The 64719-nt window shown below is 54.4% G+C and overlaps 1 protein-coding gene across 1 annotated transcript; it reads right to left on the bottom strand.

The window, feature by feature from the left end:
* Positions 1-54829: 54829 nt before the first annotated feature.
* LOC135533577 (uncharacterized) lies at positions 54830-63974 on the bottom strand. The gene is made up of 4 exons (XM_064960866.1): positions 63791-63974; positions 63569-63668; positions 60166-60422; positions 54830-56701 (listed from the first exon to the last, which is right to left on the bottom strand). Exons 1-4 carry the CDS (start codon positions 63905-63907, stop codon positions 55154-55156), a joined length of 2022 nt encoding a protein of 673 aa, XP_064816938.1. The 5' UTR covers positions 63908-63974; the 3' UTR covers positions 54830-55153.
* Positions 63975-64719: the final 745 nt, after the last annotated feature.

Raw genomic sequence — 64719 nt, 5'->3', positions numbered from 1 at the left:
GGTTAATATGGTACTCACCATGGTAGGTAACAGGTTTCCAGTACCGTGGGTTAATATGGTACTCACCGTGGTAGGTAACAGGATGCAGGGCCGTGGGTTAATATGGTACTCACCGTGGTAGGTAACAGGTTTCAGTACCGTGGGTTAATATGGTACTCACCGTGGTAGGTAACAGGTTTCAGTACCGTGGGTTAATATGGTACTCACCGTGGTAGGTAACAGGATGCAGTACCGTGGGTTAATATGGTACTCACCGTGGTAGGTAACAGGATGCGTGGTAGGTAACAGGATGCAGGGCCGTGGGGTTTTTATATGGGCAGGAGGGCAGCAGCACCTGAGTCAACACAGCAGGACAGATCCTCTCCAGATGCTCCACTGTCAGCTGACTGGCGTTAGTCAGCCCATAGTGGGACAAGATCTGGACCACAGAGGGACACTGCAGGGGACAGACAGAGAAGGGGTTCACATTACTGTCAACATTAGGACTAACACAGCGTGTTGCCATTTAGCCATGTGTTATGTTTATAACTGTGATATAATGGAACAATAAGGGATCATTCCAGATGCAGCAGTGATGGTGATTGAATAAGACATTAATACGATCCAACATATTCATGTAATATATTTATATATATTTATTTATATATATATTTATTTATATATATATATATATATTTATTTATATATATTTATTTATATTTATTTATATATATTTATTTATTTATATATATATATATTTATATATATTTATTTATATATATTTAGTTATATATATTTATTTATATATATTTATTTTCCTGGCTGATCAAAATATATGGAAGCCCCATTCCCACCACCAAAAAAAACCCCAAGATCTGACTACAAGTAATGAGAAAGTCAGTTAGAATTATGAGATGAGTGAGTCATATTTATGAGATATGAGAGTAAGTTTGAGATATGAGATAGTAAGTCATAATGATGAGACACATTTATTTATTTATTTAACCTTTAATTAACTAGGCAACTCAGTTAAAACCTCTCTGGAATATGTGGGACGGTAGCGTCCCACCTGGCCAAAAGCCAGTGAAAATGCAGAGCGTCAAATATAAATAAATTACTATAAAAATCAAACTTTCATGAAATCACACATGTAAGACAGCAATTTAAAGCTACACGTGTTGTGAATCCAGCCAACATGTTAGATTTTGAAAAGGCTTTTCGGCGAAAGCAAACGATGCGATTATATTATTATATATTATTATTACTATTATCTGAGGATAGCACCTCCAAAACCAAAAGAGAGAAAACATTTCAACCCTGCAGGCGCGACACAAAACGCAGAAATTCAAATATAAATCATGCCTTACCTTTGACGAGCTTCTTCTGTTGGCACTCCAATATGTCCCATAAACATCACAAATGGTCCTTTTGTTCGATTAATTCCGTCGATATATATCCAAAATGTCCATTTATTTGGTGCGTTTGATCCATAAAAACACCGGTTCCAAGTTGCTCAACGTGACTACAAAATATCTCATAAGTTACCTGTAAACTTTGCCAAAACATTTCAAACTACTTTTGTAGTACAACTTCAGGTATTTTTTAAAGTAAATAATCGATAAAATTGAAGACGGGATGATCTGTGTTCAATACAGGATAAAAACAAACTGAAGCATGCTTTCTGGTCATGCACCTCTATCAAACAGAACACATGAAGTGACCCTCGCTGAAGATGGCCGTACTTCTTCATTACACAAAGGAATAACCTCAACCAATTTCTAAAGACTGGTGACATCCAGTGGAAGCGGTAGGAACTGCAAGCAAGTCCCTTAGAAATCTGGATTCCCAATGAAATCTCATTGAGAAGAGGGTGAACTCAAAAAAAAGAATCTGAATGGTTTGTCCTCGGGGTTTCGCCTGCTACATAAGTTCTGTTATACTCACAGACATGATTCAAACAGTTTTAGAAACTTCACAGTGTTTTCTATCCAAATCTACTGATAATATGCATATCTTATTTTCTGGGTATGAGTAGCAGGCAGTTGAATTTGGGCATGCTCTTCATCCAAAATTCCAAATGCTGCCCCCTAACCTAGAGAAGTTTTAAGAACAAATTCTTATTTACTCTGACAGCCTAGGAACAGTGGGTTAACTGCCTTGATCAGGGGAAGAACGACAGATTTTTACCTTGTCAGCTTGAGGATTCGATTTAAAACCTTTCGGTTACAGGCCCAACACTCTAACCACTAAGCTACCTACCGCACCTAAACTCTAACCACGAGGCTACCTACCGCCCCTACACACTAACCACTAGGCTACCTGCTGCCCCTACACCATAACCACTAAGCTACCTACCTCCCCTACACTCTAACCACTAGTCACACCACTAACTAGTCACACCACTAGTACCATATAATACCTAGTCACACCACTACCTAGTCACACCACTACCTAGTCACACCACTACCTAGTCACACCACTACCTAGTCACACCACTAGTACCATATAATACCTAGTCACACCACTACCTAGTCACACCACTACCTAGTCACACCACTACCTAGTCACCACTACCTAGTCACACCACTACCTAGTCACACCACTAGTACCATATAATACCGAGTCACACCACTACCTAGTCACACCACTACCTAGTCACACCACTACCTAGTCACACCACTAGTACCATATAATACCTAGTCACACCACTACCTAGTCACACCACTACCTAGTCACACCACTAGTACCATATAATACCTAGTCACACCACTACCTAGTCACACCACTACCTAGTCACACCACTACCTAGTCACACCACTACCTAGTCACACCACTAACTAGTCACACCACTAGTACCATATAATACCTAGTCACACCAGTTGGAGAACATTCCTAGAACGTTACCAAACTTTAAATTAAATGTAACTTTTAGGAAACGTTCTGTTAAAGTAATGAAATATCATGAAAATAACAAACATTTTTTTTGCCAAGTTCCTTAAATGTGGTGAGAATGCTCCAAAGCCAAGCAACTATCCTGCACCATTCCCAGAACGTTGTGGGAAGGTTGTATGCAGAACAACCATAGGACAACCACGCTCTGAGAAACATATGGTTCTCAGAATGCATACTATGACATGCATCAGCATGCTATTGCAATCTGGTGCCCGACTGCACAGTCGATGATGTGGCACGCAACCATTGGTTGATGCATGCAACGTCCGAGCAATAGAACGCAACCATTGGTTGATGCATGCAACGTCCGAGCAATAGAACGCAACCATTGGTTGATGCATGCAACGTCCGAGCAGTAGAACACAACCAATATCTGTGGCGCTGCTCCTTGCAACGCCATCTCGCTGAGTCTCCCTTTAAATTAAAGTCAATCTCATTACATTACATTTTTTACATTTAAGTCATTTAGCAGACGCTCTTATCCAGAGCGACTTACAAATTGGTGAATTCACCTTCTGACATCCAGTGGAACAGCCACTTTACAATAGTGCATCTAAATCATTTAAGGGGGGGTGAGAAGGATTACTTATCCTATCCTAGGTATTCCCAATCTCAGTGGGACCCGCAGATTCTGAAGCTTATAAACACCATTAGAAAAAAAGCTGGAAAACCCCATACATTTTTCACCCACTATTTAGAGAGAAACTAATTGAACATAATTAATTATGTTTTTATTCTTATTTTAGAGTCATTTTTCAAACGGGTTTGTTAATTATTTTAGATGACTAAATAGTTTTTTAATTATGATTTTTTGTTTTAGTTTCAGTGGTTCGAATAGATTAAAATGTTAGCTCCATCTTGGTTGCCCAGTGGATTAATTCCATTGACAGAGAATAGAGGATTATGGGTTAAAATCTCACTGATGCCGTGTCACAATAAAGAAATGTGTGTTTGCATGATTAATGCCTAAGGTAATGAATTTCCAAGTGTCCCATCTGTGCTTGGAATTATTTAAAAAAAACGTTTACCCAAAAGAAGCTAGCAGCGTTAAATAAAAGTCTAATTGAAACATTCTGTGAAAGTTTTTTTAAGATAATTTCAGTTTTCATCATTTTAATTTTCCTCCCAGGAACACTTTCAAGGAACCAGCGTAAAACGTTCTCAGAACATCCCTGCAACCTACAAATAAATGTTTCCAGAAAGGCATTTTCGCTTCAGTTCTCAGGACATTGGGGAAAAAAAGTTAAGTTTTACCGGTCAAGAAATTTATGGCTTCGTTCCCAGAACCAATGGGAAACCAAACATTGTACGTTCCAACAACTTCCAAGAAATCAAATGAGCTAGCTGGGTTACTATTGCATAATAAAAACGTACTATCTCATGATTATGACTTACTTTGTCATTATTATGACTTACTATCTCAATAGGCTTCCATAAAAATAAGACCGTTAATTGCATTACATTGTGCTGAGTAAGTAATTACTGAACATTGTATTTTTCAACAGTGGTCTTAAAAAAAAAAAGATAACCTATTTCCATTTCTTTTTCTATTGATACCTTCTTGCATTTGCTTATAAGCATCGTAGAAACGGATTAAAATGTAATATCTTTGAATGAGTTATCCACCTTGACATTTTTTGAAACGCAAGGTTTTTATTTTCAAGGTTACCTCATTACCATAGGAAAGTGACGTCATCGTCAGGACTGCTAGCAGAATAGTAGTGAATAAGAAGATCAATACAATATTCATGGAGGGGGAAAAAACACTGTTTTGGGAGGAAAGTTGTTAAATGGCCTTAATTAAATATATGGCGCACTGTACCTCAGAATTGATAAGTGGGTTTTCCTCATCCACAATAAAAGCTGGTCTTCTGGTTGATATTAGCAGCAGAAAGTGTTCAAGGTGTGCTGTTGAAATAGAGCCATTTTCACCGTAAAACCGCAATATGTCCTCAAGAAAGCCTTGTCCTTTCTTACTGTCCACTTGTACACAATTCGATAATGAAATAAAAAGAAGCGCGCACGTCACTAAAGATCCGAAGTGATACATTGTATCTGGCGAGGCCTGAACCTGGAGTCGCGCTGGAGAAAGTTTTGATGCGTCGCTTGCTCTAAAGAGAAAACGTGTAAATACCGCATGGAGTTTTCATTTAAATAAATATGCTTACAATCCTACAGAAAAACGGAAGGAACGCTTTTCAGCGAGGCAAAGTGTTCATCTATCCAAAGCTATTTCCTTCAACTTTCCGTTACATGTCAATATAATAAGGACTGCAATGATAAAGACAGGTCCTGTTGCACATTCGACTCCGTTCGTTCTGGGATGTTCACTGAATGAATCCTAGCAGGGCTATGCTATCAGTAGTTGCAGAGATTAGAAAGCGCTCCAGCGGTTCAAAGATCACCTCGGCATGAGCCGGTTGGAAGGCGAATATCGAGGTGACTGTTTCTACGACATTTAGTGGTACAGGGGGGCTGTTTCAATGGGTTCTTTGTGACTTTTTCACTTGCTTGCCAACGTGTTCACTGAATTACCGTATTACAACATTAAAACGGCGGGTTAAATGGGGATAAATTGAGAGCCCCCTATGAGAAAAACGCACATGTAACAGGGAGTGCCAAATTCCTAATGGTAAAATGGACTGTTGCTTCAATCAGTGTGTTAACATGTGTAGTTTGTGGAGCAGGGACACTGAAGACCTTGTGAAATATAAAGGGTACTTCTCAGGTAATGTTTTCTTACTGCCTCGTTGTGGATAGTGGATATCACTTCAGCCAATGACACAGTAACGGTACTAAAAGCCTCACTCAGAACATTGGAATTATATTCTAGTCTGAAATAGACTAATCTAATCTGAAATAGACTAATCTAGCCTGAAATAGACTAATCTAGCCTGAAATAGACTAATCTAATCTGAAATAGACTAATCTAGTCTGAAATAGACTAATCTAATCTGAAATAGACTAATCTAATCTGAAATAGACTAATCTAGCCTGAAATAGACTAATCTAATCTGAAATAGACTAATCTAATCTGAAATAGACTAATCTAATCTGAAATAGACTAATCTAGCCTGAAATAGACTAATATAATATGAAATAGACTCATCTAATCTGAAATAGACTAATATAATCTGAAATAGACTCATCTAATCTGAAATAGACTAATCTAATCTGAAATAGACTAATCTAATCTGAAATAGACTAATCTAATCTGAAATAGACTAATCTAATCTGAAATAGACTAATCTAATCTGAAATAGACTAATCTAATCTGAAATAGACTAATCTAGTCTGAAATACAAATCTAAAATGTATCTACATTTACTTTATTATTGCAAATTCCTTATTTACATTGAATCTCACAAACAACATTGTTCATCCACATACCTGAGTAGGAGTGTTCAATTTCCAAGATAAAGTATATCGCAGTGTTATTTTAGTCTGGGAATTTCTGGGTGTACTGGGTAATGTAGGGGATCAGTATACATCTCTCAAAGAGGTGAAAGAGAGGGTTTAGCTGCTGTTGGGTAATGGGTAGAGGATCAGCAAGTATGTCCGAAATGGCACCCAATCCCTATATAGTGCACATCTTTTGACCAGGGCCCATGGGGCTCCAACCAAGACCTGTGGGGCTCCAACCAAGACCCGTGGGGCTCCAACCAAGACCCGTGGGGCTCCAACCAAGACCTGTGGGGCTCCAACCAAGACCAACCAAGACCCGTGGGGCTCCAACCAAGACCTGTGGGGCTCCAAACAAGACCCGTGGGGCTCCAACCAAGACCCGTGGGGCTCCAACCAAGACCCGTGGGGCTCCAACCAAGACCAACCAAGACCCGTGGGGCTCCAACCAAGACCTGTGGGGCTCCAACCAAGACCTGTGGTGCTCCAACCAAGACCCGTGGGACTCCAACCAAGACCAACAAAGACCTGTGAGGCTCCAACCAAGACCTGTGGGGCTCCAACAAAGACCTGTGGTGCTCCAACCAAGAACTGTGGGGCTCCAACCAAGACCTGTGGGGCTCCAACCAAGACCCGTGGGGCTCCAACCAAGACCCGTGGGGCTCCAACCAATACCTGTGGGGCTCCAACCAAGACCTGTGGGGCTCCAACCAAGACCCGTGGGGCTCCAACCAAGACCCGTGGGACTCCAACCAAGACCAACAAAGACCTGTGAGGCTCCAACCAAGACCTGTGGGGCTCCAACCAAGACCTGTGGGGCTCCAACCAAGACCAACCAAGACCTGTGGGGCTCCAACCAAGACCTGTGGTGCTCCAACCAAGACCCGTGGGGATCCAACCAAGGCCAACCAAGACCTGTGGGGCTCCAACCAAGACCTGTGGGGCTCCAACCAAGACCCATGGGGCTCCAACCAAGACCAACCAAGACCCGTGGGGCTCCAACCAAGACCCGTGGGGCTCCAACCAAGACCTGTGGGGCTCCAACCAAGACCTGTGGGGCTCCAACCAAGACCCGTGGGGCTCCAACCAAGACCCGTGGGGCTCCAACCAAAACCAACCAAGACCTGTTGGGCTCCAACCAAGACCTGTGGGGCTCCAACCAAGACCCGTGGGGCTCCAACCAAGACCAACCAAGACCCGTGGGGCTCTACCAAGACCCGTGGGGCTCCAACCAAGACCAACCAAGACCTGTGGGGCTCCAACCAAGACCTGTGGGTCTCCAACCAAGACCCGTGGGGATCCAACCAAGGCCAACCAAGACCTGTGGGGCTCCAACCAAGACCAACCAAGACACGTGGGGCTACAACCAAGACCAACCAAGACCCGTGGGGCTCGAACAAAGACCTGTGGGGCTCCAACCAAGACCAACCAAGACCCATGGGGCTCCAACCAAGACCAACCAAGACCCGTGGGGCTCCAACCAAGACCAACCAAGACCCGTGGGGCTCCAACCAAGACCAACCAAGACCCAAGACCCGGGGCTCCAACCAAGACCCGTGGGGCTCCAACCAAGACCAACCAAGACCCGTGGGGCTCCAACCAAGACCCGTGGGGCTCCAACCAAGACCCGTGGGGCTCCAACCAAGACCAACAAAGACCCGTGGGGCTCCAACCAAGACCTCTGGGGCTCCGACTAAGACCTGTGGGGCTCCAACCAAGACCAACCATGACCCGTGGGCTCCAACCAAGACCAACCAAGACCCGTGGGGCTCCAACCAAGACCCGTGGGGCTCCAACCAAGACCAACCAAGACCCGTGGGGCTCCAACCAAGACCCGTGGGGCTCCAACCAAGACCCGTGGGGCTCCAACCAAGACCAACAAAGACCCGTGGGGCTCCAACCAAGACCTGTGGGGCTCCGACTAAGACCTGTGGGGCTCCAACCAAGACCAACCATGACCCGTGGGGCTCCAACCAAGACCAACCAAGACCCGTGGGGCTTCAACCAAGACCCATGGGGCTCCAACCAAGACCAACCAAGACCCGTGGGGCTCCAACCAAGACCCATGGGGCTCCAACCAAGACCAACCAAGACCCGTGGGGCTCCAACCAAGACCCATGGGGCTCCAACCAAGACCAACCAAGACCCGTGGGGCTCCAACCAAGACCCGTGGGGCTCCAACCAAGACCAACCAAGACCCGTGGGGCTCCAACCAAGACCCGTGGGGCTCCAACCAAGACCCATGGGGCTCCAACCAAGACCTGTGGGGCTCCAACCAAGACCCGTGGGGCTCCAACCAAGACCCATGGGGCTCTAACCAAGACCAACCAAGACCCGTGGGGCTCCAACCAAGACCCGTGGGGCTCCAACCAAGACCCGTGGGGCTCCAACCAAGACCAACCAAGACCCGTGGGGCTCCAACCAAGACCCGTGGGGCTCCAACCAAGACCAACCAAGACCCGTGGGGCTCCAACCAAGACCCGTGGGGCTCCAACCAAGACCCATGGGGCTCCAACCAAGACCTGTGGGGCTCCAACCAAGACCCGTGGGGCTCCAACCAAGACCCATGGGGCTCTAACCAAGACCAACCAAGACCCGTCGGGCTCAAACCAAGACCCGTGGGGCTCCAACCAAGACCAACCAAGACCCGTGGGGCTCCAACCAAGACCCGTGGGGCTCCAACCAAGACCCGTGTGGCTCCAACCAAGACCAACAAAGACCCGTGGGGCTCCAACCAAGACCTGTGGGGCTCCGACTAAGACCTGTGGGGCTCCAACCAAGACCAACCATGACCCGTGGGGCTCCAACCAAGACCAACCAAGACCCGTGGGGCTTCAACCAAGACCCATGGGGCTCCAACCAAGACCAACCAAGACCCGTGGGGCTCCAACCAAGACCCATGGGGCTCCAACCAAGACCAACCAAGACCCGTGGGGCTCCAACCAAGACCCGTGGGGCTCCAACCAAGACCCGTGGGGCTCCAACCAAGACCAACAAAGACCCGTGGGGCTCCAACCAAGACCTGTGGGGCTCCAACCAAGACCAACCATGACCCGTGGGGCTCCAACCAAGACCAACCAAGACCCGTGGGGCTTCAACCAAGACCCATGGGGCTCCAACCAAGACCAACCAAGACCCGTGGGGCTCCAACCAAGACCAATGGGGCTCCAACCAAGACCAACCAAGACCCGTGGGGCTCCAACCAAGACCCGTGGGGCTCCAACCAAGACCCATGGGGCTCCAACCAAGACCTATGGGGCTCCAACCAAGACCCGTGGGGCTCCAACCAAGACCCATGGGGCTCCAACCAAGACCAACCAAGACCGGTGGGGCTCCAACCAAGACCCGTGGGGCTCCAACCAAGACCCGTGGGGCTCCAACCAAGACCAACCAAGACCTGTGGGGCTCCAACCAAGACCTGTGGTGCTCCAACCAAGACCCGTGGGGATCCAACCAAGACCAACCAAGACCCGTGGGGCTCCAACCAAGACCCGTGGGGCTCCAACCAAGACCCGTGGGGCTCCAACCAAGACCAACCAAGACCCGTGGGGCTCCAACCAAGACCTGTGGGGCTCCAAACAAGACCCGTGGGGCTCCAACCAAGACCCGTGGGGCTCCAACCAAGACCCGTGGTGCTCCAACCAAGACCAACCAAGACCCGTGGGGCTCCAACCAAGACCTGTGGGGCTCCAACCAAGACCTGTGGTGCTCCAACCAAGACCTGTGGGGCTCCAACCAAGACCAACAAAGACCTGTGGTGCTCCAACCAAGAACTGTGGGGCTCCAACCAAGACCTGTGGGGCTCCAACCAAGACCCGTGGGGCTCCAACCAAGACCCGTGGGGCTCCAACCAATACCTGTGGGGCTCCAACCAAGACCTGTGGGGCTCCAACCAAGACCCGTGGGGCTCCAACCAAGACCCGTGGGACTCCAACCAAGACCAACAAAGACCTGTGAGGCTCCAACCAAGACCTGTGGGTCTCCAACCAAGACCTGTGGGGCTCCAACCAAGACCTGTTGTGCTCCAACCAAGACCCGTGGGGATCCAACCAAGGCCAACCAAGACCTGTGGGGCTCCAACCAAGACCCGTGGGGCTCCAACCAAGACCCGTGGGGCTCCAACCAAGACCAACCAAGACCCGTGGGGCTCCAACCAAGACCTGTGGGGCTCCAAACAAGACCCGTGGGGCTCCAACCAAGACCCGTGGGGCTCCAACCAAGACCCGTGGGGCTCCAACCAAGACCAACCAAGACCCGTGGGGCTCCAACCAAGACCTGTGGGGCTCCAACCAAGACCTGTGGTGCTCCAACCAAGACCTGTGGGGCTCCAACTAAGACCAACAAAGACCTGTGGTGCTCCAACCAAGAACTGTGGGGCTCCAACCAAGACCTGTGGGGCTCCAACCAAGACCCGTGGGGCTCCAACCAAGACCCGTGGGGCTCCAACCAATACCTGTGGGGCTCCAACCAAGACCTGTGGGGCTCCAACCAAGACCCGTGGGGCTCCAGCCAAGACCCGTGGGACTCCAACCAAGACCAACAAAGACCTGTGAGGCTCCAACCAAGACCTGTGGGGCTCCAACCAAGACCTGTGGGGCTCCAACCAAGACCAACCAAGACCTGTGGGGCTCCAACCAAGACCTGTGGTGCTCCAACCAAGACCCGTGGGGATCCAACCAAGGCCAACCAAGACCTGTGGGGCTCCAACCAAGACCTGTGGGGCTCCAACCAAGACCCGTGGGGCTCCAACCAAGACCCATGGGGCTCCAACCAAGACCAACCAAGACCCGTGGGGCTCCAACCAAGACCCGTGGGGCTCCAACCAAGACCAACCAAGACCTGTGGGGCTCCAACCAAGACCTGTGGGGCTCCAACCAAGACCCGTGGGGCTCCAACCAAGACCCGTGGGGCTCCAACCAAAACCAACCAAGACCTGTGGGGCTCCAACCAAGACCTGTGGGGCTCCAACCAAGACCCGTGGGGCTCCAACCAAGACCAACCAAGACCCGTGGGGCTCCAACCAAGACCCGTGGGGCTCCAACCAAGACCAACCAAGACCTGTGGGGCTCCAACCAAGACCTGTGGGTCTCCAACCAAGACCCGTGGGGATCCAACCAAGACCAACCAAGACCCGTGGGGCTCCAACCAAGACCCGTGGGGCTCCAACCAAGACCCGTGGGGCTCCAACCAAGACCAACCAAGACCCGTGGGGCTCCAACCAAGACCCGTGGGGCTCCAACCAAGACCCATGGGGCTCCAACCAAGACCTATGGGGCTCCAACCAAGACCCGTGGGGCTCCAACCAAGACCCATGGGGCTCCAACCAAGACCAACCAAGACCCGTGGGGCTCCAACCAAGACCCGTGGGGCTCCAACCAAGACCCATGGGGCTCCAACCAAGACCAACCAAGACCCGTGGGGCTCCAACCAAGACCCGTGGGGCTCCAACCAAGACCAACCAAGACCCGTGGGGCTCCAACCAAGACCCGTGGGGCTCCAACCAAGACCCATGGGGCTCCAACCAAGACCTGTGGGGCTCCAACCAAGACCCGTGGGGCTCCAACCAAGTCCCATGGGGCTCTAACCAAGACCAACCAAGACCCGTCGGGCTCCAACCAAGACCCGTGGGGCTCCAACCAAGACCAACCAAGACCCGTGGGGCTCCAACCAAGACCCGTGGGGCTCCAACCAAGACCCGTGTGGCTCCAACCAAGACCAACAAAGACCCGTGGGGCTCCAACCAAGACCTGTGGGGCTCCGACTAAGACCTGTGGGGCTCCAACCAAGACCAACCATGACCCGTGGGGCTCCAACCAAGACCAACCAAGACCCGTGGGGCTCCAACCAAGACCCATGGGGCTCCAACCAAGACCAACCAAGACCCGTGGGGCTCCAACCAAGACCCATGGGGCTCCAACCAAGACCAACCAAGACCCGTGGGGCTCCAACCAAGACCCGTGGGGCTCCAACCAAGACCCGTGGGGCTCCAACCAAGACCAACAAAGACCCGTGGGGCTCCAACCAAGACCTGTGGGGCTCCCAAGACCTGTGGGGCTCCAACCAAGACCAACCATGACCCGTGGGGCTCCAACCAAGACCAACCAAGACCCGTGGGGCTTCAACCAAGACCCATGGGGCTCCAACCAAGACCAACCAAGACCCGTGGGGCTCCAACCAAGACCAATGGGGCTCCAACCAAGACCAACCAAGACCCGTGGGGCTCCAACCAAGACCCGTGGGGCTCCAACCAAGACCCATGGGGCTCCAACCAAGACCTATGGGGCTCCAACCAAGACCCGTGGGGCTCCAACCAAGACCCATGGGGCTCCAACCAAGACCAACCAAGACCGTGGGGCTCCAACCAAGACCCGTGGGGCTCCAACCAAGACCCGTGGGGCTCCAACCAAGACCAACCAAGACCTGTGGGGCTCCAACCAAGACCTGTGGTGCTCCAACCAAGACCCGTGGGGATCCAACCAAGACCAACCAAGACCCGTGGGGCTCCAACCAAGACCCGTGGGGCTCCAACCAAGACCCGTGGGGCTCCAACCAAGACCAACCAAGACCCGTGGGGCTCCAACCAAGACCTGTGGGGCTCCAAACAAGACCCGTGGGGCTCCAACCAAGACCCGTGGGGCTCCAACCAAGACCCGTGGTGCTCCAACCAAGACCAACCAAGACCCGTGGGGCTCCAACCAAGACCTGTGGGGCTCCAACCAAGACCTGTGGTGCTCCAACCAAGACCTGTGGGGCTCCAACTAAGACCAACAAAGACCTGTGGTGCTCCAACCAAGAACTGTGGGGCTCCAACCAAGACCTGTGGGGCTCCAACCAAGACCCGTGGGGCTCCAACCAAGACCCGTGGGGCTCCAACCAATACCTGTGGGGCTCCAACCAAGACCTGTGGGGCTCCAACCAAGACCCGTGGGGCTCCAACCAAGACCCGTGGGACTCCAACCAAGACCAACAAAGACCTGTGAGGCTCCAACCAAGACCTGTGGGGCTCCAACCAAGACCTGTGGGGCTCCAACCAAGACCTGTGGTGCTCCAACCAAGACCCGTGGGGATCCAACCAAGGCCAACCAAGACCTGTGGGGCTCCAACCAAGACCCGTGGGGCTCCAACCAAGACCCGTGGGGCTCCAACCAAGACCAACCAAGACCCGTGGGGCTCCAACCAAGACCTGTGGGGCTCCAAACAAGACCCGTGGGGCTCCAACCAAGACCCGTGGGGCTCCAACCAAGACCCGTGGGGCTCCAACCAAGACCAACCAAGACCCGTGGGGCTCCAACCAAGACCTGTGGGGCTCCAACCAAGACCTGTGGTGCTCCAACCAAGACCTGTGGGGCTCCAACTAAGACCAACAAAGACCTGTGGTGCTCCAACCAAGAACTGTGGGGCTCCAACCAAGACCTGTGGGGCTCCAACCAAGACCCGTGGGGCTCCAACCAAGACCCGTGGGGCTCCAACCAATACCTGTGGGGCTCCAACCAAGACCTGTGGGGCTCCAACCAAGACCCGTGGGGCTCCAGCCAAGACCCGTGGGACTCCAACCAAGACCAACAAAGACCTGTGAGGCTCCAACCAAGACCTGTGGGGCTCCAACCAAGACCTGTGGGGCTCCAACCAAGACCAACCAAGACCTGTGGGGCTCCAACCAAGACCTGTGGTGCTCCAACCAAGACCCGTGGGGATCCAACCAAGGCCAACCAAGACCTGTGGGGCTCCAACCAAGACCTGTGGGGCTCCAACCAAGACCCGTGGGGCTCCAACCAAGACCCATGGGGCTCCAACCAAGACCAACCAAGACCCGTGGGGCTCCAACCAAGACCCGTGGGGCTCCAACCAAGACCAACCAAGACCTGTGGGGCTCCAACCAAGACCCGTGGGGCTCCAACCAAGACCCGTGGGGCTCCAACCAAAACCAACCAAGACCTGTGGGGCTCCAACCAAGACCTGTGGGGCTCCAACCAAGACCCGTGGGGCTCCAACCAAGACCAACCAAGACCCGTGGGGCTCCAACCAAGACCCGTGGGGCTCCAACCAAGACCAACCAAGACCTGTGGGGCTCCAACCAAGACCTGTGGGTCTCCAACCAAGACCCGTGGGGATCCAACCAAGGCCAACCAAGACCTGTGGGGCTCCAACCAAGACCAACCAAGACACGTGGGGCTACAACCAAGACCAACCAAGACCCGTGGGGCTCGAACAAAGACCTGTGGGGCTCCAACCAAGACCAACCAAGACCCATGGGGCTCCAACCAAGACCAACCAAGACCCTTGGGGCTCCAACCAAGACCAACCAAGACCCGTGGGGCTCCAACCAAGACCAACCAAGACCCGTGGGGCTCCAACCAAGACCCGTGGGGCTCCAACCAAGACCAACCAAGACCCGTGGGGCTCCAACCAAGACCCGTGGGGCTCCAACCAAGACCCGTGGGGCTCCAACCAAGACCAACAAAGACCCGTGGGGCTCCAACCAAGACCTGTGGGGCTCCGACTAAGACCTGTGGGGCTCCAACCAAGACCAACCATGACCCGTGGGCTCCAACCAAGACCAACCAAGACCCGTGGGGCTCCAACCAAGACCCGTGGGGCTCCAACCAAGACCAACCAAGACCCGTGGGGCTCCAACCAAGACCCGTGGGGCTCCAACCAAGACCAACAAAGACCCGTGGGGCTCCAACCAAGACCTGTGGGGCTCCGACTAAGACCTGTGGGGCTCCAACCAAGACCAACCATGACCCGTGGGGCTCCAACCAAGACCAACCAAGACCCGTGGGTCCAACCAAGACCCATGGGGCTCCAACCAAGACCAACCAAGACCCGTGGGGCTCCAACCAAGACCCATGGGGCTCCAACCAAGACCAACCAAGACCCGTGGGGCTCCAACCAAGACCCGTGGGGCTCCAACCAAGACCCGTGGGGCTCCAACCAAGACCAACCAAGACCCGTGGGGCTCCAACCAAGACCCGTGGGGCTCCAACCAAGACCCATGGGGCTCCAACCAAGACCTGTGGGGCTCCAACCAAGACCCGTGGGGCTCCAACCAAGACCCATGGGGCTCCAACCAAGACCAACCAAGACCCGTGGGGCTCCAACCAAGACCCGTGGGGCTCCAACCAAGACCCGTGGGGCTCCAACCAAGACCCGTGGGGCTCCAACCAAGACCAACCAAGACCCGTGGGGCTCCAACCAAGACCCGTGGGGCTCCAACCAAGACCAACCAAGACCCGTGGGGCTCCAACCAAGACCTGTGGGGCTCCAACCAAGACCTGTGGTGCTCCAACCAAGACCTGTGGGGCTCCAACTAAGACCAACAAAGACCTGTGGTGCTCCAACCAAGAACTGTGGGGCTCCAACCAAGACCTGTGGGGCTCCAACCAAGACCCGTGGGGCTCCAACCAAGACCCGTGGGGCTCCAACCAATACCTGTGGGGCTCCAACCAAGACCTGTGGGGCTCCAACCAAGACCCGTGGGGCTCCAGCCAAGACCCGTGGGACTCCAACCAAGACCAACAAAGACCTGTGAGGCTCCAACCAAGACCTGTGGGGCTCCAACCAAGACCTGTGGGGCTCCAACCAAGACCAACCAAGACCTGTGGGGCTCCAACCAAGACCTGTGGTGCTCCAACCAAGACCCGTGGGGATCCAACCAAGGCCAACCAAGACCTGTGGGGCTCCAACCAAGACCTGTGGGGCTCCAACCAAGACCCGTGGGGCTCCAACCAAGACCCATGGGGCTCCAACCAAGACCAACCAAGACCCGTGGGGCTCCAACCAAGACCCGTGGGGCTCCAAACCAACCAAGACCTGTGGGGCTCCAACCAAGACCTGTGGGGCTCCAACCAAGACCCGTGGGGCTCCAACCAAGACCCGTGGGGCTCCAACCAAAACCAACCAAGACCTGTGGGGACCAAGACCTGTGGGGCTCCAACCAAGACCCGTGGGGCTCCAACCAAGACCAACCCCGTGGGGCTCCAACCAAGACCCGTGGGGCTCCAACCAAGACCAACCAAGACCTGTGGGGCTCCAACCAAGACCTGTGGGTCTCCAACCAAGACCCGTGGGGATCCAACCACGACCAACCAAGACCCGTGGGGCTCCAACCAAGACCCGTGGGGCTCCAACCAAGACCCGTGGGGCTCCAACCTTGACCAACCAAGACCCGTGGGGCTCCAACCAAGACCCGTGGGGCTCCAACCAAGACCTATGGGGCTCCAACCAAGACCTATGGGGCTCCAACCAAGACCCGTGGGGCTCCAACCAAGACCCATGGGGCTCCAACCAAGACCAACCAAGACCCGTGGGGCTCCAACCAAGACCCGTGGGGCTCCAACCAAGACCCATGGGGCTCCAACCAAGACCAACCAAGACCCGTGGGGCTCCAACCAAGACCCGTGGGGCTCCAACCAAGACCAACCAAGACCCGTGGGGCTCCAACCAAGACCCGTGGGGCTCCAACCAAGACCCATGGGGCTCCAACCAAGACCTGTGGGGCTCCAACCAAGACCCGTGGGGCTCCAACCAAGTCCCATGGGGCTCCAACCAAGACCAACCAAGACCCGTCGGGCTCCAACCAAGACCCGTGGGGCTCCAACCAAGACCAACCAAGACCCGTGGGGCTCCAACCAAGACCCGTGGGGCTCCAACCAAGACCCGTGTGGCTCCAACCAAGACCAACAAAGACCCGTGGGGCTCCAACCAAGACCTGTGGGGCTCCGACTAAGACCTGTGGGGCTCCAACCAAGACCAACCATGACCCGTGGGGCTCCAACCAAGACCAACCAAGACCCGTGGGGCTTCAACCAAGACCCATGGGGCTCCAACCAAGACCAACCAAGACCCGTGGGGCTCCAACCAAGACCCATGGGGCTCCAACCAAGACCAACCAAGACCCGTGGGGCTCCAACCAAGACCCGTGGGGCTCCAACCAAGACCCGTGGGGCTCCAAACAAGACCAACAAAGACCCGTGGGGCTCCAACCAAGACCTGTGGGGATCCGACTAAGACCTGTGGGGCTCCAACCAAGACCAACCATGACCCGTGGGGCTCCAACCAAGACCAACCAAGACCCGTGGGGCTTCAACCAAGACCCATGGGGCTCCAACCAAGACCAACCAAGACCCGTGGGGCTCCAACCAAGACCAATGGGGCTCCAACCAAGACCAACCAAGACCCGTGGGGCTCCAACCAAGACCCGTGGGGCTCCAACCAAGACCCATGGGGCTCCAACCAAGACCTATGGGGCTCCAACCAAGACCCGTGGGGCTCCAACCAAGACCCATGGGGCTCCAACCAAGACCAACCAAGACCGGTGGGGCTCCAACCAAGACCCGTGGGGCTCCAACCAAGACCCGTGGGGCTCCAACCAAGACCAACCAAGACCCGTGGGGCTCCAACCAAGACCTGTGGGGCTCCAACCAAGACCCGTGGGGATCCAACCAAGACCAACCAAGACCCGTGGGGCTCCAACCAAGACCCGTGGGGCTCCAACCAAGACCCGTGGGGCTCCAACCAAGACCAACCAAGACCCGTGGGGCTCCAACCAAGACCTGTGGGGCTCCAAACAAGACCCGTGGGAATCCAACCAAGACCCGTGGGGCTCCAACCAAGACCCGTGGTGCTCCAACCAAGACCAACCAAGACCCGTGGGGCTCCAACCAAGACCTGTGGGGCTCCAACCAAGACCTGTGGTGCTCCAACCAAGACCTGTGGGGCTCCAACTAAGACCAACAAAGACCTGTGGTGCTCCAACCAAGAACTGTGGGGCTCCAACCAAGACCTGTGGGGCTCCAACCAAGACCCGTGGGGCTCCAACCAAGACCCGTGGGGCTCCAACCAATACCTGTGGGGCTCCAACCAAGACCTGTGGGGCTCCAACCAAGACCCGTGGGGCTCCAACCAAGACCCGTGGGACTCCAACCAAGACCAACAAAGACCTGTGAGGCTCCAACCAAGACCTGTGGGGCTCCAACCAAGACCTGTGGGGCTCCAACCAAGACCTGTGGTGCTCCAACCAAGACCCGTGGGGATCCAACCAAGGCCAACCAAGACCTGTGGGGCTCCAACCAAGACCCGTGGGGCTCCAACCAAGACCAACAAAGACCTGTGAGGCTCCAACCAAGACCTGTGGGGCTCCAACCAAGACCCGTGGGGCTCCAACCAAGACCCGTGGGGCTCCAACCAAGACCTGTGGGGCTCCAACCAAGACCTGTGGTGCTCCAACCAAGACCTGTGGGGCTCCAACTAAGACCAACAAAGACCTGTGGTGCTCCAACCAAGAACTGTGGGGCTCCAACCAAGACCTGTGGGGCTCCAACCAAGACCCGTGGGGCTCCAACCAAGACCCGTGGGGCTCCAACCAAGACCTGTGGGGCTCCAACCAAGACCTGTGGGGCTCCAACCAAGACCCGTGGGGCTCCAACCAAGACCCGTGGGGCTCCAGCCAAGACCCGTGGGACTCCAACCAAGACCAACAAAGACCTGTGGGGCTCCAACCAAGACCTGTGGGGCTCCAACCAAGACCTGTGGGGCTCCAACCAAGACCAACCAAGACCCGTGGGGCTCCAACCAAGACCCGTGGGGCTCCAACCAAGACCAACCAAGACCTGTGAGGCTCCAACCAAGACCTGTGGGGCTCCAACCAAGACCCATGGGGCTCCAACCAAGACCAACCAAGACCCGTGGGGCTCCAACCAAGACCCGTGGGGCTCCAACCAAGACCAACCAAGACCTGTGGGGCTCCAACCAAGACCTGTGGGGCTCCAACCAAGACCCGTGGGGCTCCAACCAAGACCCGTGGGGCTCCAACCAAAACCAACCAAGACCTGTGGGGCTCCAACCAAGACCTGTGGGGCTCCAACCAAGACCCGTGGGGCTCCAACCAAGACCAACCAAGACCCGTGGGGCTCCAACCAAGACCCGTGGGGCTCCAACCAAGACCAACCAAGACCTGTGGGGACCAACCAAGACCTGTGGGTCTCCAACCAAGACCCGTGGGGATCCAACCAAGGCCAACCAAGACCTGTGGGGCTCCAACCAAGACCAACCAAGACCGTGGGGCTCCAACCAAGACCAACCAAGACCCGTGGGGCTCCAACCAAGACCTGTGGGGCTCCAACCAAGACCAACCAAGACCCATGGGGCTCCAACCAAGACCAACCAAGACCCGTGGGGCTCCAACCAAGACCAAGACCCGTGGGGCTCCAACCAAGACCCGTGGGGCTCCAACCAAGACCAACCAAGACCCGTGGGGCTCCAACCAAGACCCGTGGGGCTCCAACCAAGACCAACCAAGACCCGTGGGGCTCCAACCAAGACCCGTGGGGCTCCAACCAAGACCCGTGGGGCTCCAACCAAGACCAACAAAGACCCGTGGGGCTCCAACCAAGACCTGTGGGGCTCCGACTAAGACCTGTGGGGCTCCAACCAAGACCAACCATGACCCGTGGGGCTCCAACCAAGACCAACCAAGAGGCTCCAACCAAGACCCGTGGGGCTCCAACCAAGACCAACCAAGACCCGTGGGGCTTCAACCAAGACCAACCAAGACCCGTGGGGCTCCAACCAAGACCTGTGGGGCTCCCAAGACCTGTGGGGCTCCAACCAAGACCAACCATGACCCGTGGGGCTCCAACCAAGACCAACCAAGACCCGTGGGGCTCCAACCAAGACCCATGGGGCTCCAACCAAGACCAACCAAGACCCGTGGGGCTCCAACCAAGACCCATGGGGCTCCAACCAAACCAAAGACCCGTGGGGCTCCAACCAAGACCAACCAAGACAACCAAGACCATGGGGCTCCAACCAAGACCAACCAAGACCCGTGGGGCTCCAACCAAGACCCATGGGGCTCCAACCAAGACCAACCAAGACCCGTGGGGCTCCAACCAAGACCCGTGGGGCTCCAACCAAGACCCGTGGGGCTCCAACCAAGACCAACCAAGACCCGTGGGGCTCCAACCAAGACCCGTGGGGCTCCAACCAAGACCCATGGGGCTCCAACCAAGACCTGTGGGGCTCCAACCAAGACCCGTGGGGCTCCAACCAAGACCCATGGGGCTCCAACCAAGACCAACCAAGACCCGTGGGGCTCCAACCAAGACCAACCAAGACCCGTGGGGCTCCAACCAAGACCCGTGGGGCTCCAACCAAGACCCGTGGGGCTCCAACCAAGACCAACCAAGACCCGTGGGGCTCCAACCAAGACCCGTGGGGCTCCAACCAAGACCAACCAAGACCCGTGGGGCTCCAACCAAGACCCGTGGGGCTCCAACCAAGACCCGTGGGGCTCCAACCAAGACCAACAAAGACCCGTGGGGCTCCAACCAAGACCTGTGGGGCTCCGACTAAGACCTGTGGGGCTCCAACCAAGACCAACCATGACCCGTGGGGCTCCAACCAAGACCAACCAAGACCCGTGGGGCTTCAACCAAGACCCATGGGGCTCCAACCAAGACCAACCAAGACCCGTGGGGCTCCAACCAAGACCCATGGGGCTCCAACCAAGACCAACCAAGACCCGTGGGGCTCCAACCAAGACCGTGGGGCTCCAACCAAGACCCGTGGGGCTCCAACCAAGACCAACCAAGACCCGTGGGGCTCCAACCAAGACCCGTGGGGCTCCAACCAAGACCCATGGGGCTCCATCCAAGACCTGTGGGGCTCCAACCAAGACACGTGGGGCTCCAACCAAGACCCATGGGGCTCCAACCAAGACCAACCAAGACCCGTGGGGCTCCAACCAAGACCCGTGGGGCTCCAACCAAGACCCGTGGGGCTCCAACCAAGACCAACCAAGACCTGTGGGGCTCCAACCAAGACCTGTGGGGCTCCAACCAAGACCCGTGGGGCTCCGACCAAGACCAACCAAGACCCGTGGGGCTCCAACCAAGACCAACCAAGACCTGTGGGGCTCCAACCAAGACCTGTGGTGCTCCAACCAAGACCCGTGGGGATCCAACCAAGACCAACCAAGACCCGTGGGGCTCCAACCAAGACCCGTGGGGCTCCAACCAAGACCCGTGGGGCTCCAACCAAGACCAACCAAGACCGTGGGGCTCCAACCAAGACCTGTGGGGCTCCAACCAAGACCCGTGGGGAATCCAACCAAGACCCGTGGGGCTCCAACCAAGACCCGTGGGGCTCCAACCAAGACCAACCAAGACCCGTGGGGCTCCAACCAAGACCTGTGGGGCTCCAACCAAGACCCGTGGGGCTCCAACCAAGACCCGTGGGGCTCCAACCACCTGTGGGGCTCCAACCAAGACCTGTGGGGCTCCAACTAAGACCAACAAAGACCCTGTGGTGCTCCAACCAAGACTGTGGGGCTCCAACCAAGACCCGTGGGGCTCCAACCAAGACCCGTGGGGCTCCAACCAAGACCCGTGGGGCTCCAACCAAGACCTGTGGGGCTCCAACCAAGACCTGTGGGGCTCCAACCAAGACCTGTGGGGCTCCAACTAAGACCAACAAAGACCTGTGGTGCTCCAACCAAGAACTGTGGGGCTCCAACCAAGACCTGTGGGGCTCCAACCAAGACCCGTGGGGCTCCAACCAAGACCCGTGGGGCTCCAACCAATACCTGTGGGGCTCCAACCAAGACCTGTGGGGCTCCAACCAAGACCCGTGAGGCTCCAACCAAGACCCGTGGGACTCCAACCAAGACCAACAAAGACCTGTGAGGCTCCAACCAAGACCTGTGGGGCTCCAACCAAGACCTGTGGGGCTCCAACCAAGACCAACCAAGACCTGTGGGGCTCCAACCAAGACCTGTGGTGCTCCAACCAAGACCCGTGGGGATCCAACCAAGGCCAACCAAGACCTGTGGGGCTCCAACCAAGACCTGTGGGGCTCCAACCAAGACCCGTGGGGCTCCAACCAAGACCCATGGGGCTCCAACCAAGACCAACCAAGACCCGTGGGGCTCCAACCAAGACCAACAAAGACCCGTGGGGCTCCAACCAAGACCTGTGGGGCTCCGACTAAGACCTGTGGGGCTCCAACCAAGACCAACCATGACCCGTGGGCTCCAACCAAGACCAACCAAGACCCGTGGGGCTCCAACCAAGACCCGTGGGGCTCCAACCAAGACCAACCAAGACCCGTGGGGCTCCAACCAAGACCCGTGGGGCTCCAACCAAGACCTGTGGGGCTCCAACCAAGACCAACCATGACCCGTGGGGCTCCAACCAAGACCAACCAAGACCCGTGGGGCTCCAACCAAGACCCATGGGGCTCCAACCAAGACCAACCAAGACCCGTGGGGCTCCAACCAAGACCCATGGGGCTCCAACCAAGACCAACCAAGACCCGTGGGGCTCCAACCAAGACCCGTGGGGCTCCAACCAAGACCAACCAAGACCCGTGGGGCTCCAACCAAGACCCGTGGGGCTCCAACCAAGACCATGGGGCTCCAACCAAGACCAACCAAGACCTGTGGGGCTCCAACCAAGACCTGTGGGGCTCCAACCAAGACCCGTGGGGCTCCAACCAAGACCAACCAAGACCCGTGGGGCTCCAACCAAGACCAACCAAGACCCGTGGGGCTCCAACCAAGACCTGTGGTGCTCCAACCAAGACCCGTGGGGATCCAACCAAGACCAACCAAGACCCGTGGGGCTCCAACCAAGACCTGTGGGGCTCCAACCAAGACCCGTGGGGCTCCAACCAAGACCCGTGGGGCTCCAACCAAGACCAACCAAGACCCGTGGGGCTCCAACCAAGACCTGTGGGGCTCCAAACAAGACCCGTGGGAATCCAACCAAGACCCGTGGGGCTCCAACCAAGACCCGTGGGGCTCCAACCAAGACCAACCAAGACCCGTGGGGCTCCAACCAAGACCTGTGGGGCTCCAACCAAGACCTGTGGGGCTCCAACCAAGACCTGTGGGGCTCCAACCAAGACCAACAAAGACCTGTGGTGCTCCAACCAAGAACTGTGGGGCTCCAACCAAGACCTGTGGGGCTCCAACCAAGACCCGTGGGGCTCCAACCAAGACCGTGGGGCTCCAACCAAGACCTGTGGGGCTCCAACCAAGACCTGTGGGGCTCCAACCAAGACCCGTGGGGCTCCAACCAAGACCCGTGGGACTCCAACCAAGACCAACAAAGACCTGTGAGGCTCCAACCAAGACCTGTGGGGCTCCAACCAAGACCTGTGGGGCTCCAACCAAGACCAACCAAGACCTGTGGGGCTCCAACCAAGACCTGTGGTGCTCCAACCAAGACCCGTGGGGCTCCAACCAAGACCAACCAAGACCTGTGGGGCTCCAACCAAGACCTGTGGGGCTCCAACCAAGACCCGTGGGGCTCCAACCAAGACCCATGGGGCTCCAAGACCAACCAAGACCCGTGGGGCTCCAACCAAGACCAACAAAGACCCGTGGGGCTCCAACCAAGACCTGTGGGGCTCCGACCAAGACCTGTGGGGCTCCAACCAAGACCAACCATGACCCGTGGGCTCCAACCAAGACCAACCAAGACCCGTGGGGCTCCAACCAAGACCCGTGGGGCTCCAACCAAGACCAACCAAGACCCGTGGGGCTCCAACCAAGACCCGTGGGGCTCCAACCAAGACCCGTGGGGCTCCAACCAAGACCAACCAAGACCCGTGGGGCTCCAACCAAGACCAACCAAGACCCGTGGGGCTCCAACCAAGACCCATGGGGCTCCAACCAAGACCAACCAAGACCCGTGGGGCTCCAACCAAGACCCATGGGGCTCCAACCAAGACCAACCAAGACCCGTGGGGCTCCAACCAAGACCCGTGGGGCTCCAACCAAGACCAACCAAGACCCGTGGGGCTCCAACCAAGACCCGTGGGGCTCCAACCAAGACCCATGGGGCTCCAACCAAGACCAACCAAGACCCGTGGGGCTCCAACCAAGACCCGTGGGGCTCCAACCAAGACCCGTGGGGCTCCAACCAAGACCAACCAAGACCTGTGGGGCTCCAACCAAGACCTGTGGGGCTCCAACCAAGACCCGTGGGGCTCCGACCAAGACCAACCAAGACCCGTGGGGCTCCAACCAAGACCAACCAAGACCTGTGGGGCTCCAACCAAGACCCGTGGGGATCCAACCAAGACCAACCAAGACCCGTGGGGCTCCAACCAAGACCCGTGGGGCTCCAACCAAGACCCGTGGGGCTCCAACCAAGACCAACCAAGACCCGTGGGGCTCCAACCAAGACCCGTGGGGCTCCAACCAAGACCCATGGGGCTCCAACCAAGACCAACCAAGACCTGTGGGGCTCCAACCAAGACCCGTGGGGCTCCAACCAAGACCTGTGGGGCTCCAACCAAGACCAACCAAGAACCGTGGGGCTCCAACCAAGACCCGAGGGGAACCAACCAAGACCAACCAAGACCCGTGGGGATCCAACCAAGACCCGACTCGCTCCAACCAAGACCCGTGGGGCTCCAACCAAGACCAACCAAGTGGGGCTCCAACCAAGACCCATGGGGCTCCAACCAAGACCAACCAAAACCTGTGGGGCTCCAACCAAGACCCGTGGGGCTCCAACCAAGACCCATGGGGCTCCAACCAAGACCAACCAAGAACCGTGGGGCTCCAACCAAGACCCGTGGGGCTCCAACCAAGACCCGTGGGGCTCCAACCAAGACCAACCAAGACCTGTGGGGCTCCAACCAAGACCTGTGGGGCTCCAACCAAGACCCATGGGGCTCCAACCAAGACCCGTGGGGCTCCAACCAAGACCAACCAAGACCTGTGGGGCTCCAACCAAGACCTGTGGGGCTCCAACCAAGACCCGTGGGGCTCCAACCATGACCAACCAAGACCCGTGGGGCTCCAACCAAGACCCGTGGGGCTCCAACCAAGACCAACCAAGACCTGTGGGGCTCCAACCAAGACCTGTGGGGCTCCAACCAAGACCAACCAAGACCCGTGGGGCTCCAACCAAGACCAACCAAGACCCGTGGGGCTCCAACAAAGACCTGTGGGGCTCCAACCAAGACCAACCAAGACCCATGGGGCTCCAACCAAGACCAACCAAGACCCGTGGGGCTCCAACCAAGACCAACCAAGACCCGTGGGGCTCCAACCAAGACCCGTGGGGCTCCAACCAAGACCCGTGGGGCTCCAACCAAGACCCATGGGGCTCCAACCAAGACCTGTGGGGCTCCAACCAAGACCAACCAAGAACCGTGGGTTTCCAACCAAGACCAACCAAGACCCGTGGGGCTCCAACCAAGACCAACCAAGACCCGTGGGGCTCCAACCAAGACCCGTGGGGCTCCAACCAAGACCAACCAAGACCCGTGGGGCTCCAACCAAGACCCGTGGGGCTCCAACCAAGACCAACAAAGACCCGTGGGGCTCCAACCAAGACCTGTGGGGCTCCGACTAAGACCTGTGGGGCTCCAACCAAGACCAACCATGACCCGTGGGGCTCCAACCAAGGCCAAACAAGACCTGTGGGGCTCCAACCAAGACCAACGAAGACACGTGGGGCTCCAACCAAGACCAACCAAGACCCGTGGGGCTCCAACCAAGACCAACCAAGACCCATGGGGCTCCAACCAAGACCAACCAAGACCCGTGGGGCTCCAACCAAGACCAACCAAGACCCGTGGGGCTCCAACCAAGACCCGTGGGGCTCCAACCAAGACCCGTGGGGCTCCAACCAAGACCCATGGGGCTCCAACCAAGACCTGTGGGGCTCCAACCAAGACCAACCAAGAACCGTGGGTTTCCAACCAAGACCAACCAAGACCCGTGGGGCTCCAACCAAGACCAACCAAGACCCGTGGGGCTCCAACCAAGACCCGTGGGGCTCCAACCAAGACCAACCAAGACCCGTGGGGCTCCAACCAAGACCCGTGGGGCTCCAACCAAGACCAACAAAGTGGGGCTCCAACCAAGACCTGTGGGGCTCCGACCAAGACCTGTGGGGCTCCAACCAAGACCAACCATGACCCGTGGGGCTCCAACCAAGGCCAAACAAGACCTGTGGGGCTCCAACCAAGACCAACGAAGACACGTGGGGCTCCAACCAAGACCAACCAAGACCCGTGGGGCTCCAACCAAGACCTGTGGGGCTCCAACCAAGACCCATGGGGCTCCAACCAAGACCAACCAAGACCCGTGGGGCTCCAACCAAGACCCGTGGGGCTCCAACCAAGACCCGTGGGGCTCCAACCAAGACCCGTGGGGCTCCAACCAAGACCAACCAAGACCCGTGGGGCTCCAACCAAGACCCGTGGGGCTCCAACCAAGACCCATGGGGCTCCATCCAAGACCTGTGGGGCTCCAACCAAGACACGTGGGGCTCCAACCAAGACCCATGGGGCTCCAACCAAGACCAACCAAGACCCGTGGGGCTCCAACCAAGACCCATGGGGCTCCAACCAAGACCTGTGGGGCTCCAACCAAGACCCGTGGGGCTCCAACCAAGACCCATGGGGCTCCAACCAAGACCAACCAAGACCCGTGGGGCTCCAACCAAGACCCGTGGGGCTCCAACCAAGACCCGTGGGGCTCCAACCAAGACCAACCAAGACCCGTGGGGCTCCAACCAAGACCCGTGGGGCTCCAACCAAGACCTGTGGGGCTCCAACCAAGACCAACCAAGACCCGTGGGGCTCCAACCAAGACCCGTGGGGCTCCAACCAAGACCCGTGGGGCTCCAACCAAGACCAACAAAGACCCGTGGGGCTCCAACCAAGACCTGTGGGGCTCCAACCAAGACCTGTGGGGCTCCAACCAAGACCAACCAAGACCCGTGGGGGCAAGACCAACCAAGACCCGTGGGGCTCCAACCAAGACCCATGGGGCTCCAACCAAGACCAACCAAGACCCGTGGGGCTCCAACCAAGACCCATGGGGCTCCAACCAAGACCAACCAAGACCCGTGGGACTCCAACCAAGACCCGTGGGGCTCCAACCAAGACCCGTGGGGCTCCAACCAAGACCAACCAAGACCCGTGGGGCTCCAACCAAGACCTGTGGGGCTCCAACCAAGACCCATGGGGCTCCATCCAAGACCTGTGGGGCTCCAACCAAGACCGTGGGGCTCCAACCAAGACCCATGGGGCTCCAACCAAGACCAACCAAGACCCGTGGGGCTCCAACCAAGACCCGTGGGGCTCCAACCAAGACCCGTGGGGCTCCAACCAAGACCAACCAAGACCTGTGGGGCTCCAACCAAGACCTGTGGGGCTCCAACCAAGACCCGTGGGGCTCCAACCAAGACCAACCAAGACCCGTGGGGCTCCAACCAAGACCAACCAAGACCTGTGGGGCTCCAACCAAGACCTGTGGTGCTCCAACCAAGACCCGTGGGGATCCAACCAAGACCAACCAAGACCCGTGGGGCTCCAACCAAGACCCGTGGGGCTCCAACCAAGACCCGTGGGGCTCCAACCAAGACCCGTGGGGCTCCAACCAAGACCAACCAAGACCCGTGGGGCTCCAACCAAGACCTGTGGGGCTCCAAACAAGACCCGTGGGGATCCAACCAAGACCTGTGGGGCTCCAACCAAGACCCGTGGGGCTCCAACCAAGACCAACCAAGACCCGTGGGGCTCCAACCAAGACCTGTGGGGCTCCAACCAAGACCTGTGGTGCTCCAACCAAGACCGTGGGGCTCCAACCAAGACCAACCAAGACCTGTGGGGCTCCAACCAAGAACTGTGGGGCTCCAACCAAGACCTGTGGGGCTCCAACCAAGACCCGTGGGGCTCCAACCAAGACCCGTGGGGCTCCAACCAAGACCTGTGGGGCTCCAACCAAGACCTGTGGGGCTCCAACCAAGACCCGTGGGGCTCCAACCAAGACCCATGGGGCTCCAACCAAGACCAACAAAGACCTGTGAGGCTCCAACCAAGACCTGTGGGGCTCCAACCAAGACCTGTGGGGCTCCAACCAAGACCAACCAAGACCTGTGGGGCTCCAACCAAGACCTGTGGTGCTCCAACCAAGACCCGTGGGGATCCAACCAAGGCCAACCAAGACCTGTGGGGCTCCAACCAAGACCTGTGGGGCTCCAACCAAGACCAACCAAGTGGGGCTCCAACCAAGACCCATGGGGCTCCAACCAAGACCAACCAAGACCCGTGGGGCTCCAACCAAGACCAACAAAGACCCGTGGGGCTCCAACCAAGACCTGTGGGGCTCCGACTAAGACCTGTGGGGCTCCAACCAAGACCAACCATGACCCGGGGCTCCAACCAAGACCAACCAAGGGCTCCAACCAAGACCCGTGGGGCTCCAACCAAGACCAACCAAGACCCGTGGGGCTCCAACCAAGACCCGTGGGGCTCCAACCAAGACCCGTGGGGCTCCAACCAAGACCAACCAAGACCCGTGGGGCTCCAACCAAGACCATGGGGCTCCAACCAAGACCTGTGGGCTCCAACCAAGACCGTGGGGATCCTCCAAGACCAACCAAGACCCGTGGGGCTCCAACCAAGACCCGTGGGGCTCCAACCAAGTGGGGCTCCAACCAAGACCCGTGGGGCTCCAACCAAGACCAACCAAGACCCGTGGGGCTCCAACCAAGACCTGTGGGGCTCCAACCAAGACCCGTGGGAATCCAACCAAGACCCGTGGGGCTCCAACCAAGACCCGTGGGGCTCCAACCAAGACCAACCAAGACCCGTGGGGCTCCAACCAAGACCTGTGGGCTCCAACCAAGACCAACCAAGACCTGTGGGCTCCAACCAAGAACTGTGGGGCTCCAACCAAGACCTGTGGGGCTCCAACCAAGACCCGTGGGGCTCCAACCAAGACCCGTGGGGCTCCAACCAAGACCTGTGGGGCTCCAACCAAGACCTGTGGGGCTCCAACCAAGACCCGTGGGGCTCCAACCAAGACCCGTGGGGCTCCAACCAAGACCAACAAAGACCTGTGGGCTCCAACCAAGACCTGTGGGGCTCCAACCAAGACCTGTGGGGCTCCAACCAAGACCAACCAAGACCTGTGGGGCTCCAACCAAGACCTGTGGGCTCCAACCAAGACCCGTGGGGATCCAACCAAGGCCAACCAAGACCTGTGGGGCTCCAACCAAGACCTGTGGGGCTCCAACCAAGACCCGTGGGGCTCCAACCAAGACCCATGGGGCTCCAACCAAGACCAACCAAGACCCGTGGGGCTCCAACCAAGACCAACGTGGGGCTCCAACCAAGACCTGTGGGGCTCCAACCAAGACCTGTGGGGCTCCAACCAAGACCAACCATGACCCGGGGCTCCAACCAAGACCAACCAAGACCCGTGGGGCTCCAACCAAGACCCGTGGGGCTCCAACCAAGACCAACCAAGACCCGTGGGGCTCCAACCAAGACCTGTGGGGCTCCAACCAAGACCCGTGGGGCTCCAACCAAGACCAACCAAGACCCGTGGGGCTCCAACCAAGCTCCGACAAGACCTGTGGGGCTCCAACCAAGACCAACCAAGACCCGTGGGGCTCCAAGACCAACCAAGACCCGTGGGGCTCCAACCAAGACCTGTGGGGCTCCAACCAAGACCAACCAAGACCCGTGGGGCTCCAACCAAGACCCAAGATGTGGGGCTCCAACCAAGACCAACCAAGACCCGTGGGGCTCCAACCAAGACCCGTGGGGCTCCAACCAAGACCCGTGGGGCTCCAACCAAGACCAACCAAGACCCGTGGGGCTCCAACCAAGACCAACCAAGACCCGTGGGGCTCCAACCAAGACCTGTGGGGCTCCAACCAAGACCCGTGGGGCTCCAACCAAGACCAACCATGACCCGTGGGGCTCCAACCAAGACCAACCAAGACCCGTGGGGCTTCAACCAAGACCCATGGGGCTCCAACCAAGACCAACCAAGACCCGTGGGGCTCCAACCAAGACCCATGGGGCTCCAACCAAGACCAACCAAGACCCGTGGGGCTCCAACCAAGACCCGTGGGGCTCCAACCAAGACCCGTGGGGCTCCAACCAAGACCAACCAAGACCCGTGGGGCTCCAACCAAGACCCGTGGGGCTCCAACCAAGACCCATGGGGCTCCAACCAAGACCTGTGGGGCTCCAACCAAGACCCGTGGGGCTCCAACCAAGACCCAAGGGGCTCCAACCAAGACCAACCAAGACCCGTGGGGCTCCAACCAAGACCCGTGGGGCTCCAACCAAGACCCGTGGGGCTCCAACCAAGACCAACCAAGACCTGTGGGGCTCCAACCAAGACCTGTGGGGCTCCAACCAAGACCCGTGGGGCTCCGACCAAGACCAACCAAGACCCGTGGGGCTCCAACCAAGACCAACCAAGACCTGTGGGGCTCCAACCAAGACCCGTGGGGATCCAACCAAGACCAACCAAGACCCGTGGGGCTCCAACCAAGACCCGTGGGGCTCCAACCAAGACCCGTGGGGCTCCAACCAAGACCAACCAAGACCCGTGGGGCTCCAACCAAGACCCGTGGGGCTCCAACCAAGACCCATGGGGCTCCAACCAAGACCAACCAAAACCTGTGGGGCTCCAACCAAGACCCGTGGGGCTCCAACCAAGACCCATAGGGCTCCAACCAAGACCAACCAAGAACCGTGGGGCTCCAACCAAGACCCGTGGGGATCCAACCAAGACCAACCAAGACCCGTGGGGCTCCAACCAAGACCCGTGGGGCTCCAACCAAGACCCGTGGGGCTCCAACCAAGACCAACCAAGACCCGTGGGGCTCCAACCAAGACCCATGGGGCTCCAACCAAGACCAACCAAAACCTGTGGGGCTCCAACCAAGACCCGTGGGGCTCCAACCAAGACCCATGGGGCTCCAACCAAGACCAACCAAGAACCGTGGGGCTCCAACCAAGACCCGTGGGGCTCCAACCAAGACCCGTGGGGCTCCAACCAAGACCAACCAAGACCTGTGGGGCTCCAACCAAGACCTGTGGGGCTCCAACCAAGACCCATGGGGCTCCAACCAAGACCCGTGGGGCTCCAACCAAGACCAACCAAGACCTGTGGGGCTCCAACCAAGACCTGTGGGGCTCCAACCAAGACCCGTGGGGCTCCAACCATGACCAACCAAGACCCGTGGGGCTCCAACCAAGACCCGTGGGGCTCCAACCAAGACCAACCAAGACCTGTGGGGCTCCAACCAAGACCTGTGGGGCTCCAACCAAGACCAACCAAGACCCGTGGGGCTCCAACCAAGACCAACCAAGACCCGTGGGGCTCGAACAAAGACCTGTGGGGCTCCAACCAAGACCAACCAAGACCCATGGGGCTCCAACCAAGACCAACCAAGACCCGTGGGGCTCCAACCAAGACCAACCAAGACCCGTGGGGCTCCAACCAAGACCCGTGGGGCTCCAACCAAGACCCGTGGGGCTCCAACCAAGACCCATGGGGCTCCAACCAAGACCTGTGGGGCTCCAACCAAGACCAACCAAGAACCGTGGGTTTCCAACCAAGACCAACCAAGACCCGTGGGGCTCCAACCAAGACCAACCAAGACCCGTGGGGCTCCAACCAAGACCCGTGGGGCTCCAACCAAGACCAACCAAGACCCGTGGGGCTCCAACCAAGACCCGTGGGGCTCCAACCAAGACCAACAAAGACCCGTGGGGCTCCAACCAAGACCTGTGGGGCTCCGACTAAGACCTGTGGGGCTCCAACCAAGACCAACCATGACCCGTGGGGCTCCAACCAAGGCCAAACAAGACCTGTGGGGCTCCAACCAAGACCAACGAAGACACGTGGGGCTCCAACCAAGACCAACCAAGACCCGTGGGGCTCCAACCAAGACCTGTGGGGCTCCAACCAAGACCCATGGGGCTCCAACCAAGACCAACCAAGACCCGTGGGGCTCCAACCAAGACCAACCAAGACCCGTGGGGCTCCAACCAAGACCCGTGGGGCTCCAACCAAGACCAACAAAGACCCGTGGGGCTCCAACCAAGACCTGTGGGGCTCCAACCAAGACCTGTGGGGCTCCAACCAAGACCAACCATGACCCGTGGGGCTCCAACCAAGCCAAACAAGACCTGTGGGGCTCCAACCAAGACCAACCAAGACCCGTGGGGCTCCAACCAAGACCAACCAAGACCCGTGGGGCTCCAACCAACCAAGACCTGTGGGGCTCCAACCAAGACCCATGGGGCTCCAACCAAGACCAACCAAGACCCGTGGGGCTCCAACCAAGACCAACCAAGACCCGTGGGGCTCCAACCAAGACCCGTGGGGCTCCAACCAAGACCCGTGGGGCTCCAACCAAGACCAACCAAGACCCGTGGGGCTCCAACCAAGACCCGTGGGGCTCCAACCAAGACCCATGGGGCTCCATCCAAGACCTGTGGGGCTCCAACCAAGACCCGTGGGGCTCCAACCAAGACCCATGGGGCTCCAACCAAGACCAACCAAGACCCGTGGGGCTCCAACCAAGACCTGTGGGGCTCCAACCAAGACCCGTGGGGCTCCAACCAAGACCCATGGGGCTCCAACCAAGACCCTGTGGGGCTCCAACCAAGACCCGTGGGGCTCCAACCAAGACCCGTGGGGCTCCAACCAAGACCAACCAAGACCCGTGGGGCTCCAACCAAGACCCGTGGGGCTCCAACCAAGACCAACCAAGACCCGTGGGGCTCCAACCAAGACCCGTGGGGCTCCAACCAAGACCCGTGGGGCTCCAACCAAGACCAACAAAGACCCGTGGGGCTCCAACCAAGACCTGTGGGGCTCCAACCAAGACCCGTGGGGCTCCAACCAAGACCAACCAAGACCCGTGGGGCTCCAACCAAGACCAACCAAGACCCGTGGGGCTCCAACCAAGACCCATGGGGCTCCAACCAAGACCAACCAAGACCCGTGGGGCTCCAACCAAGACCCATGGGGCTCCAACCAAGACCCGTGGGGCTCCAACCAAGACCAACCAAGACCCGTGGGGCTCCAACCAAGACCCATGGGGCTCCAACCAAGACCCGTGGGGCTCCAACCAAGACCTGTGGGGCTCCAACCAAGACCCGTGGGGCTCCAACCAAGACCCATGGGCTCCAACCAAGACCTGTGGGGCTCCAACCAAGACCGTGGGGCTCCAACCAAGACCCATGGGGCTCCAACCAAGACCAACCAAGAACCGTGGGGCTCCAACCAAGACCCGTGGGGCTCCAACCAAGACCGTGGGGCTCCAACCAAGACCAACCAAGACCTGTGGGGCTCCAACCAAGACCTGAGGCGCTCCAACCAAGACCCGTGGGGCTCCAACCAAGACCAACCAAGACCCGTGGGGCTCCAACCAAGACCAACCAAGACCCGTGGGGCTCCAACCAAGACCCATGGGGCTCCAACCAAGACCTGTGGGGCTCCAACCAAGACCAACCAAGACCCGTGGGGCTCCAACCAAGACCCGTGGGGCTCCAACCAAGACCCGTGGGGCTCCAACCAAGACCCGTGGGGCTCCAACCAAGACCCGTGGGGCTCCAACCAAGACCCGTGGGGCTCCAACCAAGACCCGTGGGGCTCCAACCAAGACCCGTGGGGCTCCAACCAAGACCCGTGGGGCTCCAACCAAGACCAACCAAGTGGGGCTCCAACCAAGACCTGTGGGGCTCCCAACCCAAGCTCCAACCAAGACCTGTGGGGCTCCAACCAAGACCAACAAAGACCTGTGGTGCTCCAACCAAGAACTGTGGGGCTCCAACCAAGACCTGTGGGGCTCCAACCAAGACCCGTGGGGCTCCAACCAAGACCCGTGGGGCTCCAACCAATACCTGTGGGGCTCCAACCAAGACCCTGTGGGGCTCCAACCAAGACCCGTGGGGCTCCAACCAAGACCCGTGGGGACTCCAACCAAGACCAACCAAGACCTGTGAGGCTCCAACCAAGACCAAGACCTGTGGGGCTCCAACCAAGACCAACCAAGACCTGTGGGGCTCCAACCAAGACCTGTGGTGCTCCAACCAAGACCCGTGGGGATCCAACCAAGACCAACCAAGACCTGTGGGGCTCCAACCAAGACCTGTGGGGCTCCAACCAAGACCAACCAAGACCCATGGGGCTCCAACCAAGACCAACCAAGACCCGTGGGGCTCCAACCAAGACCAACCAAAGGCCCGTGGGGACAACCAAGACCCGTGGGGCTCCAACCAAGACCTGTGGGGCTCCGACAAGACCTGTGGGGCTCCAACCAAGACCAACCAAGACCCGTGGGGCCAAGACCCGTGGGGCTCCAACCAAGACCAACCAAGACCCGTGGGGCTCCAACCAAGACCCATGGGGCTCCAACCAAGACCCGTGGGCTCCAACCAAGACCCGTGGGGCTCCAACCAAGACCCGTGGGGCTCCAACCAAGACCAACCAAGACCCGTGGGGCTCCAACCAAGAGTGGGGCCAATCAAGACCCGTGGGGCTCCTCCAAACCAAGACCAACCAAGACCCGTGGGGCTCCAACCAAGACCAAAGACCCGTGGGGCTCCAACCAAGACCCATGGGGCTCCATCCAAGACCTGTGGGGCTCCAACCAAGACCCGTGGGGCTCCAACCAAGACCCATGGGCTCCAACCAAGACCAACCAAGACCCGTGGGGCTCCAACCAAGACCAACCCGTGGGGCTCCAACCAAGACCTGTGGGCTCCAACCAAGACCCGTGGGGCTCCAACCAAGACCAACCAAGACCCGTGGGGCTCCAACCAAGACCCGTGGGGCTCCAACCAAGACCAACCAAGACCTGTGGGGCTCCAAGACCTGTGGGGCTCCAACCAAGACCAACCAAGAACCGTGGGTTTCCAACCAAGACCCGTGGGGCTCCAACCAAGACCAACCAAGACCCGTGGGGCTCCAACCAAGACCCGTGGGGCTCCAACCAAGACCAACCAAGACCCGTGGGGCTCCAACCAAGACCCGTGGGGCTCCAACCAAGACCCTGTGGGGCTCCAACCAAGACCCGTGGGGCTCCAACCAAGACCAACCATGTGGGGCTCCAACCAAGACATGTGGGGCTCCAACCAAGACCAACGAAGACACGTGGGGCTCCAACCAAGACCAACCAAGACCCGTGGGGCTCCAACCAAGACCTGTGGGGCTCCAACCAAGACCCATGGGGCTCCAACCAAGACCAACCAAGACCCGTGGGGCTCCAACCAAGACCAACCAAGACCCGTGGGGCTCCAACCAAGACCCGTGGGGCTCCAACCAAGACCCATGGGGCTCCAACCAAGACCTGTGGGGCTCCAACCAAGACCAACCAAGACCCGTGGGGCTCCAACCAAGACCAACCAAGACCCGTGGGGCTCCAACCAAGACCAACCAAGACCCGTGGGGCTCCAACCAAGACCAACCAAGACCCGTGGGGCTCCAACCAAGACCCATGGGGCTCCAACCAAGACCAACCAAGACCCGTGGGGCTCCAACCAAGACCAACCATGGGGCTCCAACCAAGACCAACCAAGACCTGTGGGGCTCCCAACCAAGACCCGTGGGGGCAAGACCAACCAAGACCCGTGGGGCTCCAACCAAGACCAACCAAGACCCGTGGGGCTCCAACCAAGACCCATGGGGCTCCAAGACCAAGCTCCAACCAAGACCCATGGGGCTCCAACCAAGACCAACCAAGACCCGTGGGACTCCAACCAAGACCCGTGGGGCTCCAATCAAGACCCGTGGGGCTCCAACCAAGACCAACCAAGACCCGTGGGGCTCCAACCAAGACCCAAGACCCGTGGGGCTCCAACCAAGACCCATGGGGCTCCATCCAAGACCTGTGGGGCTCCAACCAAGACCCGTGGGGCTCCAACCAAGACCCATGGCGCTCCAACCAAGACCAACCAAGACCCGTGGGGCTCCAACCAACAAAGACCTGTGGGGCTCCAACCAAGACCAACCAAGACCCGTGGGGCTCCAACCAAACCAAGACCCGTGGGGCTCCAACCAAGACCCGTGGGGCTCCAACCAAGACCAACAAAGACCTGTGGGGCTCCAACCAAGACCTGTGGGGCTCCAACCAAGACCCGTGGGGCTCCAACCAAGACCAACCAAGACCCGTGGGGCTCCAACCAAGACCAACCAAGACCTGTGGGGCTCCAACCAAGACCTGTGGTGCTCCAACCAAGACCCGTGGGGATCCAACCAAGACCAACCAAGACCCGTGGGGCTCCAACCAAGACCAACCAAGACCCGTGGGGCTCCAACCAAGACCCGTGGGGCTCCAACCAAGACCCATGGGGCTCCAACCAAGACCAACCAAGACCTGTGGGGCTCCAACCAAGACCCGTGGGCTCCAACCAAGACCCATGGGGCTCCAACCAAGACCCGTGGGGCTCCAACCAAGACCCGTGGGGCTCCAACCAAGACCGTGGGGCTCCAACCAAGACCAACCAAGACCTGTGGGGCTCCAACCAAGACCAGAGTGGCTCCAACCAAGACCCGTGGGGCTCCAACCAAGACCAACCAAGACCCGTGGGGCTCCAACCAAGACCAACCAAGACCTGTGGGGCTCCAACCAAGACCTGTGGGGCTCCAACCAAGACCCGTGGGGCTCCAACCAAGACCCGTGGGGCTCCGTGGGCTCCAACCAAGACCCGTGGGGCTCCAACCAAGACCAACCAAGACCCATGGGGCTCCAACCAAGACCAACCAAGACCCGTGGGGCTCCAACCAAGACCCATGGGGCTCCAACCAAGACCAACCAAGACCCGTGGGGCTCCAACCAAGACCCATGGGACCAACCGTGTGGGGCTCCAACCAAGACCCGTGGGGCTCCAACCAAGACCCATGGGGCTCCAGCAAAGCCTGTGGGGCTCCAACCAAGACCAACCAAGACCCGTGGGGCTCCAACCAAGACCAACCAAGACCCGTGGGGCTCCAACCAAGACCAACCAAGGGGCTCCAACCAAGACCCATGGGGCTCCAACCAAGACCAACCAAGACCGTGGGGCTCCAACCAAGACCCATGGGGGCTCCAACCAAGACCCGTGGGACTCCAACCAAGACCCGTGGGGCTCCAACCAAGACCCGTGGGGCTCCAACCAAGACCAACCAAGACCCGTGGGGCTCCAACCAAGACCCGTGGGGCTCCAACCAAGACCCATGGGGCTCCAACCAAGACCTGTGGGGCTCCAACCAAGACCTGTGGGGCTCCAACCAAGACCCCGTGGGGCTCCAACCAAGACCAACCAAGACCCGTGGGGCTCCAACCAAGACCCGTGGGGCTCCAACCAAGACCAACCAAGACCCGTGGGGCTCCAACCAAGACCCGTGGGGCTCCAACCAAGACCAACAAAGACCTGTGGGGCTCCAACCAAGACCCGTGGGGCTCCAACCAAGACCAACCAAGACCCGTGGGGCTCCAACCAAGACCAACCAAGACCTGTGGGGCTCCAACCAAGACCTGTGGGCTCCAACCAAGACCCGTGGGGATCCAACCAAGACCAACCAAGACCCGTGGGGCTCCAACCAAGACCCGTGGGGCCAACCAAGACCGTAGGGCTCCAACCAAGACCAACCAAGACCTGTGGGGCTCCAACCAAGACCTGTGGGGCTCCAACCAAGACCCGTGGGGCTCCAACCAAGACCAACCAAGACCCGTGGGGCTCCAACCAAGACCAACCAAGACCTGTGGGGCTCCAACCAAGACCTGTGGTGCTCCAACCAAGACCCGTGGGAATCCAACCAAGACCCGTGGGGGCAAGACCAACCAAGACCTGTGGGGCTCCAACCAAGACCCAAGACCCGTGGGGCTCCAACCAAGACCATGGGGCTCCAACCAAGACCTGTGGGGCTCCAACCAAGATGTGTGGGGCTCCAACCAAGACCCATGGGGCTCCAACCAAGACCAACCAAGAACCGTGGGGCTCCAACCAAGACCCGTGGGGCTCCAACCAAGACCCGTGGGGCTCCAACCAAGACCAACCAAGACCTGTGGGGCTCCAACCAAGACCTGTGGGGCTCCAACCAAGACCCGTGGGGCTCCAACCAAGACCAACCAAGACCCGTGGGGCTCCAACCAAGACCCGTGGGGCTCCATCCAAGGCCAACCAAGACATGTGGGGCTCCAACCAAGACCTGTGGGGCTCCAACCAAGACCCGTGGGGCTCCAACCAAGACCCATGGGGCTCCAACCAAGACCCATGGGGCTCCAACCAAGACCAACCAAGACCCCTGGGGCTCCAACCAAGATCAACCAAGACCCGTGGGGCTCCAACCAAGACCTGTGGGGCTCCAACCAAGACCCGTGGGGCTCCAACCAAGACCCGTGGGGCTCAACCAAGATCAACCCGTGGGGCTCCAACCAAGACCAACCAAGACCCGTGGGGCTCCAACCAAGACCAACCAAGACCCCTGGGGCTCCAACCAAGACCAACCAAGACCCGTGGGGCTCCAACCAAGACCTGTGGGGCTCCAACCAAGACCTGTAGGGCTCCAACCAAGATCAACCAAGACCGGTGGGGCTCCAACCAAGACCCGTGGGGCTCCAACCAAGACCAGCCAAGACCCGTGGGGCTCCAACCAAGACCAACCAAGACCCGTGGGGCTTCAATCAAGACCTGCGGAGCTCTGGTCAAAAGCAGAACACTATACAGGGTATAGACCACAGGGCACAGACAGGGTACAGACAGGGGCTGGCTGTTGGATATGGTCTCTCAGTGTCAGTATACATCTCTTGGTACACATTCAAATATTGTAAGCGCTTTCATTGTCTGCTTTTATATGGCCCCTTTATTTATCCTATGGTTCTGACTTGTACAGGGAGAATACTGTAAGGGCACAGTGGCGATTTTAGCATGTAACTCTTCGTGTGGCAAAGCCACTACACAACACTAAAGAATGCATTATTTGCACTAAAATGGTGTGGGCCCACAAACTGTTAGGGCCTACATAAAGCTGTCCCAACACCTTACCACTGCTACACTTGGCTATCAGCAGAGACTTGTCTGGCAGCGAAACAGTTAATTCAGCCTAATTTACTGCCTTTAAAAGAAACAGAGCTGATATGGCTGACTTGCTTGAACAAATATGGGTTCTCCTGACAATTGATATGTACAAACTATGGCATAAGACAGGCCTGAGCAAAGGTCGGTCCCGGGGGCCATATGCGACCCGCGACCTGATTCAATATGGCCTGCGGAATCATGCTCAGAACACATAAGGAATTTGCGCTAGTAAAGTTGTGAAAAACGTATTTGTTATTCAAATTAAAAACCCAATGAATACTCTGCTTTGTGAAATGATTTAACTCCCACCAATTGTGGGACATTTATTTTGAAAGCACGTATAAATAACAACTGTGTAGTGAATACTCAGGGAGAAAAAAGGTGTAGATTCACGCGAAGAGCACGGCAGGTGTTTATTTCGCCTTGGCAGAAGGCAGTAATCGTGGTCACAGGCAGGCAATGGTCATACACAGGTGGACAAACAGGCAGATGAGTCACAACTAGGACTGAAGGCTATAACTGGTTCTCACAAATGATGTAGGAAAAGGCTTAGTAGAGTCAAAACGAACAATACCTCACAAAGGCACAAACAGAATGAACTGAACTAAATAAGGAGCTGATGAGACCAGGTGAGTAACTAACACAGGTGAAATCAATGAACATGAAAGACAGGGCTACGTTCCAGAACACAAAGAAACAGGGCTAATTCCAGAACACAAAGAAACAGGGCAACGTTCCAGAACACAAAAACAGGGCAACGTTCCAGAACACAAAGAAACAGTGCTACGTTCCAGAACACAAAGAAACAGAAAACACGGTTGACTAAGAAAATAAATACAGAACCTTACAAACTGCACAAGGACAGACAGTGACTGACAGGTTGACACACACACCACAGTTACAAATAGTAGCGAGCTAGAAATTCTGTAAAAAAATTGTTTTTCAAACATTTCAAAGAAAAGGAAAGTAGACAACAAATGTAGGGTGTTGCAGCAAGAGTGGACATCGAAACATTTATTTATTGAGGTATCAGGGAAAGCTGTGTGCTTAGTGTCCAAAGAGAGCATCGCTGTCTTGAAAGACTACAACGTGTCTGACACTTCCAGACGAAGCGTGCAGAGAAATACAGGAATATATCTTCTGAGCAGAGGACAAGGGCATCGAAAGAGTTGCTTCCTCAGTTGCAAAAGCAGCAAGGACTTTTCACAAATATTCTTACGCGGTCATAACCCCAGACTTTGAAATTACAGAGGAGCTTGCTTCAGTGCAGTCAATGAAGAGCACAACCACAGGGGAAGATTTATGGGAGGAGGTTAATAAGTGTGTGGCAAAGCTGAGACATGAGTTTTGAAATGTTATCCAGTGTGACCTCTGATGGGTGCCCAAACTTAACAGGAAAAAAACATTGGCCTTTTCGAGAAGGATATGAGATCAAGTAGCTGAGCTGAACCCAGATCAGAACATTTTCCTGTATTGCACTGTTCATCGGGATGTGCTCTGTCAATGTATTCTGAAAATGAGCCATGTTGTGGATACAAGCACTAAAGTGGTCAACTTCATAAAGAGCAAAATCTTAAAACCACAGGCAGTTTGTCTCACTGTCGGAAGAGAGAGTCGGGTCATGCAGATCTCCCTTACCACACAAACGTGAGATGGCTGAGTTTGGGGAAGGTGGTTAAAAGGGTGTGGCACCTGAAGTCGGAGATTGCTGAGTTTTTGCAATGAAAGAAAAATATGTGGATTTCCCTCAACTAAAAGATAAAGAATGTTTGGTTGATTTTGCCTTCCCAGTGGACATCATGACCTCATGAATTAACTGAATTCCAAACTACAAGGGAAGGGCCTTTTGCACATCAGATGTACAGCCTGTCAAAGCCTTCAAGGGAAAATGACTCCTCCTGACCCACCAATTAGAAGCCAACAATCTCACCCACCTTCTGACACTACTGGTCTGTTCCCTATCAGATGACCTTCTGACACTACTAGTCTGTTCCCTATCAGATGACCTTCTGACACTACTGGTCTGTTCCCTATCAGATGACCTTCTGACACTACTGGTCTGTTCCCTATCAGATGACCTTCTGACACTACTGGTCTGTTCCCTATCAGATGACCTTCTGACACTACTAGTCTGTTCCCTATCAGATGACCTTCTGACACTACTAGTCTGTTCCCTATCAGATGACCTTCTGACACTACTGGTCTGTTCCCTATCAGATGACCTTCTGACACTACTAGTCTGTTCCCTATCAGATGACCTTCTGACACTACTAGTCTGTTCCCTATCAGATGACCTTCTGACACTACTAGTCTGTTCCCTATCAGATGACCTTCTGACACTACTAGTCTGTTCCCTATCAGATGACCAATGGGAGAAGTATACATCACTGCTGCTGTGTCTCTTTGAACGGTGAGATTTCTCGTCATTTTGAGGATTTCAAAATGTTGGAAAACTACATGCTGTTGGTTTCCTCTCCTTTCACCTTCAACGTGGATAACGCTCCCACTGACCCACGGCCATCGATAAAAGACAGTACTGTGCAGCCGTCTTCATCAACCTTGCCAAGGCTTTCGACTCTGTCAATCACCATATTCTTATCGGCAGACTCAGTAGCCTCGGTTTTTCTGATGACTGCCTTGCCTGGTTCACCAACTACTTTGCAGACAGAGTGCAGTGTGTCAAATCGGAGGGCATGCTGTCCGGTCCTCTGGCAGTCTCTATGGGGGTGCCACAGGGTTCAATTCTCGGGCCGACTCTTTTCTCTGTATATATCAATGATGTTGCTCTTGCTGCGGGCGATTCCCTGATCCACCTCTACGCAGACGACACCATTCCATATACTTCCGGCCCATCCTTGGACACTGTGCTATCTAACCTCCAAACAAGCTTCAATGCCATACAACACTCCTTCCGTGGCCTCCAACTGCTCTTAAACGCTAGTAAAACCAAATGTATGCTTTTCAACCGTTCGCTGCCTGCACCCGCACGCCCGACTAGTATCACCACCCTGGATGGTTCCGACCTTGAATATGTGGACATCTATAAGTACCTAGGTGTCTGGCTAGACTGTAAACTCTCCTTCCAGACTCATATCAAACATCTCCAATCGAAAATCAAATCCAGAATCGGCTTTCTATTCTGCAACAAAGCCTCCTCCACTCATGCCGCCAAACTTACCCACGTAAAACTGACTATCCTACCGATCCTCGACGTCGGCGACGTCATCTACAAAATAGCTTCCAACACTCTACTCAGCAAACTGGATGCAGTTTATCACAGTGCCATCCGTTTTGTCACTAAAGCACCTTATACCACCCACCACTGCGACTTGTATGCTCTAGTCGGCTGGCCCTCGCTACATATTCGTCGCCAGACCCACTGGTTCCAGGTCATCTATAAGTCCATGCTAGGTAAAGCTCCGCCTTATCTCAGTTCACTGGTCACGATGGCAACACCCACCCGTAGCACGCGCTCCAGCAGGTGTATCTCACTGATCATCCCTAAAGCCAACACCTCATTTGGCCGCCTTTCGTTCCAGTTTTCTGTTGCCTGCCTGTGACTGGAACGAATTGCAGAAATCGCTGAAGTTGGAGACTTTTAACTCCCTCACCAACTTCAAACATCTGATATCTGAGCAGCTAACCGATCGCTGCAGCTGTACATAGTCTTATCGGTAAATAGCCCACCCAATTATACCTACCTCATCTCCATACTGTTTTTATTTATTTACTTTTCTGCTCTTTTGCACACCAATATCTGTAAATGTACATTACCATCTGATCATTTATCACTCCAGTGTTAATCTGCAAAATTGTAATTATTTGCCTACCTCCTCATGCCTTTTGCACACAATGTATATAGACCCTTTTTTTCTACTGTGTTATTGACTTGTTTATTGTTTACTCAATGTGTAACTCTGTGTTGTCTGTTCACACTGCTATGCTTTATCTTGGCAGGTCGCAGTTGCAAATGAGAACTTGTTCTCAACTAGCCTACCTGGTTAAATAAAGGTGAAAAAAAAACCTTGAGCTTATCGCTCTTCAGTCTGATGCAGTGATTGGAGAACTATTCAAAACAATGTCACTGACGAGGTTCTATGCATCTCTCCATGAGCAAAACTTTCCAAAGATTAGGAGTCGAGCTCAGAAGATGTTTGAAGACTCTTTGGGTCAACCTATGTATGTGAACAGACATTTTCAGTGATGAAATATAACAAGTCAAGGCACAGATCATCTCTTACTGACTCTCAGCAATTCTACGCATAGTGACGTCAGAAACTATACTTGAACAACAGCCTAGTAACGTTAATTAACTGGAACAACAGCCTAGTAACGTTAATTAACTGGAACAACAGCCTAGTAACGTTAATTAACCGGCACAACAGCCTAGTAACGTTAATTAACCGGCACAACAGCCTAGTAACGTTAATTAACCGGCACAACAGCCTAGTAACGTTAATTAACTGGAACAACAGCCTAGTAACGTTAATTAACTGGAACAACAGCCTAGTAACGTTAATTAACCGGCACAACAGCCTAGTAACGTTAATTAACCGACACAACAGCCTAGTAACGTTAATTAACCGGCACAACAGCCTAGTAACGTTAATTAACCGGCACAACAGCCTAGTAACGTTAATTAACCGGCACAACAGCCTAGTAACGTTAATTAACCGGCACAACAGCCTAGTAACGTTAATTAACCGACACAACAGCCTAGTAACGTTAATTAACCGGCACAACAGCCTAGTAACGTTAATTAACCGACACAATAGCCTAGTAACGTTAATTAACCGGCACAACAGCCTAGTAACGTTAATTAACCGGCACAACAGCCTAGTAACGTTAATTAACCGACACAATAGCCTAGTAACGTTAATTAACCGGCACAACAGCCTAGTAACGTTAATTAACCGGCACAACAGCCTAGTAACGTTAATTAACCGGCACAACAGCCTAGTAACGTTAATTAACCGGCACAACAGCCTAGTAACGTTAATTAACTGGAACAACAGCCTAGTAACGTTAATTAACCGACACAATAGCCTAGTAACGTTAATTAACCGGCACAACAGCCTAGTAACGTTAATTAACCGGCACAACAGCCTAGTAACGTTAATTAACTGGAACAACAGCCTAGTAACGTTAATTAACTGGAACAACAGCCTAGTAACGTTAATTAACCGGCACAACAGCCTAGTAACGTTAATTAACCGGCTCAACAGCCTAGTAACGTTAATTAACTGGAACAACAGCCTAGTAACGTTAATTAACTGGAACAACAGCCTAGTAACGTTAATTAACTGGAACAACAGCCTAGTAACGTTAATTAACCGGCACAACAGCCTAGTAACGTTAATTAACCGGCACAACAGCCTAGTAACGTTAATTAACCGGCACAACAGCCTAGTAACGTTAATTAACCGACACAACAGCCTAGTAACGTTAATTAACCGGCACAACAGCCTAGTAACGTTAATTAACCGACACAATAGCCTAGTAACGTTAATTAACCGGCACAACAGCCTAGTAACGTTAATTAACCGGCACAACAGCCTAGTAACGTTAATTAACCGACACAATAGCCTAGTAACGTTAATTAACCGGCACAACAGCCTAGTAACGTTAATTAACCGGCACAACAGCCTTGCTACAGATTGCAACAGCTACCGAGGGGTGCGTGAGTATGGGATTATGCTGAGTGTCATTATTGTAACTCTTATAACGTTTGCACGTCATTATTTCATTATTTGACGTTTATCTTTTTTGACACGCAAAGACCCAAACGGCGTTCGATAGATACGCGAGATGATTCTCCATCATGTTTGCCCCTCTCCATAACCCCAATGATGACAACGGACAATTGGACCCACCAATATTTAGTAAGCGTAAATAACTGGTAAATTACCCATGCCTATAATGCACGTTAAAACTACCGTTAATGCTAACGTTACGTCACAACAATGTTACCGTTATCAGGCCCGTTTCAGCAGGTTGTATAATGTAATGACCTGACTAGATCATAAATGAACAATTGTCCAGACAGAGGCTTGAGTTTGCGAATTGACGGTTTATTAAACCAACTTTACACAGGCTACTGTTTGGGCCGTAGCACACGCCAAAAAGATAACAGATAACCCACAAGCCAATCGTGACCTTCTCTTGGGAAGCCCAGACGTAAGAGAGAGAACAAAAAGCTGAACCTGGTCTTAACTTCCAATGCTCCACCCCCCCTCCACGCCACTCCACCAACCACCAGGATGCCCGGCATCAGAACATTCCAGGCATTCCCGTGATTGGCAGATAGCAGGTTGATTGACATGTCGGACCCCGCGAACACCGGGTACTGGTCAGTACAACACGACCACCTCCTAGCCTAACACATAACACACAGCTGTCTGTGCGGGTCGCTACACAGCCCCCCCACCACAAAGTCCCTCGTCCCCGAGGGAACAAACAAAGTCTCTGAAGCGACCCGGAGGTCTCCTTTGCCTGCGTGGCCGTGATGGTCGCAGAGTGCCCCTCTGGGAACCAGGGGATGAAGGCAGGGATATGGGGGACAAGGAAGCGGGAACGGGTAATACAGTCCGTGGCTCTGGGGAACCACGCGGTGACACCGGGGGGGAGACAGGGGGAGTGGGCTGTCTGGAGCCTTGTCTGCGGCACCTGAGGGTGGGTGCCTGGAGAATGTCATTGCCAGAGAGGGGAATTGTGGGGGTTCCTGGGGTTTGGGGAAAAGAGGCCCCTCTGTATGGGGCTAACCTGTCCCGGTGCAGTGCCACCTTTCTCCCCCTGGGAGGAAGCTGCACCCGGTACACAACCTCCCCTACCCTCTCCAGGACACTGCAGGGTCCCACCCAGTGACTGTCCAACTTGGGGCATCTGCCTTTTTTCCTTAGGGGGCTGTAGACCCAGACCAGCTCCCCAGCCACAAAGTGCCTTCCCCGGGTGTGCACGTCATAGTTCCTTTTCTGCCTCACACCTGCATTCACCAGCTGCTCCCTGGCGAAGGTGTGGGCTGTCTCCAGGCGGTCCTGGAGTCTCCGGGCATACTCCGGCCCTGGAGGAACATGAGGGCTATCCAGGGGCCGACCAAACGCCATCTCCGCAGGGGTGCGGATCTCTCTCCCCAGCATGAGGAGGGCAGGCGTGCAGGAGGTGGAGTCTTGGACAGCGGAGCGGCATGCCATGAGGACCATAGGCAGGTGCTTGTCCCAGTCCCGCTGGTGTTTGGAAGAGACGATGGCCAGCTGCTGTCCAAGCGTTTTGTTGAAGCGCTCCACAAGGCCATCACTTTGAGGATGGAGAGGAGTAGTGCGGGTCTTGTGCATACCCAGCCTCTCACACATGGTGGCGAACACACGGGACTCAAAGTTTCTGCCTTGGTCGCTGTGGATGGACTCTGCAGCTCCAAACCTGCTGAACATCCCCGCTGTCAGGGCGTCGACGATGGTCTCTGCCTCCTGGTCAGGCAGAGCATAGGCCTCGGGCCATTTTGTGAAATAGTCCATGGCCGTGAGCACCCAGCGGTTTCCACTGTCTGTGGTGGGGAACGGCCCAACTACATCCACTCCCACCCTCTCCATGGGAGCCCCCACTGGGAACTGTTGGAGCTGAGCATGAGAGCGGCCTGGGGGCCCTTTCTCGCTGTGCAGTTGTCACAGCGGCGACAAAAGTCCTCCACATCCCTCTTGTGCTGCCCCCAGTAGAAGCCCTGACGGAGACGGCGCAGTGTTTTTGTGACCCCAAAGTGTCCAGTCCCCACCCCCATGAGTACTCTGGAGCACAGCCTCCCGCAATGCTTTTGGGACCACCACCTGCCACCTCTCCTCTCCCGTAGCTGACTCCTTCCATGCCCGCTGTAGCACGCCATCAGCCAGCCGCAGTCTCTCAAACTTCGACCACAACCCTTTGGTCGCGAGTGAGAGCGCTGTCACCTCTTCCCATGGTGGCCTCACCTGCGCCTCTACCCACTGTAGCACTGGCTGTAGGTCTGTGTCCCGTCCCTGCTGCTGCCGCCATTCAGCCACGTCGACAGTCTGCAGCTCGCAGCAGACCGGCCCGCTCGCCCGACACACTGTGGCACAGACACCCTCCTCTGCCCGCAGCTCTCTCTCCCGTCCCTCTCTCCGTTCACAGTGGCGGCAGCCGTCTGCAGTACAGGGCCGACGGGACATGGCGTCGGCGTTGGAGTGGCGTGCCCCTGCCCTGTGCACCACCGTGAAGTCATACGGCTGAAGCTCCTCCAACCAGCGTGCCACCTGCCCCTCTGGCTCTCTGAAAGACATGAGCCACTGGAGAGCAGAGTGGTCAGTCCTTACAGTAAAGGGCAGACCACCCAGGTAGTACTTGAAGTGTTTGACGGAAGCCACAACAGCCAAGAGCTCCCGCCGGGTGACACAGTAGCGGCGCTCATGTTTGTCAAATGTTTTGCTGAAGTACGCCACCACTCTCTCCCCCTCTGGCCCCACCTGGGCCAGCACCCCACCCATGCCCACATTGCTCGCGTCTGTGTCCAGGATAAAGGGCAAGGTGAGGTCAGGGGGCGAGCACGAGGGCCTCGATCAGTGCACGTTTGAGGGTGTTGAACGCCTCCTCACACTCCACTGTCCAAGTGAAAGCCTTGTCCTTCGGCAGCAGGCGGTTCAGTGGAGCAGCAACGCTTGAGAAGCCCCGTACAAACCTCCTGTAGTACGAGGCCAGGCCCAGGAAGCTCTTCAGCTGACGCTGGTCGGTGGGGGTGGGCCAGTCTCTGACAGCCCCTACCTTGTCCTCCATGGTGCTGATCCCCTCCTTCCCCACTCGGTGGCCCAAGAAGGACACCTCTCTCCTCATGAAGTGGCACTTCTCGGGGTGGAGCTTCAGACCTGCGGCAGCCACCCTCTCCAGCACACGCCGTAGCGCCCCAGGGCTGACTGGAAGGAGCTGCCATGGGCCAGGATGTCATCGAGGTATACCAGACACTGCTGTCGGGGGATGCCATCCAGCACCCTGTCCATCAAACGCTCAAAAGTAGCTGGAGCGTTGCACAGGCCAAAGCACAGGACCTTGAACTGCCAGTGTCCTCTGTTAGTAGAGAACGCAGTTTTGGCTCTGGCCTCTGGGGAGAGGGGCACCTGCCAGTAGCCACTGCGGAGGTCTAGTGAGGAGAACCAGGAGGACCCCCTAACCAGGTCCAGCGACTCATCGATACGTGGTATGGGGTATGAGTCCTTCCTGGTTACCTCATTTAGCCGCCTGTAGTCCGCACAGAACCTCAGCTTGCCCCCCTTCTTCGGAACCATGACGACTGGCGCCGCCCAGGGGCTGTCTGAGGGCTCAATGAAGTCTGCCCGCTGCATCTCCAACACAGCCTTGTCTGCCGCCTCCTGACGTGCCAGCGGGATACGGCGGGGACGCATCTTGATGGGTCGAGCATCACCTGTGTCGATCTCATGCTGCACCAGATGAGTCTGACCCACCTCTTCCTCACTCAACGCAAAGCTGTCTCTGAATTCAAACAGCAACTGCCACAACCGTTCCTGCTGCTCGGGGTCAAGACCAACACAGTTCCTCCCCCATATCTCCCTCACTGCAGACAGTGTCCTCTCCTCTCCCATCTGGGGTAGCTGGGCTGGGGGTTGCGGCCCGGGCTCACAGAGGGCTGTGTCATGGAGGTAGCTGGGGGAATGTAACACACCGCCGTAGGTGACAGGGGGACTGGGGAAAAGTCACACACAGCTGTGGGGAGGGGCGCAGCCATGAGTCTCTGCTGCTTTAACTGTTGGAGTAAAGGGTTTGTTGGGTTGAGTGAATGTGACATTAGGGGAGCCATGGTGACTTCCGTCCCTCCCTGGAAGCTCAGTGTGCCCCTATTTAGGTCTAACTGGCAGCCTGTGCTCCTAAGAAAGTCCAACCCCAGGATACAAGGGTCCTGCACAGCCGCCACCCACACAGGATGACGCACAGTCCTGCCCCCTACTGTCAGAGTCATTATTCCCTTCCCTTTCATGGGTGCCAGCTCACCTGTGACTGTGCGGAGCTGCACAGTTGTAGGCTCACACTGAGTCCAACCTGGCACAATATCTGGCCTCACCAGGGTTACTGTGGACCCAGTGTCCACCAGGGCGGAGCAGGGCACCCCCTCCACAGTGACAGGGACATGACAAAAGTCCCCAACACAGGTCCGGCCCACCACAACAACAGGCTCCATCCGCTTGCCCTCGTCTGCTTCTGGGGGAAGTGGAGCCTTGCTTCCCCGTCTGTGCCGGTGGGCTCCTCCTGAAGATGATGGTGGTTGGGATAGAAAGCCAGGGGTCCGCACTACCCGGTCTATGCGGACCCCGAGCCGTTTCCCTGAGCTCTGGGGGACATGGGGCAATCTCGGCGCAGATGGCCTGGCTGGCCACAACCCCAGCAGACCCTGGGACCAGGGCTTGTGTTTCGTGCCGCCTGTAGCGACACAGCCTGAATGAGTTTTGTCATTTCGGCCACCCAAGCAGGCTTTTCCGGCTCCGGGCTGCTCTGCCCCCAGCTCGCACAGAGGGTGTGTCTCCCTGCACCCCCACCAAAGCCCCAGCTGAAGCCCCAGCCCACACCAGCTCCCTCTCCAAAGCCATCTCCAAGGCTGTCTGCAATGACTCAGGATGAGCCAGCTGGGTCTGTATGCGCAGCTCCGTAGGAGAGCGCCTGTATGAACTGGTCCCGTGCTAGCTCGCTCTGCACGGAGGGGGGCATGTGAGCATATGCCCGCCGAGAGAGGCTCTCAATGTCATTAGCTAGCACCCGTAGAGGCTCTCCAGGCTGTCTGCGTCTATTACTCAGTTCGGAGCGCAGTAGCCCGGGCTGTACACACTGTCCATAGCGCCTCCTCAGTGCTCCCACTAAAGCACCATAATCATGCCTGTCCTCGGGGCTAATCAATATCAAACAGGCCAGAGCTTCATCCGTGAGGCATAAAGCCAACTGCAGTGCCCTTTCTTCATCCGACCACCCCTAAAATGAGCTAACAGTTCAAACTGAGCATGAAAAGCTTCCCAATCCGCCTTACCGGAATACTTCGGGGTCTTAACAGATACGGACGCAGCCGGGAACTGGGCGCCGCCATGTTTGTTTACATCCTGAGCCCCAGATTCCTCGTCACGCCGCGTCGACGTCGCCACTTCGGCCCGCCCACCAGAATCCGCGCGAAATACAGACGACGAAGCACTCATGCCCGCTTCAGCCGCCATCGCTCTAACGTCCTCCCTCAAGCGGCCTCTGCGCTCCGACGCCCTGGCGATCTCCTCAGACAGAACCCCGACGTCCATTCACACGCACCTCCTTGGCCATAATCGTCCCCTACCTCCACCTTCACTTTCGGATTCCCTCGACGCATTTTCAATCCCGTTCTCACCTACGGTAGCTAGCCACATAAGTCAGCTAGCTAGCTGGCTAACTTGTATTAACGTTTTACTTCTGACACCAATGTAATGACCTGACTAGATCATAAATGAACAATTGTCCAGACAGAGGCTTGAGTTTGCGAATTGACGGTTTATTAAACCAACTTTACACAGGCTACTGTTTGGGCCGTAGCACACGCCAAAAGATAACAGATAACCCACAAGCCAATCGTGACCTTCTCTTGGGAAGCCCAGACGTAAGAGAGAGAGAACAAAAAGCTGAACCTGGTCTTAACTTCCAATGCTCCACCCCCCCTCCACGCCACTCCACCAACCACCAGGATGCCCGGCATCAGAACATTCCAGGCATTCCCGTGATTGGCAGATAGCAGGTTGATTGACATGTCGGACCCCGCGAACACCGGGTACTGGTCAGTACAACACGACCACCTCCTAGCCTAACACATAACACACAGCTGTCTGTGCGGGTCGCTACAATAATAATTGTTCTCCGAGGAACTTGTTTTGGTTTCTCCACAGTAGATATGCTGCCATTTTATAAATTAAACCACCTCAAGTGGCAGTTTAGAATTAATCTCCAGTCTAAGCGTGTATATATATATATATACATTTTTTTTATTAATTTTTTTATTAATTGAGCAACAGGCTTACAATTAATCTAGGTTTAAAGTGACAACTACATTTAGATAAGAGGAATTATTTAATTTAACTAGGGTTAATTTAAAACTAGGTTTAAAATTTGGTGCAACAAGATTAATAGATCAACCTTGATTTGACCCGGTTTAAGAGTCAATCGATGTTGGTGCAACCCACCCTGTCTGTGTTTACAGGAAGTTGTAACAACATAGACTTTAGATCATAACAACACATTCACCAAAATGCACCTGAATGGATTTCTGTAACTATGGAAACACCACAGGAGTCCTCTTACATTTGGGAACTTTACGGTCCCATTGATCAAACAACCATGAAAAGGTCGGCTATATTTCCCCATATGCACATCGACAAGATCCACAACTAATGCTAGCCAGAGCTAGATGAGCTCAAATCTAACGAAGGAAACATTAAATAAATCTTCTTTAAACGTTTTCAGCTAGTTAGCAGTCAAAATTGCACTGATAAACGATGGGAAATAGTAATTAGCCTGCTCGTCCTTCTGCAGCTTGCCTGCCAATACACTCTTGTGACCGAGCAGAGTATATGAGCGTGGAGCCGAAGTTTCCCAAAGGCTGTGAGCGTCTTCCTTCTCGCCTGCTCCAGTAGCGCTCACTACACTAACTCAGGGCATGCCCGCTCCAGCATGCATTTGTAGTCTACTTGTGTGCTGCTATAGCCCCTTGCTTTAGCTACTGTCATTTACTATGCTAAATATTTTCATAAAGAAGCTGATAAAACACACAGGTGGAAAATCAAGATGACTTACAGAGATGAGGACGATCAACAGAGGGAGGCGTAGTGTCCACATCTATATAATGGTGGTGTATTTACTATGTGCTAACAGCAAGTAATGAGGTGGGTAGCGAGCTAAACCTATCATTGTAGCAAAGTATTTTTAATAAAAAAAATAAAAAAAATCATAATCGCTTCAAAAGTTTCTTCATTTTCATTCTATTATCTATACCATAGAAGACCCATCATTGCTTTTGGCCCAATAGGCATATTCTTTCAATGAGCTTTCTGTTTTGATAGGATAATTTTAACTAAAATTCTTTAGGTCTACCTACAGAACAAAGCAAAAATAAAAGAAACGACACATCCTGCCCAGCTTGGCAACAGTGTCCCGAAGGGTGTTTAGCATCCCCAGTGGCATACTGTATCGGCAGGACAGAACAGCGGCCTCTGGTAAGATAAAGGGTAGCGGGTTATGTATATTTGTAAACAACAGCTGGTGCACCATATCTATAGAAGTCTCAGGGTTTTGCTCGCCTGAGGTAGAGTATCTCATGATAAGCTGTAGACCACACTATCTACCTCGAGAGTTTTCACCTGTATTTTTTTCGTAGCGGTCTATACATACCATCACAGACCGATGCTGGCACTAAGACCGCACTACCAAATTCCCACCAACATGTTAAATGTGCAACCAGAGGGGAAAAAAAATCTAGACCCACACCCAGAGACGCATACAAAGCTCTTCCTCACCCTCCATTTGGCAAATCTGACCATAATTTCATCCTCCTGATTCCTGCTTACAACAAAAGATTAAAGCAGGAAGCACCAGTGACTTGATCAATAATGATGAATAATGATGAAGCAGAGGCTAAGCTACAGGACTGTTTTTCTGTCACAGACTGGAATATGTTCCGGGATTCCTCTGATGTCACTGAGGAGTACACCACATCAGTCACCGGTTTTATCAATAAGTGCATCGATGACATCGTCTCCACAGTGACCGTACGTACATACTAGGGACGAACCGAAAGGACATTTTTGTCTGATACCAATATCCAATATTTCCCCCCCCCCCCCCCCCAAAAAAAATGATATTTAACATTTTAGCTGCCTTTTAAGCATTCTAGTACAGTTCAATAGTTAACACACACATGGACACACGGGCGCAGTGGTCTAAGGCACTGCATCTCAGTGCAAGAGGCGTCACTACAGTCCCTGGTTCGAATCCAGGCTGTATCACATCCAGCCGTGACTGGGAGTCCCGTAGTGCGGCGCACAACTGGCCCAGCGTCGTCCGGGTTACGCTTTGGCCGGTGTAGGCCGTCATTGTAAAGAAGAATTAGTTCTTAACTGACTTGCCTAGTTAAATAAAGGTTACACACATCACACACACACATCACACCACAATGTACAAACAGTTATTTTGTTTGCATCTACGTGTGTTCCCATTACCAGTAAAACATCATCAAAAACCTATTCGAGGCAAGTAACACTGAAACATGCATGATCAGGCCCCTCCTGTACTCCCTGTTCACCCAGGACTGCATGGCCAGGCACGACTCCAACACCATCATTAAGTTTGCTGATGACACAACAGTGGTAGGCCTGATCACCGACAACGATGAGACAGCCTATAGGGAGGAGGTCAGAGACCTGGCCGTGTGGTGCCAGGACAACAACCTACACATCTATATAATCAAAGGAGATGATTGTGGGCTACAGGAAAAAGGAGGACCGAGCACGACCCCATTCACATCGACAGAGCTGTAGTGGAGCAGGTTGACAGCTTCAAGATCCTTGGTATCCACATCACCAACAAACTATCATGGTCCAAACACACCCGTGAAGAGAGCACGATAAAACCTATTCCCCCACAGGAAACTAAAAAGATTTGGCATGGGTCCTCAGATCCTCAAAAGGTTCTACAGATGCACCATCGAGAGCATCCTGACTGGTTGCATCACTGTCTGGTATGGCAACTGTTCAGCCTCCGACTGCAAGGCACTACAGAGGGTAGTGCGAACGGCCCAGTACATCATTGGGGGCAAGCTTCCTGCCATCCAGGAGATCGAAGCAGAGCTTCCATGTCCGTCATGTCTTAGGAGATAGAAGCAGAGCTTCCATGTCCGTCATGTCTTAGGAGATAGAAGCAGAGCTTCCATGTCCGTCATGTCTTAGGAGATAGAAGCAGAGCTTCCATGTCCGTCATGTCTTAGGAGATAGTAGCAGAGCTTCCATGTCTGTCGGGGCCATCTTATTCCATTTGTAATTGATATGATGCTCGAACGTCTTACTGGATTTCAATAACTTTACTATTTATGTATTAAAAATTATTCTTAACACTTAAAAATTCCTCATAATGTATCATTTATATCCTGTTTTTAGAAGTTCATTGCAGTGTTCATGATAAAATGTTTCTGCATGGCAATCATTTGAGTCACAGTTTTGGTAATTGATTAAGCATTAAAGGCATCGTTGTTGTTGAGTAAAAAACACAGTGTGTTTGAGTGAGAGGGAAAGAGAGAGCGAGAGATAGTAATGACACCGTTTGGCTCAACCAGTGTTTTTAATGTTAAAAAACAGCATTATTTTGTACCAGAAATGCAGAGACGCTCAGTCTATAAGAGAAAAATACATTTTTTGTTAAATTTGATTTGGTTTTCATTTGTCTTAGAGAAGTTGTAGTTGACAATCATTCAACATGAGGGATTGTCCAGTTAAGATGTATTATACTGTAATTGTTTTACTTCTTTGATGTTGAATACTTGAGACCATGAACATATTCATGTTTTACTCTTCTTTGCTTTAAATAACAGTCAAAATATTTGTATATTTTTATTTTTATTCTCCCAAATTATTATATATTTTTTAGGAGGTAAATTTTAACAGACAAAATGTGAAACTTTTTTGGGGCGACAAACACTGAATATGCATAGGGAACATACAAAAGTGTTTCAAAATTAATATTTTTCCGCTTAATTTTTGAAAATCTTATTCATCATTGACCCATACAGTATACCGCCCAGCCTTCATCTATAATTGTGCATTTCATAGATATCATTTCTTATCTTGGGTTTTACATGTTTGCCCCTAAATCCAATCCAGTACACACACCATTAATTAAATACCTAAATAAACACATGTATTATCAGACTGCCAGCGGAAAGGTAGGACATTAGTTTTCCAACGTTGTTTCACAGAAAGAAGGCATTGTGGGGATTTTCAGTGGACTTCACCAAGGTACTGTTGTGACGGAGTCCCTCCTCCTCTGTTCTGTTGTGACGGAGTCCCTCCTCCTCTGTTCTGTTGTGACGGAGTCCCTCCTCCTCTGTTCTGTTGTGACGGAGTCCCTCCTCCTCTGTTCTGTTGTGACGGAGTCCCTCCTCCTCTGTTCTGTTGTGACGGAGTCCCTCCTCCTCTGTTCTGTTGTGACGGAGTCCCTCCTCCTCTGTTCTGTTGTGACGGAGTCCCTCCTCCTCTGTTCTGTTGTGACGGAGTCCCTCCTCCTCTGTTCTGTTGTGACGGAGTCCCTCCTCCTCTGTTCTGTTGTGACGGAGTCCCTCCTCCTCTGTTCTGTTGTGACGGAGTCCCTCCTCCTCTGTTCTGTTGTGACGGAGTCCCTCCTCCTCTGTTCTGTTGTGACGGAGTCCCTCCTCCTCTGTTCTGTTGTGACGGAGTCCCTCCTCCTCTGTTCCGTTGTGATGGAGTCCCTCCTCCTCTGTTCTGTTGTGACGGAGTCCCTCCTCCTCTGTTCTGTTGTGACGGAGTCCCTCTGTTCTGTTGTGACGGAGTCCCTCCTCCTCTGTTCTGTTGTGACGGAGTCCCTCCTCCTCTGTTCTGTTGTAATGGAGTCCCTCCTCCTCTGTTCTGGTGTTAGTAGAACTACTGCGTAGCCTAGATCTCTGTCGCCGGGTAGATTTAACATCCCAAGGCGTGTCCAGTTCTGATTGGCTTTCATCCTGCTGTGCATGTCCACCATCTAGAGTGTGTGACCGTGGTCGTCCCCTGTGTTCACGGTTCTGTTGGGTGACGTCTCCTATCCCGCTCACACTCTTAGACCTTGAGGTCTTTCTGGTTGTTGTCCCTGACATAGGTTCACATTGGTTTTCTCCTACAAGGTGGTTCTCAGTCTGGCAGTTCTCTCTAGCCCCATTCACTCTAGTCAATACTCTGCCATTCTGCTCTTTGGGAGCAGATTGCACCAATAGTCCTTTGATCGTGTAGTCAACCCCTTCACCGTTGTACCTGTTGGTAGGATGAGCTCCATCCCAAGGCTCCAGGTTCTGCTTCCCTGGACGAGGACTACCCCCAGAAGAGCGTGGGCTGACGAAGCCTACAAAGTCCCCAGTGGAGCTGAAGTGGAGATCCTGGACAGGCTTCCTAAGTGGGCGTCCCGGTCTGTCCTCTCTATCTGAACCACTGGTTCCCTCTCCCAGGCTCTCTGTCCCTTCCTGCTGATCTGGGGAGCCTGGGGACGGCAGGTTAGCTGGGGGCTGGTGTGTGGCGTCCCTGACCGGAGTCTGATCTCTGGAGCGTCCCCTCTCCTCTACCCGGCCTGGCCCAGTACCTCTAGAGGGCAGAGGAGCAGCCTGGAAGTCTCCTGCCGTGTGGGCTGGGGCTGGCGGGGTGGGGCGGACGGCCTGGTGACACATGGGGCAAGTCTCCTGGACGTAGAGCCACTTACGAAGGCAGTTTCCATGGAAGAAATGTCCGCAGTACGTCCGCACGGCTGAGCTCATTTCCTGCAGAGGAAGAGATGTGTTTATTACTCAAATGAACTAAGAAGAACTAACCAAACTCAAAACCCTCTCCAAGCTCTAACAGAAACAACTTTAACCAACTCTCTGAACCAGGGCTGTTCTGCTGCCCCAGATAAGACGACAACAGAAAAAAGACGTCTAAAAGACGTATTTTCCGGACGTTGAAATCAGGTTCATTTTTGGTTCTGAATGAAAGTTGAACAGACGTAATTTATAGAAGTCTATGTTTGAGGCAAATCAAGGCTGGTTCCTGACCGGACTAAATCGCAACCAAACATAGACATGGAAGTCGCCGTAGAAATCAAGGGAAGTCTGAACAGGACAACAACAAAAAAGACGTCGGTGCTTTCTGAGCTACAGCCTACAGCGTTGACTGAAAATACATTTTAGGAATGTCCATCTATGTGTTAGGCCGACCTTTGGTAAAAATACGTCCAAAATACGGCCGTGCTTACTGGGGTACACCCGTACATGTGGTAGACCCGTACATGTGGTAGACCCGTACATGTGGTAGACCCGTACATGTGGTAGACCCGTACATGTGGTAGACCCGTACATGTGGTAGACCCGTACATGTGGTAGACCCGTACATGTGGCAGGCCCATACATGTGGTAGACCCGTACATGTGGTAGACCCGTACATGTGGCAGGCCCATACATGTGGTAGACCCATACATGTGGTAGACCCATACATGTGGTAGACCCATCCATGTGGTAGACCCATCCATGTGGTAGGCCCGTACATGTGGTAGACCCGTACATGTGGTAGACCCGTACATGTGGTAGACCCGTACATGTGGTAGACCCATACATGTGGTAGGCCCATACATGTGGTAGACCCATACATGTGGTAGACCCATACATGTGGTAGGCCCATACATGTGGCAGGCCCATACATGTGGTAGGCCCGTACATGTGGTAGACCCGTACATGTGGTAGACCCGTACATGTGGTAGACCCGTACATGTGGTAGACCCGTACATGTGGTAGACCCGTACATGTGGTAGACCCGTACATGTGGTAGACCCGTACATGTGGTAGACCCGTACATGTGGTAGACCCACCATTTGTTAAACAGGCCGTTACATTGACTTTATTAGTCCTGTTTCCTGTGACTAATCAATTTGAAAATTTAAGCTCTGAACGTCCGCTACATAACTTCATCAGGAGTTATCCTGTGCCTGTTTACAATAAGAATCGATGTGTTTACAAAAGCAGGAAATACAGAAGCATTTTCTTTTTCACTGTGATCAGCTTCCATACTGCCCATTCCATACTGCCCATTCCATACTGCCCATTCCATACTGCCCATTCCATACTGCCCATTCTATACTGCCCATTCCATACTGCCCATTCTATACTGCCCATTCCATACTGCCCATTCTATACTGCCCATTCCATACTGCCCATTCCATACTGCCCATTCTATACTGCCCATTCCATACTGCCCATTCCATACTGCCCATTCCATACTGCCCATTCCATACTGCCCATTCCATACTGCCCATTCCATACTGCCCATTCTATACTGCCCATTCCATACTGCCCATTCTATACTGCCCATTCCATACTGCCCATTCCATACTGCCCATTCTATACTGCCCATTCCATACTGCCCATTCCATACTGCCCATTCCATACTGCCCATTCCATACTGCCCATTCCATACTGCCCATTCCATACTGCCCATTCCATACTGCCCATTCCATACTGCCCATTCCATACTGCCCATTCCATACTGCCCATTCCATACTGCCCATTCCATACTGCCCATTCCATACTGCCCATTCCATACTGCCCATTCCATACTGCCCATTCCATACTGCCCATTCCATACTGCCCATTCCATACTGCCCATTCCATACTGCCCATTCCATACTGCCCATTCCATACTGCCCATTCCATACTGCCCATTCCATACTGCCCATTCCATACTGCCCATTCCATACTGCCCATTCCATACTGCCCATTCCATACTGCCCATTCCATACTGCCCATTCCATACTGCCCATTCCATACTGCCCATTATATACTGCCCATTCCATACTGCCCATTCCATACTGCCCATTCTATACTGCCCATTCCATACTGCCCATTCCATACTGCCCATTCTATACTGCCCATTCTATACTGCCCATTCCATACTGCCCATTCCATACTGCCCATTCCACTTTGACCTGTCCTGTTTGTTGACATGTCAGGCCATTTGTTTATTTGATTGAGCACCATTTAGGTTAGGCTATTCGACGGGGAGAGACCTCGCAGGATGTAAAAAGTGTCATTACATCATCATCCATTCTATTTCCAGGTCTGAAAGCTACAGAAAATGACCACCTACTGTTTCTACCATGTCCTCTATCTGCGACATGATTTACATTAGATTATTATTGTGCCCCGAAGGACGGTGGCGGAGCGTCGCGGCGACGCATCTCTCCAACAGCACCCTGGGAATGGACAAGATAAATATTGTGCTTGAGCACTGCTGCTCATAGGGTGACATCAGCGCTCACCCTAAAAAATAAAAAAACATATTCCACACGGCTTGAGAGAAAAATGTAATTGATTTTTGAGCAGAATTATGTGAGGATTTATGTGCTGTTGGAGGAGCGTGTTGGTCAGTTTAGCTCGGGAAAACCCTTGTCAATCTAATGAGTGGTCCCTGCTCTGAAGAGAAAAGTAACAAGTTAAACTATTTGGTATAAATCTGGCTTATAAATTCTCTTGTTTTTTTACGGGAAGGAGAAATCATGCATTGAGTTGATGGTGAATTTATTGGGCTTATTAAGGTAACCAGAACAGGTTGACCAGTATAGACACCAACCTCTGACCAATGAGGTCACCATGACCCTGACTGACCCGGAAGCAGATGGCCATGACCAAACATGGATAGAGATGTTTTTTTTTGAACATCTTGGCCATGTTCTGTTATAACTCCACTGTTATAACTCCAGAGGACTGGCCACCCCTCATAGCCTGGTTCCTCTCTAGGTTTATAATCTCCACCCGGCACAGCCAGAAGAGGACTGGCCACCCCTCATAGCCTGGTTCCTCTCTAGGTTTATAATCTCCACCCGGCACAGCCAGAAGAGGACTGGTCACCCCTCATAGCCTGGTTCCTCTCTAGGTTTATAATCTCCACCCAGCACAGCCAGAAGAGGACTGGTCACCCCTCATAGCCTGGTTCCTCTCTAGGTTTCTTCCTAGGTTCCTGCCTTTCTAGGGAGTTTTTCCTAGCCACCGTGCTTCTACACCTGTATTGCTTGCTGTTTGGGGTTTTAGGCTGGGTTTCTGTACAGCACTTTGAGATATCAGCTGATGTAAGAAGGGCTATATAAATACATTTGATTTCATGTTCCAAATAGCACCCTATCCCATTTTTAAGTGCACTACTTTTAACCAAGGCCCATATAGAGAATAGGGAGGACACAGAGCGTTTTACGACTGACCTGGAAGCAAATGGCACAAACGTCGTTGTGTTGCTGCAGCTGATTGGCCGTGGCCCGGGGGAGGGAGTTGATCTTCTTGGCTGCTTCCTGTCTAAGCAGGAAGCTCCTCCAGCCGGTCTGGGCTCTGAGCCACACGTTGAAGTAGCAGTGTATGATGATGATTGAGGCGCCCATCCAGCTCCACTCCCCAAACAGAGATTCCCAGGTCCCGTAGGCCACCACGCAGAGAGCCACAACGAACTCCAGCACGCGGCAGACTGGGAGTCACATTTGAGTCATTTAGCAGACTCTCTTACCCAGAGGGCAACTGGGTAGCTCGGTACAACACCCAAATCTCAGTCACAGGAAGTGAAACTTTACACAATAAAGCAGCTATTAGCAAAGTCAGAGCCAGTATAACAAAGACAAGTGTTAGGACAGGTACAACAGGACAGGTACAGGACACTACAGGACAGGTACAACAGGACATGTATAGGACAGGACACTACGGGACAGGTACAGGACAGGACACTACAGGACAGGTACTACAGGACAGGTGAGGACAGGACACTATAGGACAGGTCAGTACAGGAGAGGACAGGACACTACAGGACAGGTAAGTACAGGACAGGTGACTACAGGACAGGAGAGTACAGGACAGGTAAGTACAGGAGGGTACAGGACAGGAGAGTACAGGACAGGTGGGTACAGGACAGGAGGGTACAGGACAGGAGGGTACAGGACAGGTGACTACAGGACAGGAGGGTACAGGACAGGTGGGTACAGGACAGGAGGGTACAGGACAGGAGGGTACAGGACAGGTGACTACAGGACAGGAGGGTACAGGACAGGAGGGTACAGGACAGGAGGGTACAGGACAGGAGGGTACTGGACAGGTGGGTACAGGACAGGAGGGTACAAGACAGGTGGGTACAGGACAGGTGGGTACAGGACAGGTGGGTACAAGACAGGTGGGTACAGGACAGGTGGGTACAGGACAGGAGGGTACAGGACAGGTGACTACAGGACAGGAGGGTACAGGACAGGAGGGTACAGGACAGGTGACTACAGGACAGGTGACTACAGGACAGGAGGGTACAGGACAGGAGGGTAAAGGACAGGTAACTACAGGACAGGAGGGTACAGGACAGGAGGGTACAGGACAGGTGACTACAGGACAGGAGGGTACAGGACAGGAGGGTACAGGACAGGAGGGTACAGGACAGGAGTGTACTGGACAGGTGGGTACAGGACAGGAGGGTACAGGACAGGTGGGTACAGGACAGGTGGGTACTGGACAGGAGGGTACAGGACAGGAGGGTACAAGACAGGTGGGTACAGGACAGTTGGGTACAGGACAGGTGGGTACAAGACAGGTGGGTACAGGACAGGTGAGTACAGGACAGGTGGGTACAAGACAGGTGGGTACAGGACAGGTGGGTACAGGACAGGAGGGTACAGGACAGGTGACTACAGGACAGGTGGGTACAGGACAGGTGACTACAGGACAGGTGGGTACAGGACAGGAGGGTACAGGACAGGTGACTACAGAACAGGTGGGTACAGGACAGGAGGGTACAGGACAGGTGCTACAGGACAGGTGGGTACAGGACAGGAGGGTACAGGACAGGAGTGTACTGGACAGGAGGGTAATGGACAGGAGAGTACAGGACAGGTGACTACAGGACAGGAGGGTACAGGACAGGAGGGTACAAGACAGGAGGGTACAAGACAGGAGGGTACAGGACAGGAGGGTACAGGACAGGAGGGTACAGGACAGGAGAGTACAGGACAGGAGTGTACTGGACAGGTGACTACAGGACAGGAGGGTACAAGACAGGAGGGTACAGGACAGGTGACTACAGGACAGGAGGGTACAAGACAGGAGGGTACAGGACAGGTGACTACAGGACAGGTGACTACAGGACAGGAGGGTACAGGACAGGAGGGTACAGGACAGGTGACTACAGGACAGGAGGGTACAAGACAGGAGGGTACAGGACAGGAGGGTACAGGACAGGAGGGTACAGGACAGGAGGGTACAGGACAGGTGGGTACAGGACAGGTGACTACAGGACAGGAGGGTACAGGACAGGAGGGTACAGGACAGGTGAGTACAGGACAGGAGGGTACAGGACAGGTGGGTACAGGACAGGTGACTACAGGACAGGAGGGTACAGGACAGGAGGGTACAGGACAGGTGAGTACAGGACAGGTGACTACAGAACAGGAGGGTACAGGACAGGTGACTACAGGACAGGAGGGTACAGGACAGGAGGGTACAGGACAGGAGGGTACAGGACAGGAGGGTACAGGACAGGTGGGTACAGGACAGGTGGGTACAGGACAGGTGACTACAGGACAGGTAAGTGCAGGAGGGTACAGGACAGGTGACTACAGGACAGGTGACTACAGGACAGGAGGGTACAGGACAGGAGTGTACTGGACAGGTGGGTACAGGACAGGTGGGTACAGGACAGGTGACTACAGGACAGGAGGGTACAGGACAGGAGTGTACACGACAGGAGGGTACAGGACAGGAGTGTACTGGACAGGTGGGTACAGGACAGGTGGGTACAGGACAGGTGACTACAGGACAGGAGGGTACAGGACAGGAGGGTACAGGACAGGAGGGTACAGGACAGGTGACTACAGGACAGGTGGGTACAGGACAGGAGGGTACAGGACAGGAGGGTACAGGACAGGAGGGTACAGGACAGGTGGGTACAGGACAGGAGGGTACAGGACAGGTGGGTACAGGACAGGAGGGTACAGGACAGGTGACTACAGGACAGGTGGGTACAGGACAGGTGGGTACAGGACAGGAGGGTACAGGACAGGTGACTACAGGACAGGTGGGTACAGGACAGGTGACTACAGGACAGGTGGGTACAGGACAGGAGGGTACAGGACAGGTGGGTACAGGACAGGAGGGTACAGGACAGGAGGGTACAGGACAGGTGACTACAGGACAGGTGGGTACAGGACAGGTGGGTACAGGACAGGTGACTACAGGACAGGTGAGTACAGGACAGGAGGGTACAGGACAGGTGGATACAGGACAGGTGACTACAGGACAGGAGGGTACAGGACAGGTGACTACTGGACAGGTGGGTACAGGACAGGTGGGTACAGGACAGGAGGGTACAGGACAGGTGACTACAGGACAGGTGGGTACAGGACAGGAGGGTACAGGACAGGTGGGTACAGGACAGGTGGGTACAGGACAGGAGGGTACAGGACAGGAGGGTACAGGACAGGTGGGTACAGGACAAGAGGGTACAGGACAGGAGGGTACAGGACAGGTGACTACAGGACAGGTGGGTACAGGACAGGTGACTACAGGACAGGTGGGTACAGGACAGGTGGGTACAGGACAGGTGGGTACAGGACAGGTGACTACAGGACAGGTATTTTGTGTTACCTGCATTGACCCAATAGATGATCTCATCCAGGCTGTCGATAGGGTCACGACAGGACAGCTCAACCATGAAGAGGGAGTAGATCAGCAAGGTTCCTGTCACCTAGGAGACCAGCCAACAACAACAAAAAGTCTAGCATTCATTTCTCGACTGAGAAAAAGGCGGTTTACTTCAGAGAAAAGGAGCCTGTTAAGAGATGACTCCTACAGGTATGTGAGTCTTACCTGCAGAGAGGTGAGCATGCAGCTGGAGACCAGGATGAGGAGCCAGAAGTCCATGTGGAAGAACTGGGAGATTTTATATGCCATGTATCCTGGCAACACCAGCAGGACCAGACACATACTGACACCTCTGAAGTGTTTCCATAGACTCCTACAGGGAGAGAGAGAGGTAGAGAGAGAGAGGTAGAGAGAGAGAGAGAGAGGTACAGAGAGAGAGAGGTAGAGAAAGAGAGGTAGAGAGAGAGAGAGGTAGAGAGAGAGAGAGGTAGAGAAAGAGAGGTAGAGAGAGAGAGAGAGGTAGAGAGAAAGAGAGGTAGAGAGAAAGAGAGGTAGAGAGAAAGAGAGAGAAAGAGAGAGAGAGAGGTAGAGAGAAAGAGGTAGAGAGAGAGAGAGAGAGAGAGGTAGAGAGAGAGGTAGAGAGAGAGAGGTAGAGAGAAAGAGAGGTAGAGAGAAAGAGAGGTAGAGGGAGTGAGAGAAAGAGGTAGAGAGAGAGAGAGAAGAGGTAGAGAGAAAGGAGGTAGAGAGAAGTAGAGTGAGAGAAAAGGGTAAGAAAGAGAAAGAGAGGTAGAGAGAAAGAGAGAGGTAGAGAGAAGAGAGGTGTAGAGAGAGAGGTAGAGAGAGAGAGGTACAGAGAGAGAGAGAGAGAGGTAGAGGTAGGAAGAGAGAGAGAGAGAGAGAGGTAGAGAGAGAGGTAGAGAGAGAGAGAGGAGAGAGAGAGAGAGGTACAGAGAGAGAGGTAGAGAGAAGAGAGTGAGAGAGAGGTAGAGAGAGAGAGGAGAAAGAGAGGTAGAGAGAGAGAGGTAGAGAGAAAAAGAGAGAGAGGAGAGAGAGAGAGAGAGAGAGGTAGAGAGAAGAAGTTAGAGAAGAGAGAGAGGTACAGAGAGAGAGAGAGAGAGAGAGAGAGAGAGAGAGAGAGAGAGAGAGAAAGAGAA

Source organism: Oncorhynchus masou, unplaced genomic scaffold (genome assembly GCF_036934945.1).
Source record: "Oncorhynchus masou masou isolate Uvic2021 unplaced genomic scaffold, UVic_Omas_1.1 unplaced_scaffold_2469, whole genome shotgun sequence".
NCBI lineage: Eukaryota > Metazoa > Chordata > Actinopteri > Salmoniformes > Salmonidae > Oncorhynchus > Oncorhynchus masou.
The sequence above is the reverse complement of the archived record's forward strand: the minus strand, read 5'-3'. Positions and strand labels throughout refer to the sequence as shown.

Bases quoted from the DNA above. Each gene is read 5' to 3' on its own strand.
- LOC135533577 (XM_064960866.1), bottom strand. From the start codon at position 63,907: ATGTGTCTGGTCCTGCTGGTGTTGCCAGGATACATGGCATATAAAATC. The intron at 63,669-63,790 runs GTAAGACTCACA...CTGGTCTCCTAG, and splicing joins GCATGCTCACCTCTCTGCAG to GTGACAGGAACCTTGCTGAT. The intron at 60,423-63,568 runs GTAACACAAAAT...TGTGACTCCCAG, and splicing joins CATCTATTGGGTCAATGCAG to TCTGCCGCGTGCTGGAGTTC.